The 72,089-nt window shown below is 46.7% G+C and overlaps 1 protein-coding gene, 2 non-coding genes and 2 pseudogenes across 9 annotated transcripts; 1 reads left to right on the top strand and 4 right to left on the bottom strand.

Moving 5' to 3' along the window:
• Positions 1–23,885: 23,885 nt before the first annotated feature.
• LOC123120732 (uncharacterized) lies at positions 23,886–26,190 on the top strand (annotated as a pseudogene).
• Positions 26,191–34,920: 8,730 nt separating this feature from the next.
• LOC123125135 (betaine aldehyde dehydrogenase 2-like) lies at positions 34,921–39,312 on the bottom strand. Of its 7 annotated transcripts, XR_006461298.1 has the most exons (8): positions 39,033–39,312; positions 38,806–38,948; positions 38,094–38,167; positions 37,774–37,902; positions 37,497–37,641; positions 36,955–37,030; positions 35,843–35,998; positions 34,921–35,235 (listed from the first exon to the last, which is right to left on the bottom strand). XR_006461298.1 is itself a non-coding variant. In XM_044545665.1 (6 exons), the coding sequence occupies exons 1-4, from the start codon at positions 39,145–39,147 to the stop codon at positions 37,898–37,900; spliced, it is 312 nt and encodes a 103-aa protein (XP_044401600.1). In that variant the 5' UTR covers positions 39,148–39,312; the 3' UTR covers positions 34,921–35,235; positions 35,843–37,641; positions 37,774–37,897. The 7 variants fall into 7 exon arrangements, 1 of the variants encoding a protein (XP_044401600.1); XR_006461295.1 differs by having other exon boundaries at positions 36,955–37,641; XR_006461297.1 differs by having other exon boundaries at positions 35,843–37,030.
• LOC123126959 (uncharacterized) lies at positions 36,472–36,550 on the bottom strand (annotated as a pseudogene).
• LOC123126963 (small nucleolar RNA Z199) lies at positions 36,725–36,805 on the bottom strand. Its single transcript, XR_006462152.1, has one exon. It is a non-coding gene; the product is annotated as a small nucleolar RNA Z199 (small nucleolar RNA).
• LOC123126364 (small nucleolar RNA R64/Z200 family) lies at positions 36,890–36,986 on the bottom strand. The gene has a single exon (XR_006461645.1). It is a non-coding gene; the product is annotated as a small nucleolar RNA R64/Z200 family (small nucleolar RNA).
• Positions 39,313–72,089: the final 32,777 nt, after the last annotated feature.

Here is a 72,089-nt window from a genome sequence, read left to right as displayed (position 1 = left end):
ACAGAAACTTACTAGTAACGCGGGACAAAAACAAGCGCTACTACAATTTACCACTAGCGCATGTTATCCAAACGCGCTGCAGCTAAGATCATAGCAGTAGCGCGTCTAACTGTAGAGGCGCTACTACTACAATTCTCCTTACTATTCTCGCCAGGGTACCTATAGTAGTAGCGTGCCTATGGAAAATGCGCTACTGCTAAGATTGTTGTAGCAGCGTGTTTCGCGCAGGAAGCGCTACTGCTAAGGAAAGGAAAATAAAATAAAAAACATATAGAAAAGTAAATGAAAATGAAAGAAATAGAAAAAGGGGAAGGAAAAAACAAAATGTGAATGAAAATAAATGAAAAATAAAAATAAAGGAGAAATGCGTAGCAGCAGCGGGCTTTATGGACAGGCGCTATAGCTAATGTAGCAGTAGCGCTTTCCGTGGAATGCGCTGCTGCTACTTTCCACTTAACCAACCGTTTTCTTCTTCCCCAACGCCCACTTCCCCCAATTCCAACACGCGTGTGTCTGTTGTCGCTGCCGTCATCGCCCGGCCGCCGCGCGCTCTCCCGTCGCCCTCCACACGCCGTCGACGCCGCCCCCGACCCCGACCTCGACGCCCCCTACATCGCTGCCCTCCGCCGTGCGCCCGCCGCCCCGACCCCGTCCCCGACCTCAACGCCGCGTGCCCCTCTCCCTAACTCCGCCGGCGCCCGAGGTGAGCACGCCCTCCTCCTCCTCCTCCTCTACCTCTGCCTAGCTAGGGTTCTTAGGGTTAAATTTCAGAGTTCATCTAATTAGTTAGGGTTCATCAAATTAGATGCTAATTATGGCAGTAGTTGTTAAATAGAATTAGTTTTAGAGTTCATCAAATTAGTTAGGGTTAAATTTTAGAGTTCATCAAATTAGTTAGGGTTAAATTTTAGAGTTCATCAAATTAGTTAGGGTTCATTAAATTTTAGAGTTCATCAAATTAGTTAGGGTTAAATTTTAGACTTCATCTAACTAGTTTTTTTACTGTTTTTTAGTAAGTGTTTAATAGAATTAGTAAGAAAATTAATATAACTAGTTGAACTAGTTTATTTTTAGTAAAAACTAGTTTATTTTTATTTATAGTAAGTGCTTAATTGAACTAGTTGAGTTAATACAACTATTTTATTTTTAGTATGAAAATTAATAGAACTAGTTTACTTTTTTAGTTAAAGCAATTATTCCCGCATCGGCATCGACGATGCCTATCCCGCATCCTCGTCGTCGAGTCAGCGGAGGACCCCTGGGTCACCAGATGGGCCATGTCCGGGACTGGGCTTCGCCGGGGTGGTACTGGGAGGCGCTACCTACCGGGGGCGCAGGTTGGTGAGGAGTCAGCCCGTCGTTGACCCGAACCTTCTTTGGTGGCGGTCGCGTGGGCCAGTGACGGTCCAGAGGCTCGAGGACCCCGCGGAGGTGGTGCGTCACCGTGTCAGTGAGGAGGACGCGCACGTCCGTCGCTACTTGTTTGCGTTGGAGCACAGGTTCTCCAATACCTGGCAGGTTCTCCAGGGATCTCACTGGAGCTATGATCCTGTGATGGTTCCTTCTCTGTGGGTGTCCACCGCCCGCGCCGATACCCGTCGTGCGCTAGGGTTTTAGTTGTATTAGTGATGTTATATGTATGATACTATTCGGGATGTATTAGTGATAATATTCGACGATGTACGGACGCATGAGATGATTTACTTTTGCTTATTGAATGCATGCTAATTTGAATACTTATTTATTTTACGATTTGGTTTTGCTTATTGAATGCTCATGTCAATATGAGTCCTATAAGATATTTTGAAATGTATATCTTGTGTTGCTCAAATAGGATATGTGCTTGCCCAAGTGGCCGGTCATGTTTGCAGGTTACACCTCCGAGTGGCCTATGTTTTGCCGGAGTGTTGATTCATTTCCATTCCGGTAAATTTCAGGCGCTCGATATGTCCTATTTTAGCAAAGGTCATGCCAGATTTTTCCGTGAATTTTGGCATGACTTGTGCCAGAATATGTAGGAAATATCGAGTGCCCCAGATTTGTGTGTTGAGTATCCTGGTAGTTGCCTTCGATCAATTTTCAATTAATGTTTCAACCATGAACATAGGAAATGTCTGACGACGAAAAGGATTTCGTTATTTGCGAATACTACAAAGACGAGTGCGGCCTGTGCGACAGAATCTTCATAGATGATGATAGGTGCTTCAGCATCAAGCTGGACGAGAACTTCGAAGTGGATACAGTAAGTCACAACGACAAGTCTTTTTTCGTAATTAAGCATGACATCTGCTTCATTTGCTTCAACTATAATTTAATTTTTTTACTATTCTACTAGCGTATCCCCTTCCATGCAAGAGTTTTTGTCTTGGATAAGATAGGTTTCAGTCCTATGAAAACTACTATGGAGGTAAAGAGAGTTAACTTGAAGACCGAGCATGGTTATACTTTCCACGCAAAATTATACAACGCAGACACCTACACGTATTTTGAATGCAAAACTTGGCAAGCACTATGCAAGGCTTATGCATTTGAGCCTAATATGGTTATCACCTTTGATATTCGTCCCGAAGATGATATTGAAGGTAATATAGACATCTGGGTCGATGTGCAGACGCCTCCAGTTATACCATTATGTGAGTTTCTCAACCATATTTATGTCTTCGATATTGTTTATTCAAAAATAGTTGACAACTAATTTCTATTGATAGCTTATTTCCATTCAAGAAAACATGTCCGATGCTTGGTAGACATGACCGTCCACTGTCCCGGGGCTGAACTAAACTCCAAGGAGATAGGTCATTATGTTTCATGGCTTGAGCATCTTCATACTGTCAAGACAAATTATTTTCCTGGACTTAAAAATCTTAGTACTCAAAACGTGCGACCAATAGTGTTCGTACCGAACTACTGTAACATCTATTTAGGAAAGATGGTAAGATTTTTACTATTTGTCCTCAGTGCATCTTTTACATACATTATTTTTTAAGCTAAACTTCATTGCTAAGTATGTTACTATACGATGTTCTTCAACAGGGACTCCCGATGAATGTTGTGCCTCATTGGATCGAGACTAAAGGTCGCATGAGAATTGTTAGCTTACGGCCAAGATTTCCTACAATGCACTTTAGTGCATTCAGGATTTCTAATAGCGAGGAATGCTTAATAGTGAAAGACTGGAGCAAAATTGTGAACGATCGCAGAGAAGTACTAGGGAGCAGCAATCAGAAGCGCAGCCCACGATTAGGAGACAGGTTCATCTGCATGCTCCAACTTGATGAAGCAGGAGTGCTACACATGTTTTATGTTATTTTAGCTGAGAGAGAGAGCAGCAGGAGTGATTAGCTAGCTAGAAATGAGTTATGATGATTAAATATCTAGTGTTGGTGGTAATGACTATGATGATTATTATTATTAGCTAGTGTTGGTGGTGATTATCTAGCTACCGCAGCTAGTGTTGGTGGTGATTAGCTAGCTAGAATGAGTTTGAAGATGATGATGTGTGCTACACTATGACTATGATGATTAAATAGCTACTGTTGGTGGTAATGACTATGATGATGATTAAATAGCTTGTGTTGGCGGATTAGATTCAAGTGGAGGCAACATGTGGTTCACATCGAAAGTACTACTAGTCCAAACTAGATCAAGTTTGGATTAGTAGTATACTTTTGACATGCACCACATGTTCCCTCCACTTAAACCTAATCCACCTTCATTTGACACGCTGTTATGGACATATTGATATAACAACCTCATAATTGGTATTGTACCAGAATTTGTATAACGGCGTATAAATACACTAAAAATTAAAAAAATGAGAAAAATAATACTAGTAGCGATGGAGAGTAAACACGCTGCAACTAGCTATATTAGCAGTAGCGCTGGAGTGAACCAACACTGCTGCTATATGTCTTAGCAGCAACGCGCGTAGCACACGCTACTGCTAAGGAATAGCTGTAGCGCCTTACCAGTAGTGCGTCCTCCCACGCTACTGATAGGCAAAATACCCGCGCTACTGCTAGGGTTTTCCCTAGTAGTGATAATTGATAGGTACCAGCCATGGGTTTGTCTCACTATCTTCCCTAAAGTTCTGCCTGGCATAAGAGATATTACTCTGAAAGAGAAACAAGAAGACAGATAACATGTTTCACAAATATATAAGCAATGATGGTCAGTGTGCTGACAATTCCATCCCAAGTTATATTGGCAAATTCAGAGATACAATTTAAAATAGCATTTTTTATATCTTTATATTAAATGAGATTATTGGCCATCTTGGTTTGTTGGAAATTCCTTTAAAAGCGAGGAGATTTACATGGTCTAACATGCAAGACTATCCACTATTCGAATAGTTGGGGTGGGTTTTTACTTATGCCAGCAGGTGGCACTAGGGGCTAAGATAGCTTCTGATCATGTTCCCTGCTTGATTTCAATCAGTACTTCTATCCCCAAAGAAAATATTTTTTGTTTTGAAAATTATTGGGTGGAACAGCCTAGTTTTATGGACTGCGTGCAATCTGCTTGGTCTCAACCTTCAAATAAAGGGCATATTCCTACCATTATTGTAGATAAGCTAAAAACTTTGAGATTTGCTGTAAAGAAATGGTAGAAGGGGCTTTCTCGCATAAAAAAGTTGATTGAGAAGTGTAACACGGTGATTCTGTGGTTGGACAACCTTGAAGATATTAGACCTCTCTCAAGACCTGAATTTAATTTCAGAAAGGTGGTTAAATTGCATCATGAGCATCTACTGCATCTGCAGTATATTTATTGAAGAAGACGTGTACCATTAGGTACATCAAAATGGGAGAGGAAAATTCCAAAAAAAAATTCAAGCTATGGCAATTGAGAGGCACGGAAGAATTCAATTGGCAGTTTGGTCCTGCCAGATGGTTCCTCCACTTCTGATCATGAGATCATGGCTGGGGAATTCCTCAATGCTTTTAAGAGCAAGATGGGTAAGGTTAAAGAAATATCTTTTGATATGGACCTACATAATCTGTTGCCATAGGTTGACTGATTAGATGTGCTCACTGGGCCTTTCGAGATCAAGGAGATTGAAGCAGTGATCAAGGAGATGCCCATTGATAAAGCTCCTAGCCCTGATGGTTTTAATGGGCTATTTCTGAAGAAGTGCTGGCCTATGATTTCCAAGGATTTTTTTTACATTGGTGCAATAATTCCATTCTGAAACACACAGACTAGAAAATCTGAATGATGCTTACATCACTTTATTCCCAAGGAAACACTTACCTGAGTCGGTGGGGGATTATAGGCCTATCTCTCCAACCAGTGTGGGACTTAAATTTCTAACCAAAATGGTTGCAAACAGATTCCAGGATGAGATATTAAAATGTATTCATAAGAATCATTATGGTTTTATAAAATCTAGAACCATACAGGATTGTTTGGCTTAGACTTTTGAATACATTCATCAATGCAATCAATCAAAAAGGCCAATACTGCTGCTTAAAAAGGATTTTGATTCATCAATGGAATAATGGAGGCCAAAGGTTTTAGTACAAGATGGATTTGTTGGGTGAAGGAGTTACTCTCTTCTAGAACTTCCTCCATATTACTGAATGGGGTACCAGGATAGCATTTCAAGAGTAAGAGTGGAGTGAAACAGGGTGATCCATTAACACCATTGCTCTTTGTTCTGGTTGCAGATTTGTTGTGATCAATGATAAACAACATGCTTCACCAGTACACCTAGTCTGCCAATTCCTAGCCATGATCCACGCTTCCTAATCATACAATATGCATATGACACACTGTTTTCTTGCCTGCTGACAGATCCCAGTTATTTGCTCTAAAGAAAACTTTGTGTTCTTTTTTCAAAGCAACTGGTTTGGAAATTAACTTCCACAAATCCTCAATGATCACAATAAATTTGAATGACGTGTCTCGTGGGTTTGTCACGACAGATGTCCGAGTGTGAGGACTTATTCGTGGAGCCATCGCAACGAGGTTAACTTAAAGGGGTTAATCGGGTCAAAGGACACAGGGAATTATAATGGTTCGGCCCCTTGCGGTGAAGGTAAAGGCCTAATCCAGTTTGAGGTGGTATTGCTAGGGTTTCGATGACCAGGGAGCGAATATGCTTAGCCTGGCTCTCGATCTGTTATTTGTTGTCCCTAAACCGCCGCCGGGTCGTCCCTTTATATACTCAGGTTGACGCCCGGCGGTTCACAGAATCCCGGCCGGCTCATAATCATGTCCGGCTCGGTATCCACTCTTTCCTATCTTACAATACAAGTCATACACCTATGGCGGTTTACATCTATGGGCCCTAACCCGCCTTTGGGCTTTGGGCCTTCTTATTAAGTCTCCTTCGTAAGTCGCCATCTTCTATGTCTTCATGGGCTTCAATACTGGTAAATCATCATGAGCATAACCTGGCCCCTCCTGGGTGGTTTACACTCAATATTTATATCCCCAGCATTAGGCCCCAGGTTGATTTGAACTTGTTCATGTCAATCTTCAACACTTAGAAAAATTCCTTCTTCATTACCTTTGCGAAGACTTGTAACTCGCCATGACGTCATCTTCTAAGATCATGATAACTCGCCATGACGTCACCTGTCATTAATTTTATACAAATCCAAAATCATATATGTATCTTCATTTTTAATGAACCTCCGAAAATCGAGGCATCGACCTTGTTACATATCCAATTTGGAGCTCCTCGATTCCCGCGCATGCCACTTATCCATTCGCCTTATAAATAGGGCCAGGGGTCATTTTCACTTTCCCCCCTCAGCCTCTTTGTCTTCATCGTCTTCCTCGCGACGTGTTGCTCTCGAGCCCAGCCGCCACCATCGATCCTCTCCTCTGCATCACCATTGGCCGCTGCATCAACCTGATTAGTCCAGATCTTGCTCGCTCGCCTCTGCCGCTCCAGCAGCCTCGGTAAGTTCTTCCTCCTTCCCCCTCTGTAGATCTCATTAGGGTTCGTACGAGCCCATGGAGGTTCAACACTGTTCTTCACTTGTTCTTCGCTGTAGCATGAATTTTTGATTCAAACTTGATATTTTCCTGTGCGACAATAGCCATAGTCCTTCTTTCCTCATCAGAGCATCTCTTTTTAGGTAGAAAATCCAATCTGGACCTTTATAAACTGTTCTAGTACCAATATTTAGGTCTGAATATATTTTCATTTTCTGACACACGGTAGATCCAAAATTGTGATATCAGTCTGTGAAAACTGTTTTTCATCACTTAGTCATTTTCCAACTTCAGATCTATACTTTCAATATCTGTGTAGGCGGTTTAACTCAGAAAATAATAATCCGCCAGGTACCATTAGTCCCCTCTTAAACCGCCAATTGCTCATCTCTGCAACTTGATAACGTCAATCTCCGGTTTAACACTTTTGCATGCTTCAACACTTTATGCCTTTTAACCTTTAGCGGATTAACCATGAATCTTAAACCGGCACAAACCTTCTTCCAGGTTATCGAATAAATGGCCAAGTCCTTTTATTTCTGCAACTGGGTTCAATCCCGGGTTATAGAAGAAGAGCTGAACGGGTGTGTTGCTACTGGCGCTTTAGCCAAAAAGGAAGACATCCACTGGAGAACCCCTGGTCCTGAAAATCCTCCTGAACCCAAGGAAGGGGAAGTGATCATTTTTGTTGACCATCTGAGTTGAGGATTCAGCCCTCCCGGATCAAAATTTTTCTGTGATGTGCTTCATTTCCTCCAACTTCACCCTCAAGATATTGGACCTAACTCCGTATCCAATATTTGCAATTTTCAAGTGTTGTGTGAAGCTTACCTGCAAGAGGAGCCCACGATCGAACTCTTCAGAGATTTCTACTATTTAAACCGTCGTACAGAATTTGTGGACGGGCCCAATACTGAACTTGGCGGGGTTTCAATCCAAAAGAGAAAAGATGTCAGCTTCCCTCACGCTAACCATCATAGCCACCCCAAAGATTGGAAGCAAACTTGGTACTACTGCCAAGATACATCTCCAGCCGGCGAGAATCCTCTGCCGGGTTACCGTGCTCACCGGCTTACCAGTACACATCCACTCCCCCAAAGACCCAGTGCCAAGGAATGGGCCAAGTATGCACCACAGCTTTCAAGGCTCAGAGCCTTTGTGGCAAACGGTTTAACAAGCATTGATTTTGTCCGTTGCTGGGTGTCTTGGAGTATTTTGCCTTTAAGCCATCGCCCCGGTTTAATGTGTGAATACACAGGGGATGTGAAAGACCCTCAACGCCACACTAATATTCAGCTGACTGATGTTGAAATTACTGAATCCGTCAAGAAAATGTTGAATGAACCGGTGGCCGACTGTAGCAAAACAGGGCTTAGTCCTTTCTGCGCTTCAAATAAACCGCCAGCTGTAAGAATTGCCCAACTCCTGCTTTAATCCATATTCTTAATACTCCCTTATGATCTTTTCAATCTTTAACAGGGTGATGATCCATTCTGGAAGAGGAAACCACGGGATAAACCGGCCAAAACAACTCGTCCCAAGACCAAGGCCAACAAGAAGCCCGCCAAGAGGAAAACCGTCGAGTCTGCCGAGCTAAAGATTGATGATGACAATGATAACCCGGAGTCAGAGGTAGAACTTGATTCACTTGGCTCCTTTTTCATACACCTCATTGACAATAATTGTTATCAGGACGATGCAGAAGCTAGCCGTGCAAGTGACGCAGAGGTAATTATTCTCTCATCCGGCTCAGAACCTCTGCCCACACAGAAAACCCTACAAGCAAACAGGAAAGTAAGATTTTCTCACCCTCTAGCTCACTTGGATCCAAACTTTCTTTTGAAGAAACAGCAACACGAAGCTCGCCGCACAACCCGGCATAGCGGCCATGTGGTAACTTCTTCCGGTTTACCAAACATGCCGGTTCGTAAACGCCGCCCAAAGGTCTCTTGTACTTCTGACACATATTATCCCAAGGCGGGTTATTTCCGACAACCTCTTAATCCATCTGATTCAAATTATCAGGGAACTTCCCATTCTTCCTCTGGCGAGTCAACAGGAATGCAAATTCCAACCCTCAAAACGGCTCCTAGGTGAGCATATTTAACTGACCCTTCATATCTTATACTACATCTTTATACTGACCTGATATATACTTATTATTTTCAGGGCCCAAGCCAGAGCCAGAAAAAGGGCCAAACTAAATAAGCCGGCTGATGATAGCATTCCAACTGATCCGGAAAAGACCCCGGAACAGTCTAATCCAAATACCGAAGCTATTCTTGATGATCCGCCACCGCAAGATCATGAAATCTTAGTTGAACATATGGAAGTTGATCTGATGATTCATGCTGATAAACCGCCCAGCCCAATTAAAGCTGCTGATGACAAAATTGACAACGTTGTGGTTACTGGCATTGGTTACACAACCCCAGGCAACCCCACTGCTCTGTCAAAACACAGTGCCAAAGAAGAAATCTCTGTTGTTGATAAAGGCAAGTGGAAGGTAGACTTGGAAAGCTACGCGCAAGATATTCATTCTGGGTTTTTAAACCGTTTGTACACAAGCCGTGACTATGAAGCCGGTTTACTGAATATGATGAAGGAGCGATATGAGGTAAATGCTGTTAACTCTGCATAAATATTCTTCCCTTAGCCGCCAAGTTTATTGGACATAAAAGAATAGAATATTCTGTAAACTTCCAAGAACCATATAGATCAAATCCAGTAGCCCCCAAGGGCCGGTTTATACTGTCAATATGAACCGGGACTTGTAGAATAACAACTCTTCACTTTTGCCTATGCAGCCCCAAGGGCCGGTTTATACTTTCAAGATGAACCGGGACTTTAGAATAACAACTCTTCAAATTTTCCTATGTAGCCCCTAAGGGCCGACTTAACAAATATGTTAAGTTGGGACTAATTATGCTGTAAGGCTCAAAATTCTTGTTTAGGACCTTTGTAAACCGGTTGACCACCGAGCTGATAGTGGAAGAAAAATCATAGTTTTGACTGGAGCAAATATGCATTAGCCCCCAAGTGCCAAGAATAATACTTGTATTGAGCTTGGGACTTGTAATTTTTTTGATAAGAAGCAATAGACATTAGCCCCCAAGTGCCAAGTATATTACTTATTATGTGCTTGGGACTTTGAATATGCACTGTCATCTCATAAATTGCTTGTCTCTTGCAGGCTGAGCTTATCAAGAAGGAATCCCAAATCGCCGACCCTCAAGAAAATATCAAATCACAACAAGCAGGGACTTCCAAGGCCAAGGATGAACTGACCAGTGCCTTAGCAGCAATGGAAAAACTGAAGGAAAGCTTCAAAAAGGAGCAAGCAGGTTGGGATACAGAAAAGTCAACTCTGCTGAAAAGGGCTGAGGATGCTGAAGCGGCCCTTAATCCGATAGCGGAGGAGCTGACTGGCTTGAAACAACAAATAAATGCCATGACCACTGCCTTTTTGGTAAATAGCTTTTTCATAAGCTTTAAACATGTATTATCTAATAAACTGTCGGTTTACAGACGTTTTTGATGATGCAGGAACCCGCGTTGCTCATCTTGGCTCAGATATGCGGCAAAAACTGAAAGCCGCCTATACACTTATAGAGTAGTTATATACCGGCGTACAACGGGTTATCTGCACAGCTTCCCATAACAAACCGCCCCCAACCTTGATCAAGGAGACGTTGGAAAGGTTGGCGATGATGCCTGCCGGGTTTGAAGAACTAAAGGAATCAGCTGCCAGGGCGGGTGCTCTTACTACACTAACTCGGGCCAAAGCATGGATATCTGATCTTGATCCGGCCGATTTGGGAAACGGCTACCCGAGCATAAAGGAGGACGGGTCAGACTTTAATACTGATGACCTCGGAGCCCTGACAAGGGAAATGCGCCCATTGGCTAGCAAATTGGCAGAAGAGACCGTTCTTTCACATTATCAGTCGATTTATGATGCCAACAACAAGAGAGTTAAAGCGCCAACTTATGATGCTCCAAATCTTATTCTTCCAATCCATAAGCATACATATGCCCCTGATGTCGATCCCGCCACACTTATAAGTGATGAAGCTGTATTCAAAGCCTTAACTAGGATCGATTGGACAACCATTAACTTCCAGCCACTGGGTAGAGAAGAGGAAGATGAACCGGCGCTGGATGATCCGCGACCTTCAAGTCAGCCAAGCCAAGATTCATAAACCGGGGGCCGGTTTAGCATCTGCTTTCTACAAGACTTGTTAAAAACAATTATTCTTTTGGGCACCAAATGCCTTGTAATAGGTTAGCTTAAAATCTTAATCTGCTATGCTATCGTGCATATTTACTTTGCATGACACTGCTAATCCACCATGTTAAGATATGCCATGTATGCTTATGATACTAGCAATTTTGAATCTATTCCTGCATACAATAGATTAAAAGTGTTCTGGCGGTTTACCGCAAGACGGGTTATAATGCCCAATATAAAGCCATGGGAAACTAACATAGTTTATAACCAAGGCTGGACTTAAGGATAACCATATATAATTGAAAATATATCATACCTGTGATATTTGATCACACTGTTGGTTTACCAAGCCAGTGTGATAAGGGTGATAACCCAAAATTTGAGCACTGGTAATTATCATATATTGCCGTCTTATGAACAAAGCCAGGCCGGGTTAATAAACACCGAATATTATCTTATCTCATACTGGCGACTTATAGTTGAAAGCCAGGCCGGGTTAATAAACACCGGGTAGTTTCATGTATAAACCATAAGGCATCACAGCCCTCATCGGCTTTTTAACCATGTATTACTGTGTCACATGAGAAAAAAGCTCAAAAAATGTTCAAATCAAACAATAACAAAAAATCAAGGCTTTCATAGGCGGCCAGGCCTAAAATTCAAGTGCTTTCACGGGCCGCACAGCCACTGAGTTAAACCTTTATACAAACCTTATAAGCCGGACCTCACGCAATCAATCGTCGTTTTAACATTGACAAGTTCAGGGTCTGTATAAGATTGACTTGTCAAAAGTACGGCGGGTCGTTCCAGGATTACCTGGGTGGAGTGGCAGACTTAAAAAGGTAGGATAACCCAGGGTTTTAGGTGAATACACTTGGCTTCCAAGCCTGGCTTTTAAGCCTATTACAAGGGTCATAAAAACTCTTGTCCTTTAGAACAAAGAGCCCCCAAGCAATATTTTTGAGCTCTGCTCAGTGGGCACCTATGTTTGAGTTGCGCATTGCAACAAACTCTCTTTGGTCCCTTTAACCTGGGTAGCAAGTCCCCAAGTCAATTTTTTTAATGGCCTATAAGCCGGATCAAAGGGTAATCATAACTTCTCTCTATAAGTCGGAAGGCCCCAAGTGACCAAAAACTCATCATGTGAAAAGAAAATGGCAGAGGCCCGACTTTAGCAGGGATGCCGGCTTTATTATATTAATCATAATATATACATTGTCAAAATATGTACATCAGAAGAGCCAGTGGCTCAAGTATAGTAGGGCCGAAGATGAGCCATACTCCACGGCCGGTGCGTCTCCTCCTCCGACTTACATGATTCCTTGTGCTCTCGAACGTTGATAAGATAGTATGACCCATTGTTCAGATTCTTGATGACCACAAAGGTTCCTTCCCAAGGTGGGGATAACTTGTGCATATCAGTCTGATCCTGGATGAGTCGGAGCACCAAATCACCTTCTTGAAAAGTTCCGGTTTTAATCCTGCGGCTGCGATAACGACACAGATCTTGCTGGTAAATCGCTGAACGAGCCACTGCGATGTCACACTCCTCATCTAACAGGTCAAGTGCGTCCTGACCTGCTTTTTCATTGTCAGCTTCAACATAAGCCGCCACGCGAGGTGAGTCATGACAGATGTCACTAGGGAGAACTGCCTCTGCTTCGTAAACCATGAAGAAAGGCGTGTAACCTTTAGACCTGTTGGGGTGGTATTAATGCTCCATAACACATAAGGTAACTCCTCCACCCAACAACCCAGTGTCCTCTGTAGGGGAACCATAAGCCGGGGCTTGATGCCTCTCAAGATCTCTTGATTGGCTCTCTCGGCTTGACCATTAGGTTGGGGGTGAGCCACTGATGACACGTCAAGCCGGATGTGCTCGCGTTGACAAAATTCTTTCATAGCACCCTTGGATAGGTTAGTGCCATTATCAGTTATGATACTGTGGGGAAAACCAAAATGGAAAATCACCTTTTTAATGAACTGAACCGCCGTTGCCGCGTCACATTTACTGACTGGCTCTGCCTCGACCCACTTTGTAAATTTGTCAACCGCCACCAGGAGATGTGTCTTTTTGTCTCTGGACCTTTTGAAAGGTCCAACCATATCAAGCCCCCAGACTGCAAATGGCCAAGTAATTGGAATCATCCTCAAATCTTGAGCCGGCACATGGGCTCGTCGTGAAAATTTCTGACATCCATCACACTTACTGACCAGGTCTTCAGCATCAGCATGAGCTGTCAGCCAGTAAAATCCATGACGAAAGGCTTTAGCCACAAGAGACTTAGAGCCGGCATGATGACCACAATCTCCTTCATGAATCTCACGCAGAATCTCATGGCCTTCTTCTAGAGAAACACAATGTTGAAAGGCCCCTGTAACACTGCAGTGATGCAGCTCTCCATTGACAATTGTCATTGACTTAGACCGCCGGGTTATTTGCCTGCCTAAAGTTTCATCCTCAAGTAACTCGCTCCGGGTCATATAAGCCAAATATGGAACTGTCCAATCAGGAATTACATGAAGAGCCGCCACCAATTGTGCTTCTGGGTCAGGAATAGCCAAATCCTCCTCTGTAGGTAATTTGACCGACGGGTTATGCAAGACGTCAAGAAAGACATTAGGCGACACCGGTTTACGTTGAGAACCCAACTGGCTTAAGGCATCAGCCGCTTTATTTTTTCTCCGATCAATGTGCTCAACTTGATAACCCTTGAAGTGACCAGCAATAATGTCCACCTCTCGTCGATAAGCCGCCATGAGTGGATCCTTAGAATCCCAAGTACCAGAGACTTGTTGAGCCACCAAATCTGAGTCACCAAAGCACCTTACCCAGCTTAAGTTCATCTCCTTAGCCATCCGAAGACCGTGGAGCAGGGCCTCATATTCAGCTGCATTGTTAGTGCGAGGGAACACCAAATGGAGAACATAACAAAATTTATCACCTCGAGGGGAAGCTAGCACAACTCCAGCCCCCGAGCCATCCAATTGCTTGGGCCCATCAAAGTGAATAGTCCAATATGTGTTATCTGGCTTTTCCTCAGGCATCTACAACTCTTTCCAGTCATTGATGAAATCCACCAGTGCCTGAGACTTGATGGCCGTGCGAGGCATATATTTCAAACCATGAGGACCAAGCTCAAGGGTCCACTTGGCTATCCGACCTGTGGCTTCTCTGTTCTGAATAATATCCCCTAAAGGAGCAGAACTAACCACAGTGATGGGATGACCCAAAAAAATATTGCTTAAGCTTCCGACTAGCCATGAACACCCCATATACAAGTTTCTGCCAGTGTGGATATCTCTGTTTGGACTCAATAAGCACCTCGCTGATGTAGTAAACCGGCCTTTGAACCGAATATCCCTTGCCTGCCTCCTTCCGTTCCACCACAACAGCCACGCCGACAGCCCGGGCATTGGCAGCCACGTACAACAACAATGGCTCTTTATCAACAGGAGCGGCCAGAACAGGTGGCTCAGCCAGCTGCTTCTTGAAGTCCTCAAATGCTGCATTAGCGGCATCACTCCAAATGAAATTATTTGTCTTTTTCATCATCTGATACAGAGGGATAGCCTTCTCTCCCAACCGGCTTATGAACCGGCTTAGCGCCGCAATACGACCCGCCAGTCGTTGAATATCGTTGACACACGCCGGTTTAGCCAGAGAAGTAATGGCTTTGATGTTCTCCGGATTAGCTTCGATGCCTCTGTTAGACACCAGAAAGGCCAAGAGCTTGCCTGCCGGCACACCAAAAACACACATGGCCAGGTTAAGCATCATCTTATAAACCCGGAGATTATCAAAGGTTTCCTTCAAATTGTCTATCAACGTCTCCTTCTTTCTGGATTTCACCACAACATCATCCACATAAGCATGAACATTGCGCCCAATCTGATTATGAAGACAATTCTGCACACATCGCTGGTAAGTCGCTTGGGCACTCTTGAGTCCAAAGGGCATAGACACATAGCAGAAGGCTCCAAAGGGAGTTATGAAAGCTATCTTCTCCTGGTCCTTAACTGCCATCTTGATATGATGATAACCACAATAAGCATCCAAAAAACTCAAACGCTCACAACCAGCTGTAGCATCAATAATCTGATCAATACGAGGGAGAGCAAAAGGATCAGCCGGACAAGCCTTGTTTAAATCTGTGTAGTCCACACACATATGCCAAGTGCCGTTCTTCTTAAGTACCAGCACCGGGTTAGCTAACCACTCAGGATGAAAAACCTCAAAAATAAACCCAGCCGCCAAGAGCTGGGCTACCTCCTCACCAATGGCCTTACGCCTTTCTTCATTGAAACGACGAAGAAACTGCTTGACCGGTTTAAACTTGGGATCAATATTGAGAGTGTGCTCAGCGAGTTCCCTCGGTACACCTGGCATGTCAGAAGGTTTCCATGAAAAGATGTCCCGGTTCTCACGGATGAACTCGATGAGCGCGCTTTCCTATTTCGGATCCAGATTAGCACTGATACTTAACTGCTTGGATGAATCGCCAGGAACAAAATCAACCAGCTTGGTATCATCTGCCAATTTAAACTTCAAGACCAGATCATGCTCTGTAGTTGGCTTTTCCAAAGATGTCATATCCACCGGATCAACATTGTCCTTATAAAATTTTAACTCCTCCGTTGCACAAACCGACTTAGCATAAGCTGCATCACCTTCTTCGCATTCCAAAGCTATCTTTCGGCTCCCATGCACTGTGATGGTCCCCTTGTAACCCGGCATCTTGAGCTGCTGATAAACATAACAAGGCCTTGCCATGAACTTACCATAAGCCGGCTGCCCAAACAGAGCATGATAAGGGCTCTTGATTTTTACCACTTCAAAGGTCAATGTCTCTGACCTAGAGTCATGATCATCTCCAAAAGCAACTTCCAAAGCTATCTTACCAACCGGGTACGCCGATTTACCAGGCACCACGCCATGGAAAATAGTGTTTGACGGTTTAAGATTTTCATCTGTCAACCCCATGCGACGGAAAGTTTCATAATAAATGATATTGATGCTGCTCCCTCCATCCATGAGTACTTTGGTGAACTTATACCCTCCGACCTGAGGTGCGACCACCAACGCCAGGTGACCCGGATTATCAACCCGGGGCGGGTGATCTTCCCGACTCCACATAATGGGCTGCTCAGACCAGCGCAAGTAACGGGGAATTGCCGGTTCAACGGCGTTCACCGCCCTTTTATGAAGCTTCTGATCCCGTTTGCACAAACTTGTGGTGAAGACGTGGTACTGCCCACTATTCAACTGCTTTGGGTTACTCTGATACCCAGATTGCTGCTGTTGATTCCCCTGACCTGATTGTTGATGGTAGCCACCCTAATTGCCTTGATTGCCTTGGAATCCAGAGCTAGAACCGCCACCGCCATAACCCGGTCCATGAGAGCTGGATCCTGAACCACCACCCGGCCCATGATCGTCTTGGAAAAGATTGGAATTTTTGTACTTCTTCATAATGAAGCAATCCTTGCAGAGGTGGCCAGACGGTCTTTCCTGTATCCCATGTCTTGGGCAGGGCTGATTTAGCAGCTGCTCAAGATTGAAGCCTGACCCTCCAGTCCGTGGGGGCGGTTTACCCTTACGACGCTGACCATTATTCTGCATATTGGTGTTAGCCACAAAGTCCAAACTATTATCAGCTTTGTGCTTACCGTTGTTTCCATGGCTCGCCGGGTTATGCTGCTGCCCCCTGGTGATGCTGCTCTTCTTTCCCTTTCCCGACTTTTCATCATCAGACTCGGGGTCCTTGGTACCATCAGAGTCAGCATACTTAACCAGAGCCGCCATGAGTGTCCCCATGTCATTGCAGTGACGTTTGAGCCGCCCTAATTTCTGCTTCAGGGGCGTGAAACGACAATTGTTCTCCAACATTAAGACTGCTGAATCGGCATTGATGCGATCCGATGAGTGCAGGATTGTGACTCACCTTCTTCTTGGACACAGGAGGCCAAATCCACGATTGACATGGGCTGCTTGCACATATCTTTAAAGTTTTAGATAAACCGGGCTTTTAACTCGGCCCATGACCCAATGGAGTTGGCTGGAAACCCCTTCAACCAAGTACGAGCTGTCCCTTCCAACATCATGGTGAAGTACTTAGCGCATGCAGCATTGTCAACATCCAATAGTTCCATCGCCATCTCATAACTCTCAACCCATGTTTCAGGAGGTAAATTGGCAGTGTATTTGGGCACCTTACGGGGACCCTTGAAATCCTTGGGCAAACGTACATTACGCAAAGCTGGCACCAAACATGGCACACCCAGAGTCCTGAAGGTCACACCTGTCTCCACCGAAGTTGTCGGACAAACCGGGGAATGCTGACGAGCCGTATACTGAGACGCCAACTAAGCCTCTCGACGCGCTCTTCCTTGATCCACGACGTTCTGGGCATTAATCCCACCACCTGCCGGGTTATGTCCACGGGGCGGGTTATGGTTCCGTCCACTGCTTGACACGGCCGGTTCCTCAATATGCCTGCTATAACTCCGTCTTGGGCGAGGGGCTGAATGAATCCTCTCACGACTGTAAGAATAAGCCTGCTGCTGAACCAATGCCGTCTGAAGAAGCTCTCTAGCCCATCGCATCTCAACTGCTGTTGGAGACTCGCCTTCAATTGGGAGAGCCGCCAATCGTGATGCGGCAGCGATCATGTTGTCCAAGGGGTTAGAATAATGACCCGGTGGCGTCGGCATGTGCTGCGGTGGGATATTGTCTTGACGAGGCGGGTCCGTCATGTGCGACTGAACCGGCGCTCCCGTTCCAGGCGTTTCAACCCGGTTTACCACTGGCTGGTTACTGGTCCCTGCTCCGGGCGTGTTTAAGAGATTTATCGCCTCGTAAACCGGAGGCAGGCGAGTCTGATGCCTTCTCCTCATGACGTCATTTGAAGCGTTCTGACCTAGCATGAGCCGGAAAGACTCTGATTGAATCCGCTGCGCCTGAACATCCAAAGCGGCCTGCTCCGCGGCCATCCTAGTGTTTTCTGCGTTCAGCTCTTCCTTGGCCTGTGCTATCTCATCCCGCAACTTTGCAACCGCCGCGTTATGCTGATCCTGATCTGCCGGAGTAACCACCGTTGTTAACAACGCTGTCAGCTTATCCAACAAGTTGGTTAAGACCTGAGCCGGCGGGCGCACAGGGCCTCCTGCCCCGACAGCCGTTGCCGCCGCTGATCCGGAAATCATCTCTATGGCAGTTGATGAGTGCTGCACTGGCTGTGTTCCGGCCATGAAGATCGCGATCATGTTCGGCGGCTTATAGGGGTCCGGAATACTGTCGCCATCGGAACAACCCCCAAGCCGGCCGTCTTGCAGTTGATACAATGACTCGGTCTCACCGTTGGATGACTCGCCATCCGAGTAGACAACTGTCTCACCGTCAGATACTGATCTATCCTCAGGTTCCGCACCATGGATGAATCCCACGAAGGCATGAGTCATGGCGGGCTGAACTCGGGCGGGTCTTCCACGCTGAGCCGTCTCGATGATGTCGGTGTAGATGTCCGGCTCAGGGCCCGGTTAGCCGATCTTGCCAATGAAGACATGAATTCCACCAAAGGGGACCCGGTACCCGTATTCAATTGAGCCGGCCTCGGGGCCCCAGCCTGCATCGTCGATGTAGAGCTTGCCGCGATGACTCTTGGTCATCCGGCCCACAGCGTATCCCTTGATCCCTTCGAAGTTGCCCTTTAAGAACTCGAAACCACCGTGCGCTGGCCCCATGGTGGGCGCCAACTATCGTGGGTTTGTCACGGTAGATGTCCTAGTGTGAGGACTTAGTCGTGGAGCCATCGCAACGTGGTTAACTTAAAGGGGTTAATCGGGTCAAAGGACACAGGGAATTATACTGGTTCGGCCCCTTGCGGTGAAGGTAAAGGCCTAATCCAGTTTGAGGTGGTATTGCTAGGGTTTTGATGACCAGGGAGCGAATACGCTTAGCCTGGCTCTCGATCTGTTATTTTTTGTCCCTAAACCGCCGCCGGGTCGTCCCTTTATATACTCAGGTTGACGCCCGGCGGTTCACAGAATCCCGGCCGGCTCATAATCATGTCCAGCTCGGTATCCACTCTTTCCTATCTTACAATACAAGTCATACACCTATGGCATTTCACATCTATGGGCCCTAACCCGCCTTTGGGCTTCGGGCCTTCTTATTAAGTCTCCTTCATAAGTCGCCATCTTCTGTGTCTTCATGGGCTTCAATACCGGTAAATCATCATGAGCATAACCCGGCCCCTCCTGGGCGGTTTACACTCAATAGTTATATCCCCAACAAGGTGGAAGCTTCTGCACTAGCTGTAGAGTTTGGTTGTCAGACTGGTGTGATGCCCTTCATATATTTAGGACTGCCTGTGGGAACTACAAGACCTAAAATTTTAGATATGATGCCTCTTATGGATTGCATGGAGACACTACAAGAAATATGTCAACTAGTGACCTTATGTCAGTGACCCTGGAAGAATTGGTCATAGATCTATGACCATTTCAGACCAATTGGTCAAAAGCTGTTCGGGGGGCTCCAAACCCTAAACTATAACGACCATTTTGGTCAGAAAGGTCGTAATTTCCTTACACGAAATGGTCATAAAGCAGATAGTACAGGTCCGCTGCCTTATTTCTAGCTGATCATGACCAATATAGATGGTCATAACCTTGTAAATTGTGGTGGGTTGCCATGACTAGGCGCCACCTCATCAGTTTTGCCTATGTGTCATGTCCATGTGGCAGTTTTTGCCATAGGTTGTGAAGCAACCTATATTTCTGTCATTCCCAAAATTCCCAAAAAAATCTCATAAATTCTTTGGGTCATATCTTCGTCAAATATGTAAAAAACCTTAATTGCCTAGTTCAAAAATAATTCAAAAATATCCATTTCCCTATTCTGTTCAAAAAACACTTTGTGAAGGAAGTACCACTTTGGCATGTCCAAATCGTATCCATTTTCTACAGTGCTTTCCAATGCCCAAATAACCATCCTCCACCAAATGCCAGCTCAATCCCTTCATTATTTTGAGCCCAGCTTCAACATTTGTATTTATGTCCAGTGTGGTACTTTGCAAAGCAAGTACCACCTAGGCTCCTCCTTTTTAGCTGAAAATTTGTGAAGACGGGCTTCTTAGTAACTGATCATCCTCAGACAAAACTCACGCCCATTAACCATGTGCATTTCCCGTACCGCTAATCAAACACTTGGCTGCTTATTCATGTTTGAGCATCGATCGGTCTCCTCGTTAGAATCTTATGTTGTGATTTTCTTCCTAGCACCTACCTGGGGAGTGCCCAACCCACTAGACATGCCTAGGCCACCCAGAACACATGGCAATGCCACGGTCACGCGGTGACCATGCGGCGGGCATGCGAGTTTACGCGCTCTAGAGTTGGGGCCCTCGGCCACCGTCCAAACCTCGACGTATCGCCACCAAACCATGTATTTATGATTAAATTGGTACTTATGTAACTAGAAACAATTTTTGGAAAAAATAAATAGCAAACTATGAGGCAGATGCAGTTCAAATTTGACCCGCTTCCTACTGAATCGGCGGGAATTTGTCTTTTTCACCAGAGGTGGATCAAAACTTTTGACACCCAACCATTTTGTCAATTGTGCATTAAATATGGCCTAGTACTTTAGAAAATTGATTTGGTCCAATTTTGCAACAAATATATGGTAGGTCCTTCACAAAAAAAACTCATTTCAGGCACTCAGAAAATGGAAAATGAATTTTTCGTGCAAAGAAAATGAAAACTCCCTTAGGAAACATTGTTTGGAATTCCAAGATGCACCCTTGTGCACAATATGAGATCATTTGAACAAACTATGCCATGAATGTGGCCATAAGATTGATCATTTGGCTTGAAAGCCATGAATCTTCACGCATGATAGCTCATTTTTGAGAACACTTTTTAAAAATAATTTCCGTATTACAAGTTTATTATTTTTCCTAGAAACTTTGGCACATATGATGACACAATCCGAAGGTTTTCCAATTTTTTGATTTTTTTGAATTTTTAAAGCCCGTTTCAAAATGTGGTCAAAACGGCGGGAATGACCGTTCCTAGCTAGTGGTTGAATCTTGGAGTTTTGCTGGTGTTTCTCTGATTAAATAGATACTTATGTACCTAGAAATCATTTAAAAAATAATGAGCAAACTACGAGGCAACTGCAGTTGAAATTTTACCCGCTTCCTGCTGAATCGGCGGAAATTTGTCTTTTTCACGAGAGGTGGATCAAAACTTTTTACACCCAACCACTTGGTCAATTGTGCAGTAAATATGTCCTAGTATTTTATAAAATTGATTAGGTCCAATTTTGCAACAACTATATGGTAGGTCCTTCACAAAAAAACCTCTTTTCGGGCACTCGAAAAATGGAAAATGAATTTTCCGTGCAAAGAAAATGAAAACTCCCTGATGAAACATTGTTTGGAATTCCAAGATGCACCATTGTGCACAAGATGAGGTCATTCGAATAAACTATGCCATGAATGTGGCCATAAGATTGATCATTTGGCTTGAAAGCCATGAATCTTCACGCATGATAGCTCGTTTCTGAGAACACTTTTTTAAAATAATTGCCGTATTACAAGTTTGTTATTTTTATGGGAACTTGGCCACATATAATGAAACAATGCGAAGGTTTTCCAATTTTTTGATTTTTTTGAATTTTTTATGCCCGTTTCAAAATGCGGTGAAAACGGCGGGAATGACCGTTCCTAGCTAGTGGTTGAATCTTGGAATTTTTTTGGTGTTTCTCTGATTAAATAGATACTTATGTACCTATAAATGATTTTTGGAAAAAATAAAGAGCAAACTACAAGGCAGCTACAGTTCAAATTTGACCCGCTTCCTACTGAATCGGCGGAAATTTATCTTTTTCACGAGAGGTGGATCAAAACTTTTTACACCCAACCAGTTGGTCAATTGTGCATTAAATATGTCCTAGTATTTTAGAAAATTGATTTGGTACAGTTTTGCAACAAATATATGGTAGGTCCTTCACAAAAAAAACCTCTTTTCGGGCACTCAAAAATGGAAAATGAATTTTCCGTGCAAAGAAAATGAAAACTCCCTTAGGAAACATTGTTTGGAATTCCAAGATGCACCATTGTGCACAATATGAGATCATTTGAATAAACTATGCCATGAATGTGGCCATAAGATTGATCATTTGGCTTGAAAGCCATGAATCTTCATGCATGATAGCTCGTTTCTGAGAACACTTTTTTAAAATAATTGCCGCATTACAAGTTTATTATTTTTTCTGGCAACTTTGTCACATATAATGACACAATGCGAAGGTTTTCCAATTTTTTGATTTTTTTGAATTTTTTATGCCCATTTCAAAATGGGGTTAAAACGGCGGGCTTGACTGTTCCAAGCTAGTGGTTGAAACTTGGAAAACTTTTGATGTTTCTCTTATTAAATAGATACTTATTTACCTCTAAATTATTTTTGTAAAAAATAAAGAGCAAACTATGAGGCAACTGCAGTTGAAATTTGACCCGCTTCCTACTGAATCGGCAGAAATTGTTCTTTTTCACCAGAGGTGGATCAAGGCTTTTGACACCCAACCATTTGGTCAATTGTGCATTAAATATGGCCTAGTATTTTACAAAATTGATGTGGTCCAATTTTGCAACAAATATATGGTAGGTCCTTCACAAAAAAACTCATTTCGGGCACTCAGAAAATGGAAAATGAAATTTCCGTGCAAAGAAAATGAAAACTCCCTTAGGCAACATTGTTTGGAATTCCAAGATGCACCCTTGTGCACAATATATGATCATTTGAACAAACTATGAGGTAATTTTTGCTCAAATTTGCCCCGCTTCCTACTCAATGGGTGAACTTTGTTTTTTTCATAAGAGGTGGATCAAAAACTTTTGACATGTAACTATTTGGTCAATTTTACATAAAATATGGTCTAATATTTTGGAAAAATGGAGTTGTGCTATTTTAGAACAAATATTTGGTAGCTTCTTCACAAAAAACCTTTTTATGCACTCGAAAAATGAAAATAATTTTTTTGTGCAAAGAAAATGAAAGCTGTCGAACTATGACGTTGTTTGCCATTCCAAGATGCACACTTATGCAAAAAACGAGATCATTTTGACAAACTATGCCATTATTATGTTTAACAAAATCAGAGTTTTGGGTCTAAAATTTTGAGATTCAAGTGCGAGACAACCGGCCAATAAGACGGGAGGAACCGCCTTCACGCGGATCACCAAATTGGACGCAATCTGAGCCATCCATCATGCACCTATCCAATGGTGGAGCTTCTCCTGAGATCAAAAACCCTAACCCACCCACCCACCCTCCCCTCGATTCCCCAGATCCCCACCTGCCGCCACCCCAACTCACCCACCCACCGCTCACCCACCCTCTCTCCTCGACTCCCCAGATCCATCCTCGCGCTTGGTCGCGCCGCCCTCCTCCTCTCTGCGCTCCATGGCCAGCACCGCAGCCTCGTCTCCACGGCCGGCACCGTACCCTCTATGCTGGCTCCGCAACCCCTCCTACGACCGCGCCCGGAGCACGACGATGCCGCTGTTGCGCGCACTAATTCCCTCACCCTCCGCCGTCGTTGCCCTCTCGCCCTCCACCGCCGTCCTCTCCAATTCCCTCACCCTCCGCCGGTGACATCCACCCTCCCCCTCGCCTTCTTTCCCTACATAGGCCCAAGATGGAGCCGGTCAGACGACTCTCCGAGATCCGCGACGGCCACAGCGCATACGCGCCCCCTCCACCTCATCGTCACGGGATTCGAGCTTGGCCGCGACGGAGATGCTGGAGGTTTTCTCCTTCCCCACAATCGTGCGCCGCGGGAGGTGCCCACGTGCGTTTCTTCTCGGGCGACGACACAGCCATGCGGTGGGTGGGATTTGACGCCGCTCTTCCGCTCCGCGCGAGGAGGGAGCCGGCGGCGGCTCGGCTGCTCCGACTCCATGGAGCCCTTCCAGGTCCCCTTCCCCTCTCGCTTCCCTTTTCATCTGTGCCACCGCCCATCTTCTGACCCAACACTTCGGATCCGATCTGGTTCGCTCCGGAGGCGCTGGGTTTGGGGATTTCCCTTCTCTGAAACACGTATGGTCGCTGATGCTTGATGTGCTACCGTTCTTGTAGTTGCTAGCAGAAGTAGAGCAGCCCACTGGTCATGGTGGTGCTATTCTTGTAGTCATAGTTTCACTTGTACTAAGGCCAAGTTTAGTCAATGCCAGTTAATCTTTGTCATGATGATTAGTTGATGAACCACCCAGGATTTTATCATACCTGAACTCAGCTCATTTCAGATCTGTGCTGGTTGTAGTATGGAACCTGCTTATAGATATGAGTTGCATCCCAGCCATTTTAACTATGATTGGTAGTATTACTTTAGATTTGATGGTGAAATAATTAAATTGATGATGTGCTTTTTGTTAACTATATTCTAATGCATGCATACATGAGGAATGCACGGGTTAACTCATCCTTATTGATTGACCCTCTCTATTAATTGATAATGTATGCTTTCCTTGTATTTAGTAATTTATATGGTTCTGGCCTCTTACAATTAAACATTATATCTGTTTTAATTGTAATACTGCATTATGGAACTGTTAAAAATTGATATTCTGGAATTATGCATCTTAATGGAATTTCTATGTGTTCTCGTAGTTTATTTTTGATATAGTATTGTTGTATGTTTGCCTGTTCTTCAAATCTTTTTTCTTTACAGTATTGGTTTGCACATTCTTTCTGCTCATTGTCTTATTTGATACAATTTGCTTTCAGATGGAATACCTTGAGGAGCGCCCCATCTCCCTGTGGACTGAGAAGACCACCGAGAAGGAGCAGTTCGGTGTTGGCTTCTACCCCATATCGCTTGCCGAGAGGGTCGTCATCAGCATGAAACACAACAATGACGAGCAGTACGTGTGGGAGTCCCAGGCTGGTCGTTCTTTCACCGTCACTTGTGATATGTCTGGGGAGCAGCTCGGCAGGGGTACCAAGATGGTCCTCTACCTCAAGGACGACCATGTATGCAGTCCAAGCCTCCTATACAGTGATTGGTTTACTCTTCATGTTGTGGTTCTGTGCTTAGTTTAGCTGTATTGGATGTTTGCTTGTTTGGTTTATTCCTGATCTGAACTGTATGATTTTTGTGTCAGTTATGTCTGCCCTGCATAAGCTAAACTCTGTTAGATTCCATGATCAACTACTGCTGTTGTTGTATGGCAAACACCAAAGGCAAATCATATTTGTGATGCAGTTTCTGTAACTTGTCATTTCTACATGGCTTGTTTATATTGGCAATTACACACCGATGATGATGTTTACCTGCACTGCTTAATTCTGTGACACTATCAAACTTATGTGAATATACTATGCTTGCTGTTGATCATTTGGTGCACTAGTATGCAGTTCTCGTTGTCAGTTCTTGTTTTCTTGATTCATTTATACTATATGATTCAGGTCTTATAGTTTGCTAGTAGGTAGCAAACTGTTGTTCTTTATGGGTGTACCATGCTATTGAAATTAAAATATGAACACAGATGGATGAGTTATTTATGCATATCACTTTCTTCTTTGTCATTCACTTGCAGTGCCTACTGTACTGATATGAAAGGTCAAGCATGGAGGTTTCAAGAGCATCCCTTCGTCCTGGTAATGTTTTTTGTTCCTTCTTAGTCTGCTGTAGTGGATCCTCTGAATCAAATCACGTTTCCTTTGTTCATCTTAATTAGAACATTTGGCCATTTGCGAATTATGGTTTGTTAATTGTAGATTATCTTTCTGGTGTGCCCGGCAGAACTCTGCAGTTTGCTTGCTTTAGGACAACACAAGGTATGTTCTGTTTCCTCTTCTTATTTAGCTCTTCAGATTTAGCACCCACCATTAGTTTGCAGTACAGTCTCTATCAATCAAACTAATTGATTCACGCAAACATCCAGTAAATGGCTAAACTGCAGCTCTCAATGATTACTCTCCACTCTGAAATGCAGATCTGATTTCTCTCAATGTTCAGCGCCAAGGATCTCAATGTGGGGTGTGCTACTGCTATGGTGCCCACATTTGCTTCCATTTCTGCTCACAAGCATATGCACCTGCACGTCTAGTCTGTGGTAATTTGTTTTAGTCCGTGGTGGATCTCTCCATCTCTTGCATGCTCTGGTTGATCTTGGTTGGAACATTTGGCCATTTGCTATTATAGTTTGTAACTTGTAAATTATCTTCTTGTTCGCACTAGTCTAATTGCCCTATGTATTACACAACTTAATCGTCAACATGAATTGTTTGTGGAAATGCTTGTGTCATTGTCCAATTGTCTTATAAGTGTATTGATGTGGATGAGGTGTGTTGTATGTTATCAATTGGCATCTAAATTAGTTCATCTTCCCACTTCCCTACCTGCTATTATGTGCTTGCAAGCTCAAATTTTGTGCTTCTATTACTACCTGCTATAATGTGCTTGCGTGCTTAAATTTTGTGCTTCTATTGCTATGGGCCGATCTTTTGCGGTAAAATAATGATGTTAGATGTCTGTTGGTTGCTGTATATGGGGAAGACGAATTGAATCCTGCAGTGTACTTGTCAATTCTAGCTTACATTGGTGTTTTTGATCCTGTTCTAATTAATGTGTATAGTTCAAGCCCTTCTTTCTATCTAAATGTGTGCACTGAAGTTCAGTTGCCTTCTGAAAAATTATTGGTGCATTTTTTGTTTCTCACATACAAAATAGCTTGCTCATTTCAACTATGGCATCCCTACTGTTAACTTTCATATTGTGTCGCTGTTTTCTTGTAGGAGAGTATCTCATTTTAACTAGCTGGAGAACAAAAAGCATGGTACTAGCCCAATTTGTGTGTTGTCATTCTAAATAGCTATCCTTTTCTTGAATGGTCTGTTGGTAATATATTTGCCCCAGTTTTTTGATTCTTCTCTACTGATTCATGTAACAGGGCGACCGAGGAAGGCATGTTGTCTATTTTCTTGAAGGCCGTTTTGTTTGTTCCCAGCCCTAACTATGGTTGTCCAGCTAGTTCGGCATGTTGTTCATATCACTATGGTAGTCCAACGAGTTTGGCATGTTGTGAGTTTGGCATATTCATGATGGGAGCAGGTGCCAGTTTGTGATTGCTTGTAAAGCTTGTAAAGTACTGTATTACACTTGTAGTCATTACTGTGATTGCCACTGTATTACAGTTGTAAGGATCTGGTTGAAGTATTATGTGTGCTTTTTGTCTGTCCATTTAAATACTGATTCAAATATGAAGAATATGAGCCTGATAGATGGGACCCACTTACCAGAACATGACAAATGGGACCCAGTTACCGGAACCTAACAACTGGGACCCATCTGAGTAGTGGACCCTTCTTTTGGAAAAGAAAAGAAAAACTAAATTCGTTTAGACAAAAAGGCCACAACCCAACAATAAAAAAGGTTGCAATGTTGGGCTTGGCCCATGAAGCCGATCAAAAATTGATAGAAAAAATATATAAAAAGGCCGAATTGGTTGGCTAGGCCCATGTAGAAAATCGAATTGGACCGGGCTAATTCTTGTGCCACATCAGATTGCCACGTCGGATGCCTACGTGGCCTGGGGAGGCTGCTAGTGACCAAAACAAAACAGTAGGCATATTTTGGTCCTAAACGTCTACGACCTTCTCACAGAGTAGGTCGTTAATTTCAGTTTACGACCGCCAGCTTTTGACCTTCTGTTTTTGGTCACAAAAAGGTCGCAAATGAAAAACAATGACCTTTCAGTGACCAATAGTCAAGGTCACAAGTTGACATATTTCTTGTAGTGAGAGGAGAACCACTTCTAGCTCTTGGTTTTTGCCTCAAGGAAGCAAACTTTAATCGGTCAATTCTGTAATCTCCTCCTTGCCAATTCATTTTCTCTGCAGTTTATCCATTCCCCCTGGTATTATCAAGCAAGTGGAAAGAATCTAAAGATAGTGTCTTTGGAAAAAATATGGCCAGGAAAAGGGTCACTCTTTGGCAGGTTGGCCCTTGGTTTGTAGGCCCAAGAATAGGGGATGTCTGGGAATTTTAAACTTGGGTCTGCAGAAAAAGCTCTTCTCATGAAGCATCTCAACAAGTTCTACAACAAGGCTGATGTTCCCTGAGTTCATTTAATATGGAATTCTTACTACTTTGGTAGAATTCCACACGACACCACTTTATGTGGTTCTTTCTGGTGGAGAGTTGTCTCAAAGCTCATGGATAAATTTAGGTCAGTCACCAAGGTTAAGGTGAATTCTGGGGATACTGTCCTATTCTGGTCTGACCATTGGGAGATTGATAATGACTTCACCCCTCTACAGGCAAGATTTCCAAGGTTACACTCTTTCTGTTCAGATAAAGCCATTTCTGTTAAGGACTTTATGGATTGTGACAATATTTATGAATTTTCACTCTTCCTCTATAGGAGATGGCCTTTCTAGAGCTTAACCACCTATCTGATATGATGGTAACGTTGTGATGTCTACTACGCAACTTTATTCTTGTAGACTCGTGTTGGGCCTCCAAGCGCAGAGTTTTGTAGGACAGTAGCAATTTTTCCTCAAGTGGATGACCTAAGGTTTATCAATCCGTGGGAGGTGTAGGATGAAGATGGTCTCTCTCGAACAACCCTGCAACCAAATACAAGAAATATCTTGTGTCCCCAACACACCCAATACAATGGCAAATTGTATAGGTGCACTAGTTCGACGAAGAGATGGTGATAAAAGTGTAATATTGATGGTAGAAATATATATTTTATAATCTGAATAAATAAAAATAGCAAGGTAGCAAATAGTAAACGGGCACAGAAACGGTATTGCAATGCTTAGAAAGAAGGCCTAGGGTCCATACTTTCGGTAGTGCAATCTCTCAACAATGCTAATATAATTGGATCACATAACCATCCCTCAACGTGCAACGAAGAATCACTCCAAAGTTCTTATCTAGCGGAGAACATAAGATGAAATTGTTTGTAGGGTACAAAACCACCTCAAAGCTATTCTTTCCGTTCGATCTATTCAAGAGTTCGTACTAAAATAACAGAAAGCTATTCTTTCTGTTTGATCTATCCTAGAGTTCGTACTAAAATAACACCAAAGCAAATTCAGATTCATAATACTCAATCCAACACAAAGAACTTCAAAGAGTGCCCCAAGATTTCTACCAGAGAAACTAAAGACGAGAACGTGCATCAACCCCTATGCATAGATTACCCCAATGTCATCGCGGGAATCTGCGAGTTGAATGCCAAAACACATACCAAGTGAATCAATATGATACCCCATTGTCACCACGAGTACTCATATGCAAGACATATATCAAGTGCTCTCAAATCCACAAAAGTATTCAATCCGATAACAACAAATTCTCAAAGGGAAAAACTCAATTCATCACAACAAGATAGAGAGGGGAAAATGCCATTTGATCCGACTACATTAACAAAGCCCGCGATACATCACGATCGTGCCATCTCAATAACACGAGAGAGAGAGAGAGAGAGAGAGAGAGAGATTAAACACATAGCTACTGGTACAAACCCTCAGCCCCAAGGGTTGACTACTCCCTCCTCATCGTGGTGGCCGCCGGGATGATGAAGATGGCCACCTGTGATGATCCCCCCTTCGACAGGGTGCCAGAACGGGGTCTAGATTGGATCTCGTGGATGCAAAGGCCTTGCGGCGGCGGAACTTATGATCTAGGGCTACCCCAGGGTTTTTGGAATATTTGGGAATTTATAGGGCGAATAAGGGGTGCGAGAGGCCACCGAGGTGGCCACAACCCACCTAGGCGCGCCTGGGCCCCCAGGCGTGCCTTGGTGGGTTGTGCCCCCTCGGGGCACCCCCCAGGTGCTGCTCTGGCCCATCGGTGGTCTTCTGGTCCATAAAAAATCCACAAATAGTTTCGCGGTGTCTGGACTCTGTTTGATATTGATTTCCTGTGATGTAAAAAACAAGCAAAAGACAACAACTGGCACTGGGCACTGGGTCAATAGGTTAGTCCCAAAAAATGATATAAAGTTGCTATAAAATGATTGTAAAACATCCAAGAATGATAATATAACAGCATGAATACTTCATAAATTTTAGATACACTGGAGAGGTATCACGTTGCAGTATGATCATTTGTCTAATGATGAATGGCTTTGGAGATATGGCAAGGTATCTGACTACACAGCGAAGAAGTTTTACACTTTCATACACCTGCCAATTGTTGTAAACCCAGTTTTAAATTGGGTCTGGAAGAGAAGTTGTACCATGTCAATCAAGATGTTTGCATGCTTGTTCATTATGGATAGAGTAAACAACAAAGACATGATCCAGCGCAGACATTGGAGAATTGATGATGGCCCATAGTGTGCCTTGGAACACAAAAATCATCTTTTTTCAGTGCAATTTCAGTGTCAGAATATGGAACTATCTGCAGATTGTTTGGCCAAGCAGTAATGAGATGGTGGCAATTGCTTTCGGGGCCAGAAATGACTTTAACAAACCCTTTTATGATGAGCTAGTCTTTTTGGCATGGTGGAATATTTGGAAGGTCAGAAATGACAAAGCCTTCAGACACATAAGGCAATCTTTTAGACAGTGGAGAAGTGGGCTTATCCATGACATCACCCTTCTCACTCATAGAATAAAAGGTAGATACAAGGATACTCTCCTCAGATGGATTGATTTTTTGACACCATAGGTTGTAGAGGTAGTTTTTTCTTCCCGTTCTTTTACTTTTTTTAGTTCCCTCCTCTGTAGGAACTTGTACATATGCTCCTTATAATTTTTATTCTTATTAATAAAATGTTATGGGGTGTAAGCCCTGCAATCTTCATGGTAAAAAAATATGGCATTGTCCGTATCATCGGCAAAATTAGTTAAGACAAAGGAGGAAATGAGATGATGTAGGCATGGGCAGCTTCACCACACCACCGGGTTAGATATCTAGGCATACATGTAGATCTAAAGAAAATCATTAGATCTGTTCTGATTAATGTGGATGGTATGAATAAGGAACATGTTTTTACAACTACAATTTCAAACTGACAATTGTTGCAAACATGCAATCTGATGCAAACACCGAAGTAAACAGAAGTGGAGGAAATGATGCATATCCAAATCAATACTAGAACAAAGTTTTAAGGCTTGAGAAGGACGGAGTTACATTACATGTTAACACGGGCTCTACAAATACCTTCTCTATGTCGATGGAAGGATAATTCAAGAAACTCCTCAAAGAAACTTCTTCATAAGCGTTGCCTTTATTCTACATTCTGTAAAGAGTAAATATAGATCTAACAATATTGGAAAAATAGAGGATAATGAAGCTCAGATGCAGAGTGATGATACGTGATCAAATAGCTATCAATTAAGTACATCATTACAAGGCAAAAGGTACTGGCAAGAGGAATGCATACCTCAACTTGTGAAGTGGCATTTGCTTTATTCAACATTTTGGTAAGAGTAAATGTAGATATGATAATTTGAAGAAAATGGAGGGTAGGTTAGATAAGATGTATAGTAATGCTAGATAATCAACTATCTCTCAATGTAAGTACATTAATACTACCTCCCTTCGGAATTACTTGTCGCTGAAATGGATGTATCTAGCACTATTTTAGTTCTGAATACATCCAATTGAGCAACAAGTAATTCGATACGAAGGGAGTACATGACAACATGTACTTACAAGAGCAATCCAGAACTTCATAACCATTTGGTTTATTCTAATTTATGTAAGAGTAAATATAGATATCATGATTTCAAGAAAAAGGTGGATAAGGAAGCTAACATGCATACTGATGCTACATAATCAAACAAGAATGAGTGTAAGTATGGTGATAAAGGGCAAGAGTTACTCACCAGAGCAATGCAGTGCATAGTATTGTTGTGAGATCCTATGATCACTTGTGAATGGATATTCATCTGCAAGTAGTATTCATAGAAGAGAGATGGTAAGGCACATGCAGAAATGTAGGAGTTCAAATTTTTATTTGATATCGTAGACAGTACCTGACGCTGGGCAAGAAACCAGTGCATAAAAAGCTTATTCCAGTCAACATCTTGTAAATGTATTTCAAGAGACTTTACAGAAATTCCATTTCGAGGCTTTCAATCAAAGTGTGTTACCCTCAGGTAGTGATGATACTGCCACAACACACGCTTGAAAAGCATAATCGGGCTTTTCTCGTCGTGACTATTCAGATCGGTTGTCACCTAATTAAAAGAAATGGAATGATTGTTGTTATATTCAGCACATAGCTAGGCAGTAATTAGCATGAATAACATTACTTGCACGTAAGTTGCGGAGGAAGATCTGAAATTGGTGTGTGTCTTGACAATAATCTTCCCATGATGGGAAGATACGCACAAAGTTCCTAACAAGAATAAATGCATTGTAATCTAAAGTGGGAATAGATGGAATGAGGTTCTTGTATGCATGAATTTGGGCTCTTTGCAGTTCTCATAGGGCTTTGGCCAGTGGAGTAGGTACACTTTTTTGAGTGGAGGTTGTCTGTGGTACAGCTGGTGCTATGACAATTAGAATTCGCATACCTTTTTCAACAATGCGGGTCCTGTGTGGTGAAGCTAGTGCTGTGTCCAGTGGAGTAGGGCTAAAGTGTGCTGCAGTTGGGGTTGTGTTTTCTGAGGCAGGTGATATCACTACTAGGAAAAAGGCTACTAGTAGCGTGGGTAAATTGGCTACTAGTAGTGCGGGTACCCTCACTACTAGTATCGCGCTATAGCTAAGTGGTTAGTAGTAGCGTGGGTGCACCCACGCTACTACTAAATGATTAGTAGTAGCGCAGGTGCACCCGCACTACTACTAACCTAACACCCACGCTACTACTAACCTAACTACTAGTGGCGCTCAACTTTACGCCAAGCTACTACTAACAATTTAGGAATTAAAAAAATAAAAGTTAGATGTAGTATTCATGAATGGTAATACGTCCACTACAAACCAAACCAACGTCACACAACCATCTCAAGATTCCATTTAACATCAGACACACAACCATCATCAAAATGAAAGTGCGTTAAGTCGACTAGAGGGGGGTGAATAGGTGATTTTTATGAATTCTTCACTAAGGAATTTTAGGGTGAGGAAATTCCTAAGCAAAGAACTACTAGCAGCGGAATAAGTACTCAGAGGTATACATAAGAGAACAGACACATATACATCATGATGAAATGAAAGCTAATACACAGAACAGAAACCATAACATAGAATAAGCAGGCTGAAGACAAACTGACTGAAGAAATTGAACTGAGGAAATTGAGAAAGTCTTCAGTCAAAGTCTGCAAACAGAGATGATCAGGTACACAACAAAGTAATGAGGAAATGGAAGAGTTGAGTAAATAGAACTAGTAGGCTTGGTGAAGACAGTGATTTGGTAGACCAGTTCCAATTGCTGTGACAGTTGTACGTCTGGTTGGAGCGGCTAGGTATTTAAACCTGAGGAGACACAGTCCTCACCGTACTCTCCTTGAGCTAAGATCACACAGACCTCGCCCAATCACTCGTGGTAAGTCTTCATGTGACCTCCAAACCTTCACAAACTCGGTCACTCGGCAATCCACAATTTCCTCTTGGATGCTCTAGACCATGACGCCTAACCGTCTGGAAGATGCACAGTCTTCAAAGGTAACAAGCGTCGGATCCACACAGGAACAATCTCTTCAGTGATGCTCAATCACTTCGGGTTTGTAGGTGTTTCGGTTTGGGTTTTTCCTCACTTGATTATTTTTCGCTCAAAGTCCTCGGAGGATGGGATGCTCTTAATGACAAGTGTCAGTTTCTTTTGGAGCAGCCAACCAGCTAGTGGTTGTAAGGGGCGGCTATTTATAGCCTAGGGAGCAGCCCGACATGATAAGACATAAATGTCCTTCAATGATATGACCGTTAGGTGGATAAGATATTTTGGGACAGCTGGCACATAGCACAACAACGGTCAGAAATTTGAGCTCTCATATTCCTCAGGGCTATCATGTTCCTCACTTGTAGGCAATCCGCACTAGCGAATTCCTAACTCCTCAGTCAGAACAAATTCCTCAGAGACTAGAAGAACTTCATCTCTGTCACTGAAGAAATTGACTGAGCTGTATGAGATTTCCAATGGCTTCACTCGAAGGGATTGGTAGGTGTAGGATTCTGAGTTGAGCATCACTTGGAAACTTTTCCTTAGTTTTTCCTCGACCCCCCACTATAAGAAATATGTCAACTTGTGACCCTCACTATTGGCCGCTGAAAGGTCATAGTTTTTCATTTGCGACCTTTTTGTGACCAAAAACAGAAGGTCAAAAGCTGGCGGTCGTAAACTGAAATTAACGACCTTCTCTCAGAAGGTCGTTGAACCCATGACCTTTTGTTTTGGTCACTCGCTGTCTGCCCAGGCCACGTCGGATCCGACGTGGCAATCTGACGTGGCAAAATTGTGACCAATTAAAAAGGTCAAAAATTAGAATCGGCCCGGTCCAATTGGGTGTTTATATGGGCCGAGCCCATTAATTCAGCCCATTTGTTGTTTTTTTCTTTCAATTTGGGTAAGCTACACGAGCCAGGCCCTATAATTCAGCCTTTTTATTTTTGGGTTGTGGCCCTTCTTTTTCCTTTTTCAAATGGGTCCCAATTGTCAGATTCTGATAAGCGGGTCCCAAATGTCCGTTTTTGGTTTGTGGGTCCTTGTTGTCATGGTCATGTTCCTCAGATTTCAATATGCCAATAATTAAACGACCAATATTTAAATCAAAATAGACAGAAAACAGGTGTAATACTTCAAATAACAAGAAGCAACAATCTGTTACATCAACACATACAAATGCGATCACAGTATAACAAGCTCTACAGGTGTACAATATGTCACATGAGCCGATGAGCATCAAGCTCTACAGTATAACAAGCTCTATATGTCACAGTTCATGCTTCAATTTGTTCCAATATGGATCAGCATCAAGGGCTTCATTACTCCTTGAACTAGCTCCGATGAGCTTGAACTATGCTTCTTCCGACTTCTTCGTCTTGATGCTCGCGACGAAACATGAAACGCCAGCATCTGCACGTTATAGAACAAAATGGTTAGGTACAAAATGAAAGCAAATCTAACAGCATATATCTAACAGTAGATACAAAATAATGAAGGCCAATCCGTGTGCATATATACTAGCGTGCATATATACCAGCAGAACACATAAACCCATCCATCAAAAATCTTGTTTCTGAACATTGGCATCAAATCAACACAAACGCTGAATTAACATGCACAAAAGGAAAGAGCTAATACAGGGCAGGTATATGGGTATCAAAACAAACAAGAAAGAAACTACAATCTATTTTAAGTAAACTCTTACAAGAAAGATGCCCCAGTAAGTAAGCTGAATGGGTGACAAACTGAATAGTGAAACAAGTTGATAGTTGTACACTATAGTGTTTACGCACAGTTGAACTGAATGAATTTCATATTATGTTGCATGCAAGAAGAGGAACAGCAGTGCACTCTAGCTAGTGTCCTTGTCAGCTTGTGCAAAACAAGCAGCATTCATCAGGATTAATTCATGGAGTAAGAAGAAATACAGAGACAACATCATCATCTGATGATGCGCTAACCAATCAACGACTTCATTTGTCCAGATCACAGGCAGTGTGACAGAAGAGAAGACTACCTGGACATCCTCGACGGCGGCACGGAGGTCGGGCGAGTCCTTGACGGCTTTGATGTGGTCAACGACGTTCAGCCTGTCGACGATGCGCTTGAGCAGGTGGACCAAGCTTTCCCACGCAGGCTCCACGCTCCTCTCAAGCTCCTCCAGGTCGCCCTCCTGCATACAGAGAAACTTCAGATGAGCTAGACTGAAACTCTTGTCAGTTGCCACCTACATAAAATAGTCAAGACTAGAGTCTAACTCAAATCAGGTATGCATTCTTCGGACATTAAATGGAAGCTTTATATATATATGACTATAAGGTATGATGCAAACCAACCAAAGTTTTCATCTCCATTCTGAACAAATTAGACTGCAATGGAGTTGCTTAGTACTTATAGCATGATTGGTTTTCCGTTATGAAACTGTAGACATGCTGTGCTTGGCTCATCCTTTAGATATGATTGGTCTACAGAGATTCAGATTGCGCCACAAAGGCGCAGTAACAGCTGATGGATATACAAGTAATAAGATAATACTCCCTCAGTGTCAAAGAAACCCGTCCTAGAAATTGCATCAAACAATTCGTAAGAGAACAAGAACGTGAGCAGCATTGCATTTCACAAGGCAACGGTTATTTGAAGATAAGAAATCATCGGACTTTAAACTACGAATCACAAGAGTGTAACTCCTGTCATATTGTTGCAGTTTCTCATCATCACTTGAACCACAAATGATATCAAGCAACACTTTAGATTGGAACTACAAATGGTAAATATCTTTGTTGTGGAGATAGTTCAATTTATAAACTCATTCAAGCAAAATTATATTTGTTGTGAAGATAGCAGGACTTCCTTCAGTATGTGGATAGCATAGAAAGCCACAAACATATCAGGGTGTTGAGGTACCATCAGAGACTTAAATACTAAGAATTAGAGGAGAAGAGCTCCATCATATTATGGTTTATTCCTCATTACTTGACCCTCAAACATATAAGCATGCATCGACATCAAGAAAAAAGGCTATAACAATTTATAGTTTGGCAGCTATCAGTATGAAATGCAAACATTATTGCTTAGAATATGAAATATCTTCTCATCAATGACAAATGGCATCTCTGAAGTCTGACATACGTCGTAGATTTCATGATTCATCACAGCATTTTGCAAACCGCGGAAAGGATCTCGGGACCACAGACATCACCATTCACTAATAATTAACAGTGTAAACATGTATCAGTAGAGTTGGATGAGCAGTACAAGTATATTAGTATAGGAACTAGAAGTGCTGTGATGTGCTACAAGACCACTAGCAACAGCAGCATGAGCAGTACAAGTATATTAGTATAGGAACTAGATGCCTAGGAATTGGGAGAAAATCCCAAACTAGGGAATAGCACACAAAAAAATAGCACACAAAAAAGGCAGGCATTGCAAGCCTACTCTTCACTCGAAGCTCCAGGAAATAGCACAAAAAAATGAGTTGCCTAATAGAGCAACCAATTTCATGTTTGTTCTAATAAAAAATAGCAACCTCCTACTATAATAATAGCAAAAGAAACACATAAGAAGTCATGCTGATTGCGCCTACTATAATAATAGAAAAAGTCATCGAATGGTGAGCAAAAAAGACTAGAATTAACACTTGAGCGACAGAGTATCAGAAACCAATTCACATTATAATCCAATCCTCAAAGTTGTCGCACAGAAACTCATTGTTTCTTTGTTCCACCGTCCAAGTTGGACCAGCACCACGACCAAGGAGATATCTCGTGATAGCAGGCATCCCATAAGCCGCAGAAATGGCCAGAGCAGTGTCACCTGCAATAAGTAAAACAAAAGAACCAAATTAATCTAGGATTACTGGGATGTGCGGAAGAATTGATGCGAAGAGATCAAAATGGAACCGGATTAATTATCCTGTGAGAGTTCACGGGTTGACGAGGCACCTACACATGTCCAGCCGCCTTTCCATGACCGCCGGGGTTCACCGCCCTCCTCGACATCCTCGGCTCCTTGGTCGCCACCCTGACCGATCGGACCGGTCCACTCGCACCGGCCTCTCCCCTCTCCTCGATCACCCTGCGTCGACGAGATGCGTCAGATCGAATAGCCCACACTCCAAAAAATTGTAGAGAAACAAACCACACTCTGATTTGAAAACAAGTGCAAGAATGGCTGCAGCACATACAACTAGCATGTTACGGTTGGTGGGTGATGGGGAAAATGCATGTGAAGTGCATAAATCACAGAGGGGTATGTAAAATACACACCATCTCGTCGGAAGCTAGTTTATACCTCCATCAACACCTCCCCCTCCTAGCATTCGTTCATTAGCAGCACTGACCTGCCAAAATAAATCTCAGTTATATAATTCACTATTGAATACACAGAAAGATAATTGCTGCTATGCAAAATGTTACACATCAGTTTATCATAAAACACAAATGGAGGTAACAGAAGGATTTAGTAAAATGCTCACATAATAGATCATATCATCCAAGCTTGCAAAGGCTTAAGATCTAACTGGCCAAATGGATTTGTAATAAGATATTGGATTTATAAAGTTGTTGCAGAAGGGACTGCAACTTTCCTGATAATTTGAGGCTCAGAACTCAAATTCCACTCCATGGAAAAGAAGCTGACAGTCATTGGGGAACTTGATTCAGACTTCTTAGTGATGCACTTAATGGCAGGGGGAACTGATACAGACATTAAAACAGAAAATAAGCATAGCTAAGAAGACCATGTTCACCAACCCAGACCTAGGCAAAGGCATGTTCCATCTGAGAAGCCAGCCTAACTACAACGCCATGTGATGGTTCAGTTCCGATCCCATGCTCAGATCCCACTATGCGCCGGTAGCTGCTACTCCATATTTGGTAAAATATAACTCGACCAATCTCACCTATCCAAGCATATCTACATACGCAACCACATGGCCTATTGTTGTACTTGCGCGCGGAAGCAGCAGGAGAGTAGTACCTTGGCGGCGATCGCGCAGAGGTACTTGGCCCGGACAGCGCCGGGCACGCGGGACCAGTCGCGGCCGCGGTTCCTCTTGAGGGCCGCCCGCGCGGCAGCCACCGCCGCGTCCACGTCCTCCGAGGTGCCCGCCGGGATCTCGCCTGCGCAAACCCACTGATGAGCACCCAACGGCACGGGCGAACGGAAACCAGAGAGAAAGCAGGATGGATGGATCTGGTATGGACCGATGGAGGCCTCGGTGGTGGGGTTGATGACGGGGAGGTGGCGGCCGAGTGCGGGCGCACGCCAGTCGTCGTCGATGAAGAGCGGCCGCTGCGGGATCTTCGTCGTGGCGACCATCGCGGGAGGCGGGGAGTGACTGGAGTTGCGTCGGCCGGGGTTGGTTGGTAGTACGACTGCGAGGCGCGAGGTGGAGAAGAGGTGGGGAGCACGCACGCTTCGGGCGCCGTAATGCCGGAGGGGAGGGAGGGGAGGAGCGATCTAGATCGAGGAGAGCGAGGGGAGGGCGGGTGGCGGCGAGGGCGGATCTGGAAGGGGAGAGGAGGAGAAGAGAGCGAGGGAAAGAAAGGAGGCGGGGGGTGGATGTAAAATTACCACAGGGTAGAGCTAGGGTTTCGGGGATGGTGTGGAAGGGCTGATGACTGCCGTTGGATCCACGATCATCCGACGGTGTTCGATGCATGATCCGCGTGATGCGTCCACGGACCAATCAGAATACAGTACGACGTTATGACCATCTAAATTGGTCAAAAAAATCATTTTCTATTTTTCGAGTGCCTAAATTGAGTTTTTTTGTAAATGACCTACCATATATTTGTTGCAAAATGGGACCAGATCATTTTATAATATATTAGGCCATATTTAATGTTCAATTTGCAAAATGGTTGATTGTCAAAAAAAATTATACACTTCTGGTGAAAAAGACAAAATTCCGCCATTTCAGCAGGAAGCGGGTCAAATTTAAACCACAGCTGCCTCATAGTTTTCTCTTAATTTTTTCCAAAAATCATTTCTAGGTACATAAGTATCTATTTAATCAGCGAAACACCAAAAAAAAATCCAAGATTCAACCACTAGCTAGGAACGGTCAATCCCGTCGTTTTGACAGCATTTTGAAACGGGCATAAAAATTCAAAAAATTGGAAAACCTTCGCATTGTGTCATTATATGTAACCAAGTTTCCAGGAAAAATAATAAACTTGTAATACAGCAATTATTTCAAAAAAGTATTCTCAGAAATGAGCTATCATGCGTGAAGATTCATGGCATTCAAGCCAAATGATCAACCTTATGGCCACATTCATGACATAGTTTGTTCAAATGATCTCATATTGTGCACAAGGATGCATATTGGAATGGCAAACAATGTTTCCTAAGGAAGTTTTCATTTTCTTCGGACGAAAAATCAATTTTCCATTTTTAGAGTGCCCAAAATAAGTTTTTTGTGTGAAGGACCTATAATATATTTGTTGCAAAATTGTACCAAATAAATTTTCTAAAATACTAGGACATATTTAATGCACAATTGACCAAATGGTTGGGTGTAAAAAGTTTTGATCCACCTCTGGTGAAAAAATACAAATTTCCGCCGATTCAGTTGGAAACGGGTCAAATTTGAACTGCAGCTGCCTTATAGTTTTCTCTTTATTTTTTCCAAAAATCATTTCTAGGTACATAAGTACCTATTTAATCAGAGAAACACCAAAAAAATTCCAAGATTCAACCACTAGCTAGGAACGGTCATTCCCGCTGTTTTGACCGCATTTTGAAACGAACATAAAAAATTCAAAAAAAATCAAAAAATTGGGAAACCTTCGCATTGTGTCATTATATGTGGCCAAGTTCCCAGGAAAAATAACAAACTTGTAATACGTCAATTATTTTAAAAAAGTGTTCTCAGAAACGAGCTATCACCTGTGGAGATCAATGGCTTTCAAGCCAAATGATCAATCTTATGGCCACATTCATGGCATAGTTTGGTCAAATGATCTCATATTGTGCACAATGGTGCATATTGGAATGGCAAACAATGTTGCCTAAGGAAGTTTTCATTTTCTTTGGACGAAAAAACCATTTTCCATTTTTCGAGTGCCCAAAAGGAGGTTTTTTGTGAAGGACCTCCCAAATAATTGTTGCAAAATTGGAACAAATCAATTTTCTAAAATACTAGGACATATTTAATGCACAATTGACAAAATGGTTGGGTGTAAAAAGTTTTGATCCACCTCTCGTGAAAAAGACAAATTTCCGCCGATTCAGTTGGAAGCGGGTCAAATTTGAACTGCAGCTGCCTCATAGTTTTCTATTTATTTTTTCCAAAAATCATTTCTAGTTACATAAGTACCTATTTAATCAGAGAAACACCAAAAAATTCCAAGATTCAACCACTAGCTAGGAACGGTCATTCCCGCCGTTTTGACCGCATTTTGAAACGGGCATAAAAAAATCAAAAAAAATCAAAAAATTGGGAAACCTTCGCATTGTGTCATTATATGTGGCCAAGTTCCCAGGAAAAATAACAAACTTGTAATATGGCAATTATTTTTAAAAAAAGTGTTCTCAGAAACGAGCTATCACGTGTGGAGATCAATGGCTTTCAAGCCAAATGATCAATCTTATGGCCACATTCATGGCATAGTTTGTTCAAATGATCTCATATTGTGCACAAGGGTGCATATTGGAATGGCGAACAATGTTGCCTAAGGAAGTTTTCATTTTCTTTGGACGAAAAAAACCATTTTCCATTTTTCGAGTGCCCAAAAGGAGGTTTTTTTGTGAAGGACCTCCCAAATAATTGTTGCAAAATTGGACCAAATCAATTTTCTAAAATACTAGGACATATTTAATGCACAATTGACAAAATGGTTGGGTGTAAAAAGTTTTGATCCACCTCTTGTGAAAAAGAAAAATTTCCGCCGATTCACTTGGAAGCGGGTCAAATTTGAACTGCAGCTGCCTCATAGTTTGCTATTTATTTTTTCCAAAAATCATTTCTAGTTACATAAGTACCTATTTAATAATAAATACATGGTTTCGTGGCGACACGTCGAGGTTTCGGCGGTGGCCGAGGGCCCCAACTCTTGAGCGCGTAAAGTCACATGCCCGCCGCATGGTCACCGCGTGACCGTGGCGTTGCCATGTGTTCTGGGCGGCCTAGGAATGTCTAGTGGGTTGGGCACTCCCCAGGTAGGTGCTAGGAAGAAAATTACAACATAAGATTCTCACGAGGAGACCAATCCATGCTCAAACATGAATTAGCAGCCAAGTGTTTGATTAGCGGTACGGGAAATGTACATGGCTAATGAGCGTGAGTTTTGGCTGAGGATGATCAGTTACTAAGAAGACCGTCTTCACAAATTTTCAGCTCAAAAGGAGGAGCCTAGGGGGTACTTGCTTTGCAAAGTACCACACTGGACATAAATACGAATGTTGAAGCTGGGCTCAAAATAATGAATGGATTGAGCTGGCATTTGGTGGAGGATGGTTATTTGAGCATAGGAAAGCACTGTAGAAAATGGATACTATTTGGACATGCCAAAGTGGTACTTCCTTCACAAAGTGCTGCTCTAAACAAAATAGGAAAATGAATATTGTTAAATTAGTTTTGAACTAGGCAAGGAAGGTTTTTGAAATATTTGATGAAGATATGAGCCAAACAATTTATGAGAATTTTTTAGGAATTTTTGGAATAACAGAAATATAGGTTGCTTCACAACCTAGGGCAAAAATTGACACATGGACATGACACATAGGCAAAACTGATGAGATGGCGCCTAGTCATCGCAACCCACCACAATTTACAAGGCTATGACCATCTATATTGGTCGTTAACAACTAGAAATAAGGCAACGGACTAGCGCTATTTGCTTTATGACCATTTCATGTAAGGAAATTACGACCTTTCTGACCAAAATGGTCGCAATGGTTTAGGTTTTGGAGCCCCCCGAACAGCTTTTGACCAATTGGTCTCAAATGGTCATAGATCTATGACCAATTCTTCCAGGGTCACTGCCAGAAAGTCACTAGTTGACATATTTCTTGTAGTGCCCTTTAATAGTACGGTGTTTCCTATGACTCAAGAAAGAGAAAATGAAACTACAAAAACAAAAGTCTTCACGCTTCATGTTCCTCGCATGAATATCAAGTCTTCGCGGTCACACCAATTTCTTCACTTTCAAAGTCTTCAGAAAGCCAAAGTCTTCAGTTGAAGACATTCATTTTTAGGGGTCGACTTTCTCTGTAAATATCAAACTGCTCATAGACTTATAAACCTGTGTAAACTCACAAACACATTAGTATCTTAACCTATAAGTCTTCAATACACCAAAATCACTAAGGGCCACTAGATGCACTTAGATTCTCCCCCTTTTTGGTGATTGATAACAATATAGGTTAAGTTTTCAACGGGGATAAACATATGAAGTGTAAATACTGATATTGTGGAATTTGATTGCAAGATATATAGAAGAACTCCCCCTGAAGATGTGCATAGTGAGGAATTTGCTTTTGAGAAGCAATGCACATCAAAGAGTAGAATCATGGAGATCTCCCCCGATATCTTTTAATTCATACATGCATTTAACATATGATATGAAGAATTTGAAATGCATGATGAAATATGGTGACTGATGTAATTCAGAATGCATGCATTAACATATATGAGGAAATAGCATGCAGAAAAACATAGCAAAAGTATCAGACCACCATCGGAGTTAAGATTACAACTCGATCCAACAAAGTCTTCAAAAGAACAAAAGTTGTAACTTAGCAAAAAACACCCATATAGATAGACCCGCTTGAAGACTAACTCAAATTTCTCCCCCTTTGTCATTGAATGACCAAAAGGGATGGAAAAAAGAGGACTAACGCCCCTGAAGAATATCATGAAGTAGATGGAGGAGCGCCAATGTTGTTGGAGTCAGTTGTTGAAGTAGGGCCTGCCGCAGTGTCGTCCAATTCTTCATTTTCATCAGTCTCGCGCGATGAAGAATAGGAGCTGGCCACCAAGTGAGGAACTTTAACCTTCTTGAATTTCTTCGAAGGTGGCTGAGACCAGTCAAAGTCCTGCTTGAAGCCCATCTGCTTAAGATCTTTTTCACCGTAGAGATGAGATAGAACAGCCCAGGTGCGACCGAATACTTCATGGAGGTAGTAATGGTTCTTCTTCACTGAATTCTGAGTGATGGTCATGTTCTGAAGAATTGAACCAAACTGACACTTGACCCATTTGTGGTTGCGATCGACCTTCTGGTGAAGACTGAGGAGAAGCTCACGATCAGTCATCACCCTTGGAGCTGTGCCTTGAGGATTTTGCTTTGAAGCCTTGGTGGCAGAGTCATGAGTGGCAGAGTCATCATTGGTGAAGTAGGATGCAGCTTTGCGGAACTGTCCATCCAATGGACGAATGCCTTCATCAATAATCACAGTCGCCTTGCCCTTCTCATCAGCTGAGGAAAATGTCCACTTGAGGACTTCAATAGGGGGCAAGAAGCTGCCATGGTTGAGTGTGTCAGCCTTGTAATTGATTGAAGACCTTGATATGAGGAATCTCATAATCCAGGGAGCATAAGGCTTCAACTCAAAAGGTGACAATGCAACATTGGCTAGAGTCCTCATGAAGAAATCATGGTAGTTGACAGGAACTCCATGGATGATATTGAAAAGCAGATTCTTCATGATGCCAACGATCTCTTCTTCATTAGAGTCGTGGACTTTGATTGGACTTAGTGTCTTGGTCAAAATGCGATAGATAGTCCATGGCACATACATCAATTCCTTCACGAGGAATTTGGTCCTTGGGGCTTGACCAGGCTTCAAAGGCTTCATCAAAACTTGCATGTAGTGATCAGAGAGCTCAGGTTCATGATAGATGAGATGCACACCTTCAAGGGCAGTACTGACAGGCAGGGCATGAAGCAATTCAGAGGCCGGTGCTTTGAAGTGTGTATTTTCTGTCATCCAGTCCAATGCCCAAGAATTTACATCTTCAGCATTGCCGGTGATGTGCAACGTCGCGTAGAACTGAAGAATTAGCTCTTCATTCCAATCACATATGTCAGTGCAGAAGTTGAGCAGCCCAGCGTCATGAAGAACACTGAGGACTGGGGTGAAGCAAGGCAGCGATTCCATGTCCACATGAGGAATATGCTCATGGTCAAAGATCTTGTCCTTATCAAAAAGCAGTGAAGAGTAGAAGTTTGCTTGGCTAGCTGTCCAGAAACGCTTCCTTCAAAGACGAGTAGAGTCATACGGGTTGTAGTCAGTGAAGAACACATGCTCATGAAAGAAGTCATCATCCTTGAATTTTTGCTTCTTGGGGAGGGGATTCTTCGGCTTGGGCCGAGGAGTATCAGTCAATGTCTTCACAGCCTCAGGAATCACAATCTCAGGAACCACTAGCTGAGGAATTTCAGTTTCTGCTTCAGTAGCAGCTTGAGTCTTCATCTCTTCAGCAACATTAACATCAGCACTAGTGGCTGGGATTTCTTCAGGAATGGAAAGAGGTGTGGCTTGAGGTTCGTTAGAGCCCATTTGAACTTCTTCAGTCTGAACTGGGGACTGAGGAATCTGTTGCAGTGGCGTGAACATGTGAGAGTTGGGGTGATGACTTTCCCAATAGTCATCATTCAGCGCTGGAGTGGTGCTCCCAATGTCCACATCTTCCTCTTCTTTATCCAATTCTTCAACGCTTGCCTCTTCAGCTGTGAACTAAGGCATGGGTGATGAGAGCACTGGGGTTGAAGCGATATCATCCACTTCAATTTCTTCGTCCAACTGCTCTAAAGAAGCAGCAGAAGGAACATCTTCATCAGATCCGCTTGGGATATCATAATCTTCACCAAAAGGAACGATTTCCTTTGATGGCATACTTGAAACTGGAACAACATCAATTGGATTCTCAAAAGAGCTTGTCAAAGTCTTCATTTTCTTCGGTGCTGAAGACTCTGAGAAAGCAGATGCTTTCCTTTTCTTTACAGCTGCTCGCTCTGCAGCTTTGGTTTTCTTCGCTTTTGATGCAGAAGGAAGAACTGGGCATGGTGTTGGTGCAGGAGGAGCAGAGGAAATTGGTTCATTTTCTTTAGGCACAACGGCAGATGCTTCAGCTGGCCTGGCTTGTTCTTCAGGCGCAACACTAGTGGTTGACCTGGCAATGTCATCAGCAGCTGGAATAGCTCCATCAGCCCTGGTACTTTCAGTCTCCTCAGTAGCCTGATTTTCATCAGCGGTGCTGGCATGTTCTTCAGTTGGTTGAGTAGATGCTTTAGCCTGAGTAGATTCATGTTGCTATGGGGCTGCAACATTGGAGGTGAATCTTTCAGCCAACTTGACAAATCTGACCTTGACTCTAAGCCAATCTGCACGGTAGGCTTGGAATTTATCATTGACTCCTTTGATCTCAGCTTGTGCAGCTACAAGTTCATCAGTTGTCATTGTGACAACATTCTTCTTCAGATAATGCTCCTTCTTGTACTGAGCTTTCTTCAGCTGCCTGGCCTTTTGAAATTTCCAATTTTCTTCGCCTATGAAGGCGGTCAGCATGTGACTTTGGCCAGGTGTGAGCTTGAAATCAGGCATAGGAGTACTAGGATCCTTGTGCCAGAGATCTATGAAGTCAAGGATCAGCTTGGGATCCAACAGTAGAGGAACATTCGTTCCTTTGGCTCTAGCGGCCCGTTGTTGCCTATCTCTGATGATTTCAGCAAGTTCTTCATCATCAGCTTCGTCTTCACTGGATGGTACATGAAAGGCAACCTGCTTCTTGTGAGGACTTGGTCTTGAGCCTCATCCAGCAGTAGCCTTAGTCTTCAGGAGAGTGGGGCCAGTTGAGGATTGTGGAGGAGCTGAGGAATTTGCAGATGCTCCTGAAGCAATAGAGATACCAGTTGTCCTTTGGCAAGAGGAAAGATGCGCAGGTGCCGAGGACTTTGTCGGAGGAGCTGAGGTCTTTGGAGGAGCTGGAGCAGCTTGAGGAATTGGCCGTGAGGGCATTGCTGAAGAACTGGGCTTGTGAGCAGGCTTCTTTTGCATAGACTTCCTGAGCTTGCTAGAAGAAGCCTCAATAGTAGCAGCAGCAGTGTCTTCATTGAATTTCCTCACTGCCTCTTTTGCCACTTTGGCCAGTTTAGCTCGACGCTTGGCCCATTCAGCGGGAAATTCCCCACCTCTTATGATGCTTGAGGGATCAGCCACTTGGCCTGGTGCCAATGGAGGTCTTGGGCATGGAGGGTGTATAGCGAATTTCTTCATGTACTGGGAGTGACATAGCGAGATTTCCCTCCATTCTCTGGGCCCATCTCCTCTCAATCTTTTTGAATGCGCCACTTTGCGCTCATTCTTTGTCTCCTGAGGAGGTGTGCAATACCTTGCATAAATGTCTTCAGGTATTTCAAAAGCAGTGTTGAGTTCCAATTTCTTCCCTCCCTTCTGAGGTTTCTTGCCGTCAGCCATTTTCTTCAGCTGAGGATTTTGAACAATTGAGTTCTCTGAAGAGGTATGCAACTTTTCTTCTAGGAACGCTGCAAATGAGTTAAGTTGATGAGAACCTAGTGATTTAGCAGCGGACATGTGTACCTGTGAACAGAGTATAGGTGCGAAGAATTTGGAGAGGTCATATGCGTTCTCAGAAGTTTTTGCAAAAAGAACAAGTTTGTTGAATTTGACCAGAGGTGTCTTGAGGAATTTCACTAAGCGTTATTTGACTTAGATTCCAGAGTTGTATAGATTGAAAATCCGCACAATTGAGGAATCTTGAAGAAAAATGTTGCTTAGAGAAACAGATCAAGATCAGATGTTTGTGTGAGGTGTTTAGAGTGTGGGAATTGAAAAATAAACACCTTTCGAAGATTTTGTAGAAATCATTAGAATCAACAAGGGCAGTAAAAGTAACTTTTAATTACCCTTGAAGAAGAACACGACGAACTGGAAGTGTAGATGAGAAGCTCGTCAGTTCAGATCTTCCACGCCCTAACTTGGCAGAGGAAGACAACTACGGCGGCGCGGTGTGAAGAAATCCGCGGCCGGCGTGAGTACGACGGCGACGAGGTTGAGGAGTGAAGCTCTTCCTCACAGGCGACGATGGAAGTAGCGGCGGCGCTAGGGTTTGAGAAGCTCGAGCGGAGAGAGGTCGAGCGAAGTAAACACAAAGTGAGGAAGGGAGGGGTATTTATAGCCGAAGTGAAAAACCCCTCGTCTGAAGAAATTGGATGAACGTGCCCCTGACCCTTCTCATTCGCTTGACATGTGTCACCCACGTACTGAGAGGTGGCGATCGTGTGAGATCATGGGTGAATAGATAAGTATTATCGTGGGATGCGAAACGGATTGAGCGGCAAACGCCGAAAATTCAGATACGATAAGTTTTAAAGTTCCGTTCGCAAATTCTTCAGCTGACAAGGACACAGTGAAGATTTTGAACGGGTTTCAAATAGAACGCACATGAAGAATTTGTGAACAGATTGGGTTGAGTTTAGCATAGAGGGGGAAGGGTCCGATCACATTCACTTAGCAGAAAAGGCAACTTGAAGATTTCGCAATAAGTGAATGTTGTAGAGGACTAAAACTCAAATATATATATTCAATGAAGAACAACGACGGAAACAGTGAAGATAATGCAAAGTTGAAGTAATTGAACAACCGAGGAAATTCAAAATGAAGAAAAACTCAAATTGAGATTTTCAACTATTGTTGGTGGCGTGACCCATCGTATAAGAATGATGATTTCAGACGCCGCGTACAATTGTCGTAGGGCTCTGAGAATCAAATTCTTCGTTAATTTCTTCACACTTAGAGGGTTAGTCTTCATTGATTGAAGAATAATATTACTTCGTGTGTTGCACATCTATGTCATCAATTTTGCATATGTGTTAGGATGTGTGTCCTTTTCAAAGGAAATTCGAAGATTCTAAGATATTTAGCTCACACCGCAACTTGCTAAATCTCTTCTCATCCAAGGGCTTTGTGAAGATATCGGCTAGCTGTTCTTCAGTCTTCACATGCTCGATAGAGATGTCGCCCTTCAACACATGATCACAAAGAAAATGATGACGAATCTGAATGTGCTTTGTCTTTGAGTGCCGAACTGGGTTATGAGCAATCTTGATGGCACTCTCATTGTCACAGTAGAGAGGCACATTCTTCACGTTGATTACGTAGTCCTTGAGGTTTTCTTCATCCATAGCAATTGAGCACAGCACGAACCAGCAGCAATGTACTCAGCTTCAGTAGTAGAGAGTGATACGCAGTTCTGTTTCTTCGAGGACCAACATACCAAGGATCGTCCGAGGAAATGGCATGTGCCCGATGTTGACTTGCAGTCCACACGGTCACCAGCATAGTCAGAGTCTGAATATCCAATGATATCAAAAACCGAGTCCTTGAATATCCAATGATATCAAAAACCGAGTCCTTTGAATATCCAATGATATCAAAAACCGAGTCCTTGGGATACCGTAATCCAAGTGTTGGAGAGTGAGCTAGATACCGAAGAATATGCTTCACAGCCTTATGGTGTGATTCCTTCGATGCAGCTTTAAAGCGGGCACACATGCAAACACTAAGCATAATATCTAGCCTAGATGCACATAAATACAATAAAGAGCCAATCATGGAGCGGTATACCTTTTGATCGAAGTCAATACCATTTTCATCAGTGCATAGATGGCCATTTGTGGGCATATGGATTTTGACGCCTTTGCAATCTTGCATGCCGAATTTCCTCAAAACATCCTTGAGGTATTTCTCCTAAGATATGAAGATGCCATTGCGCTGTTGACGAATTTGAAGACCTAAGAAGAATTTCAATTCTCCCATCATAGACATTTCATATTCCTCTCTCATCATATAACCAAATTCGTCAGTGCAACATTGGTCAGTACAGCCAAAGATAATATCATCAACATATATTTGGCACATGAATAATTCACCATCATAGGTTTTGGTGAAAAGAGTTGGGTCAAGTGAACCGGGTTTGAAGCCTTTCTTGATGAGGAATTCATTCAAAGTATCATACAATGCCCGAGGGGCCTGCTTGAGGCCATAGAGGGCCTTATTGAGTCTGAAGACTTTGTTAGGATGCTTTGGATCTTCGAAACCTGGGGGTTGAGCAACATATACTTCTTCCTCAAGCTTACCATTGAGGAATGCACTTTTCACATCCATTTGATATAAGATGATGTCATGATGGTTAGCATAAGCAAGTAATATGCGAAAAGCCTCGAGTCTAGCAACAGGTGCAAAAGTTTCATCAAATCAATTCCTTCAACCTGTGTGTAGCCTTGAGCTACAAGCCGTGCCTTATTCCTCACCACAAGGCCATTTTCATCTTGCTTGTTGCTGTAGATCCATTTTGTGCCGATGATATTGTGCTTGCGAGGGTCTGGTCGCTTGACAAGTTCCCAGACATTGTTGAGCTCGAACTGATGTAATTCCTCTTGCATAGCTTGAATCCACTCAGGCTCCAGAAATGCTTCATCTACCTTAGTGGGCTCTGTGATAGAGACAAACACAAAGTGCCCACAAAACTTAGATAAATGTGAAGCTTTTGAGCGTGTGAGAGGACCTGGTGCGTTGATGTCGCTGATGATTTTCTCAATTTGCACTTCATTTGCGACGCGAGGATAAGCGGGTTGACGACGAGGAATTGGATCAGCATTTTCTTCAGAACCATTTTCCTCAGGTGCACCAGCATGATGTTCTTCATGGTATGGAATGACTTCCTCAGCTAATTCCTCGGTAGGAATGACATCCTCAGTAGCCTTGAACTTGATGGTTTCCTCAGGTGACTGTTCATCTAGCACAGGAGGTAGGTGCTCTCTTTGCGAGCCATTAGTTTCATCGAACCGCACATCTACAGTTTCAACAACCTTGTGATGAAAGTTGTTGAAGACTCTGTAGGTGTGCGAGTCCTTTCCATAACCAAGCATAAAACCTTCATGTGCTTTCGGTGCAAATTTAGAATTGTGATGAGGATCTCTAATCCAACATTTAGCACCGAAGACTTTGAAATAACTCACATTGGGTTTCTTGTCAGTGAGGAGTTCATATGCGGTCTTTTTGAAGAATTTGTGAAGATACACCCTGTTGATGATGTGGCACGCAGTATCAATTGCCTCAATCCAGAAATGACGAGCCGTCTTGTATTCGTCAAGCATAGTGCGAGCCATCTCAACAAGAGTCCTGTTCTTGCGCTCCACGACGCCATTCTGCTGAGGAGTATAAGGAGCAGATAACTCATGAGTAATATCAAGTTCATCAAGATAGTCATCAAGACCAGTATTCTTGAAATCAGTTCCATTGTCACTTCTGATGTGCTTGATCTTCACACCAAAGTTGGTTGAAGCCCTCGAAGAAAATCGTTTCAATACTTCCTGCACTTCAAGTTTGTAAGCGATGATATGCACCCATGTGTATGGAGAGTAATCATTAACAATAACAAATCCATATAGAGATGCTTCATTAGTGAATGCAGAATAGTGATTATGACCAAAGAGATCCATGTGAAGCAATTCAAATGGACGAGTGGTAGTCATGATAGTCTTCGCGGGATGCTTGGCCTTGGTCATCTTTCCAGCTTCACAGGCTCCACACAGGTGATTCTTGAGGAATTTGACATCCTCGATACCAATGACATGATTTTTCTTCACGAGAGTGTGCAAGTTCCTCATGCCAGCACGACCGAGTCAACGATGCCATAGCCAGCCTTCTGAAGCTTTTGCAAGTAGACATGTGGCAGGTTGTGGTCCTGTAGAGAAATCAACAATATACAGATCTCCTCTCCTAAAGCCTTCGAAGACTTTGGAATGGTCAGCTTCCATGATCACAACACAACGATACTTGCCAAAGATAACAACCATATCAAGATCACAAAGCATTGAGACTGACATGAGGTTGAATCCTAAGGACTCGACAAGCATGACTTTGTCCATGTGTCGATCCTTTGAGATCGCAACCTTACCTAGACCCAATACCTGACTTTTGCCTTTGTCAGCGAAGATGATATGCTTCAGATGCGATGGAGATAAGGGAGCATCCATCAATAGATTCTTGTCACCAGTCATGTGATTTGTACATCCACTATCGAGGACCCACTCAGTGGCTTTGGGTTGATCATCCTGCAGATGAATTAGTGCAGCTTACGAACTCATATACTTCATCAGTGAAGAATATGACATCAAATTCATCAGATCAATTTCATCAAGCAATAGAACAGGTAAAACAGTATGAGGACGTGAGAAATGAAAGTTCATTTCTTCATGATTAGCCTGCGTCCTTTCAAGCATATTTCAGGTCTCCAGCAAATTCTTTCAGACGTTTAAGTACGTCTGGAGACCTGACCCTGCATAAGAGATTACTTCTTTTTCTTCACCACCCACACCTGAAGGGGTGGCAAAGAGTTCATCATTCTATGAGCTCCATAAGAGAAAGGTGGCATAGATGCCAAACCACTCCGTTTCACATAAGAGGAGTTAGGGTAAGCATATGAATAAGCAGAGAAATTCTTCGAGGACTTATGAACATAATGATTTGAAGAATAATGCACATATTCATAACCCTTAGTCTTTCCCTGCGAGACAGAAGTGTTAGCACGATGATGTTCATATGAGGACTTTGTTCCACGTGAGGAATTTTGTCCATATGAGGACTTGGATCCATATGAAGACTTTGGTCCATATGAACAAGTTGATCTAGGGTTCCTATTCTCCACAGGTGGTGTCATGATGAAATTCACCTGAAGACTTTCAAGGCACCTTTTGGGAACCCAAATTTTCTTCATAGGGGGACCATTCCTGCAGTTAGTGCCAACATATCTAGCAAATACTTCACCATTATGATTTTTGAACAGTTTATAGTTGGAGTCAAATGACTCTTCAGAAGAATATGAAGATTCACATGTAAAGCTAGATAAATTGGATGGATCTACTGGAGGTCCCTTTGCAGCAACCCATGAGGTTTTGGGGTACTGCTCAGGCTTCCAGTATGTTCCATCAACATTTAGTTTCCTCTCAAAGGCAATACCCTCTTTCCTAGGGTTCCTCTTAAGGGTCTGCTTTTTAAGCACATCACAAAGAACCTAATGCCCTTTGAGGCTTTTGTACATGCCTGTCATATACAATTCCTTCAGCCCTCCATTGTCAGTGATACTAGCAATATCCTCGGATGAGGGATTAGTGATAGCAGAGATAGGTGAAGAATTTGCAGCAATAGAAGCATTTGAACTTTCAGGTGAAGAATTAGCAGATTCACATTCAATGCACTTCAAACATGGAGGAATGAATTCTTCCTGAGCAGTGTTGATTTGTTGAGCAAGTAATGAATCACGCTTCTTCTGAAGATCTTCATAACTCACCCTTAGCTTCTCAAGATCTTGCTTTCTTTGAAGAAATTCATAAGAAAGCTTCTCATGATCAGATAAGAGAGTGTTATGATGACTCTAAAGATTGTCAAACTTGGACTGAAGTCTCTGAAGATTTTCAGTCAAAGTTTTGGTGCGATCCATTTCTTCACCCAACATATCATCACTCTCATCAAGCATATTTTGAACTTTTTCCAAAGCTCTTTGTTGTTTAGTGGCAAGGGAAGCATGTTTGCTATAGCTGGGTCCAAATTCATCACCAGATTCATGATCACTAGACTCAGACATGTAGCATTCAGTTACATTGGCACCTTTTGCCATAAGGCATGGTGCAGAGGATGATGATTCCGAATCGAAAGTCATAGCCTTGCGCAATTCCATGAAATCCTCAAACCAGGGATCATGATGAGTTCGATGACCTTCATAGACCTCAGAGAGTCGGTCCCAGATAAGCTTCGCATGGCTGAGATGCATAATGTTCCTGAACTGATTTTGAGATAGACAGGAGCAGATGATGTCCCTTGCCGTGAGGTTGAGAAGAGTGTACTTGCGAATGTCATCAGCCTTTGCCATCTGGCACAGATCGGTAAGACCAATCTCAGTGATGGTCCACAGCTCGCTGTTCATTGCCATGAGGTGCTTCTTCATCATGGCCTTCCACTTGGGATAATCATGACCGTCAAAGATGGGGCATGACACAGTCTTCATTCCTGCGGTCGACATAACTAAAACTCCAGGCGGTTAAACCAAAAACACAGAAAACAAGGGGGTGCATTGCTCTGATACCAATTGAAAGTGCATTAAGTCGACTAGAGGGGGGTGAATAGGCGATTTTTATGAATTTTTTGCTGAGGAATTTCAGGGTGATGAAATTCCTAAGAAAAGAACTACTAGCAGTGGAACAAGTACTCAGAGGCATACATAACAGAACAGACGCATAGACATCATGATGAAATGAAAGCTAATACAGAGTACATAAAGCGTAACACAGGATAAGCATGCTGAAGACAAACTGACTGAAGAAATTGAACTGAGGAAATTGAGAAAGTCTCCAGTCAAAGTCTTCAAACAGAGACGATCAGGTACACAACACAGTAATGAGAAAATGGAAGAGTTGAGTAAATAGAACTAGTAGGCTTGGTGAAGACAGTGATTTGGTCCAACAGTTGCGACAGTTGTACGTCTGGTTGGAGCGACTAGGTATTTAAACCTGAGGACACACAGTCTCGGACACACAGTCCTCACCGTATTCTCCTTGAGCTAAGATCACACAGACCTCGCCCAATCACTCGCGGTAAGTCTTCAGGTGACTTCCAAACCTTCACAAACTCGGTCACTCGGCGATCCACAATTTCCTCTTGGATGCTCTAGATCATGACGCCTAACCGTCTGGAAGATGCACAGTCTTCAAAGGTAACAAGCATCGGATCCACACAGGAACAATCTCTTTAGTGATGCTCAATCACTTTGGGTTTGTTGGTGTTTGAGTTCGGGTTTTTCCTCACTTGATGACTTTCACTCAAAGACCTCGGAGGATGGGATGCTCTCAATGACAAGTGTCGGTTTCTTTCGGAGCAGCCACCAGCAGTGGTTATAGGGCGGCATTATAGCCTAGGAGCCCCCACATGATAAGTCATAAATGCCTCAATGATAGACTGTTAGGTGGAAAGAATTTTTGGAAGCTCACATAGCAACGTCGAAATTTGAGGCTCAAATTTCCTATCATGTTCCTCATTGTAGGCAATCTCTGCGGGCTAACTGCTCAGTCGAACAAATTCCTCAGGACCAAAGAACTTTGTCTCTGCCACTAGAAATTGACTAATGACTGTCAGAGATCCTGTCGGGGTAAACGACCACGGGTAGCCTAACCGACTACCCCTGGCTCTTCAGAAAATTTATCAGGCCTTTGGGCCTTCAAGCACTCCAAGCATTTGGGCCGCCTTCCCCGGCCGGCTACCACTAAAGCCGACTCCCGGAAGGCGACCCAGCCTCACCGACTCCAAGAAGCCGGCCAAGAAGGATGCCGACTCCTAGAAGCCGGCCAAGATCACAACCACTCCTACATAACGACGACTGACGGGGCATGGCCACAGTGCGGCCCACGACCCCCTAAGCCCGAGGCGGGCATGGCTACAGGAGGCCGTACGGGGGGGATGTCTCCCGTGCGGCCCGGGCACTGTAGCCACGCCAGCTACGACGTCATCCACGACCCACTCCTGTACGGCCCAAGGACTGCGGGCCCCTTCAGTCAGAGAGAGGCGTGAAGGTGGCCCGGCTCTTCATAGTCGGCCAAGAGTATAGCCGGCCTCCAGAAGCCGGCCACTCCCTTCCTCGAAGCAGGAGCCCCATTAAGGAGACAAGACGGGGTGAGGCTACAGTGATAGCCCCCGAGGCGGCCCACTGTAGCCACGCTCACCTCGACAAAGCCCTCATCATCAGAGGCGCGGCTACAGTAAGCAGCCGCCGACAAAACCCTAGGCGGTGGGGCCGGCCTGTCGACCAGGTAGCCGGCAGCCGGCGGGACCCACCAGCCAGCGGGACCCAGCAGCCGACGGAGAAGCCGGCGAGCGTAGACACTGACGGCTGGGACCAGATCCCAGTCGGATTACCATTGTACCCCCGGGGGTTGGCCTATATAAACCCCCCGGAGCACCCATGCAAAGGGTTCGCACCTCTGCATGTTTGGCTTCCAAGCATAGCACACGCACACACACCATAGATAGAGAGAGCAAGAGCTAGCCTTGTTCTTCTTCTCCCTTGATCCCAACAGCTCTAGGAGCGATTGTAGCTACTCTTTATCGATCTAGTGATCATGCGGAGACCCCGCAGAGCGGGACTAGGGGTGTTATCTCCTCGGAGAGCCCCGAACCTGGGTAAGATTCGCCGGCGTGCATGTCTTCGCCTCATCCCGTTTCCAGGCACCGGCGACGTTTTATTGGCTCCCACAATGATAAGCCATCCCTTGGCATATGTCGCACCAACCACCCGACATTTGGCGCCCACCATGGGGCCAGGTGCACCATCGTCCGGAGACATGTTCTGGACGGGAACCCTCTTCTTTCCCCGCGAGCGCAGCCAGCCTGCTGCGCCCGATGGCGTTTGCCCCGACGCGCTGCAAGGCGTCGACGACGTCTGCGCAGCGAGCCGCCTCGCCGATCTGCTCGGCGAGACTCGCATCTCCGACGAGCCTGCGTCCGACGCAGGCACCGACTACCCCGAGAGCCGCCTCGTCAGCCTCCTCGACCAACTTCACGTCTCCAGCGAGCCTGCTGCGGACATGGAGTCTGTCGGCTCCACCGACCCGATGCTCATCGACTCCGACACCGCGTCGCTCGACGCTTACCCCTCCGACGTGGTGGTCTTCGACGACCCCCTCCCTCGAGCTGACAGCGGCAGCAGCGCTGTCACCGAAGTGCTGGTCATCAGCCACGTCTCCAACTCGGGCGAGGACGCCCGCGACGCTCAGCAAGCGGCGATGCACGACCTCTCCGTCCCCCTCCCGGCCGACGCCGACGCCGAGACCCTGGAGGCACGCCGCCTTGCCCTCATCGCGGAGAGCAAGAAGATAGCCTCGATGAGACGCCTCACCGAGGCCCACCAGCGCGAAGTCGACCGCGCCGCCTTCGGGACGCCGCCGCCTAGCGGCCCGAGCCGAGCCGGCTTCGTCCAGAAGCGCGGCGCAGCCGTTGCCAGCATGCTGGGCGCAGATCGCCCCGTCTACGCCACCCCGCTCGAGAATCTGCGAGCCGCTCAGGCGGCTGCAGAGGAGCTCAATGGGCTGGGAGCCGATGAGCTCCCCTACATGACAAGACGGATCCAGCAGCTGATCGACGCGGCTGCAGAACGGCACGAAGCCGGCGCCCGAGCTGATAGCCATCCCCCGCGCCGGGAGCACGCTGCGACGTCCCGCTCGCCGACTGCGAGCGGTGCGTACCAGAAGAAAGACAAGGAGCCGGCTGCCAGCCGCAGCCGGACTCGCATTACTATCGAGCGCGACGCGGATGGCCGCCCTCGAGCGATAGAGCACCAGGGAAACCTGCCTCCTCCCCCGCCTCGAAGAGAAAGACGCCTCACTCCACCGCCTGTCGCCCATCCGACTCTTGGCGACCGACTCGGCCGCCGAGAAGGAGTCGGCGAGAATGACGCCCGCCACAGGATCGACCGCCTGGCTCGATCCTTGGCGTTAGAAGAAGAAGACGATGTCGGCCCGCCATGCTTTGGCCCCCGCATCCGCGACGAGCCCTTCCCCAAAGGGTTCTCGCTCCCCAGAGACACGCCCAAGTACAACGGCTCGGTGAAGCCGGAAGATTGGCTCATCGACTACTCCACAGCCGTCAGCATCGCCAACGGCAATCGGCGCGTCGCCGTGAAGTACGTCCCCTTGATGCTGCAAGGGACGGCGCGCACGTGGCTCAACAGCCTCAAGCCATACAGCATCAACAGCTGGCTGGACTTCACCGAGGTTTTCGTCCGCAACTTCACCAGCACCTACAAGCGGCCTCCCAAGCCTCGCCAGCTCTCCCTCTGCGTCCAAGGGCCCAACGAGTCGACCCGCGACTACCTCACGCGATGGGCCGAGCTCCGCAACTCCTGCGAGGGAGTGCACGAGGTCCAGGCCATCGAGTACTTCACTGCCGGGTGCCGAGAGGGCACCCTCCTCAAGCACCGACTCCTCTGCGACGAGCCGGCTACCCTCGATGAGTTGCTGATCACCGCCGACAAGTATGCCACTGCCGACTCCTCCATGAAGACCGAGCTCCGAGTGGACGCCTCGGGGAAGGTAGTCGCTCCGGCTCCCAAGACGCCGGCTGGCGACCCAAACCGGCGCCCCTACCAGAACGACCACAAGCGCAAGGGCCCCATGCCGACTTCCTCCAGTCGGCAGGTGGCCACAGTTGAAGACGAGCAGCCCGAGGAGCGGCCCGCTCCCAAGAAGAAGGGAGGCCGGCCGCCCTGGCAGCCGTCCTTCTCCTACGAACAAGCACTCGATGCCCCCTGCAAGTTCCACAGCGGCGCGAAGCCGTCCAACCATACAACACGGAAATGCCACTGGCTCACCCGCATCACCAAGGGCGAAGGGATGGTGCCGCCTCCGCCTCCCGGCCCGCCGCCTCCAGCTCCCCAGCAGCCGGCGGCCCGGCCGGCAGTCGGCGCCATCCAAGACGAGTTCCCCGAAGCGCACGACGCCTACGTCGTCTTCACGAGTCAAGTCGACGACAAGCGCAGCCGACGCCGGCAACACCAAGAAGTAAACGCAGTCGCCTCTAGCACCGCCGAGTTCATGCACTGGTCGGAAAAGCCCATCAGCTGGAGCCAGGCCGACCACCCAGAGGTGATGCCTTCGCCTGGCTCCTATGCTATGGTCTTGGACGTCACCCTTGCGACGGAGAGGCGAGCCGCCAGATTTTCCCGCGTCCTGATAGACGGCGGAAGCAGTATCAACATACTGTACCGCGACACCATGGACAAGCTGAACATCAAAGCAAAGCAGCTCATGCCGAGCCGCACCGTCTTCCATGGTATCGTACCCGGCCTATCTTGCTCTCCAATCGGCAAGATCAAGATGGATGTCCTCTTCGGAGACAAAGATCACTTTCGCCGGGAAGCAATATGGTTCGAGGTGGTGGATTTGGAGAGCCCCTATCATGCACTACTTGGCCGACCTGCTTTGGCCAAGTTCATGGCTGTGCCCCACTATGCCTACCTGAAGATGAAGATGCCGAGCTCAAAGGGGATCATCACGGTAGCCGGCGACTACAAGAAGTCCATCGAGTGTGCCATGGCCAGTAGCCGGCTGGCCGAGTCCCTCGTGGTGGCAGAAGAGAAGAAGATGTTGGAACGGGTTGTGGCCATGGCCGGCAAGCAGCCGGCCTTGTCCCCCAACCCCAAGGACTGTGATGCGCAGGGCTCCTTCCAGCCTGCCAAAGAGACGAAGAAGATACCTCTAGACCCGGAGCACCCGGAGAGGTTCGCCGTGATTGGGGCGAACTTGGACAGCAAATAGGAAGGCGAGCTCGCCGACTTCCTCCGTGAGAATCGAGACATCTTTGCATGGTCCCCAAAGGACATGCCGGGTGTCCCGAAGGATTTCGCCGAGCACAAGTTACATGTCCGAGCTGATGCGAAGCCGGTCAGGCAACCCCTCCGCCGACTATCAGAAGAGAAGCGAAGAATCGTGGGAGAAGAGATAGCCCGGCTCCTTGCAGCCGGCTTCATCATGGAAGTGTTCTTTCCAGAATGGCTTGCCAATCCAGTTCTGGTTTTGAAGAAGAATAACAAGTGGCGCATGTGTATAGACTACACAAGTTTGAACAAGGCCTGCCCAAAGGATCCGTTTGCTTTGCCACGGATTGACCAAGTGATAGACTCCACAGCCGGATGCGAGCTGTTGTGTTTTTTGGATGCATACTCAGGGTATCATCAGATCAAGTTGGACCCGGCTGACCGCCTGAAGACTGCCTTCATCACACCCTTTGGAGCTTTCTGCTACCTGACAATGACATTCGGCTTGAGAAACGCCGGTGCCACTTTTCAGCGTTGCATGCAGAAATGTCTCTTGAAACAACTCGGCAGAAATGCCCACGTCTACGTAGACGACATTGTGGTGAAGACAGAGAAGCGCGGTACCTTGCTGGAAGACCTGAAGGAAACATTCGCCAACTTGCGCCGATTCCAGATCAAGCTCAACCCCGAGAAGTGCGTGTTCGGAGTGCCAGCCGGCCAGCTGCTAGGCTTCCTGGTCTCCGAACGCGGCATTGAGTGCAACCCTGTCAAGATCAAAGCCATCGAGAGGATGGAGATTCCCACCAAGCTGCGAGATGTGCAGAAGTTCACTGGCTGCTTAGCCTCCCTGAACCGTTTTATCAGCCGACTAGGAGAGAAGGCCCTCCCCCTGTACCGACTCATGAAGAAGTCCACCCACTTTGAGTGGAATGATCAAGCCGACCAAGCCTTCCATGAGTTGAAGAAAATGTTGACCACTCCGCCTGTCCTGGCTGCGCCGACTGAGAAGGAGCCCATGCTCCTCTACATCGCCGCGACAAGCCGAGTCGTCAGCACTGTTGTTGTGGTCCAGCGCCCGGAGGAAGGCCGAGCCCAGCTGGTCCAGAGGCCGGTCTACTATCTCAGCGAAGTACTATCTAGCTCGAAGCAAAACTACCCGCACTACCAGAAGATGTGCTATGGGGTGTACTTCGCTGCCAAGAAATTGAAGCCCTACTTCCAAGAGCACCCCATCACGGTCGTGTGCACTGCCCCGCTCGCCGAGATCATAGGCAGCCGGGATGCATCCGGCCGGGTGGCCAAATGGGCCATTGCCTTGGCGCCCTACACGATCTTCTATCAACCCCGCACCGCCATCAAGTCGCAAGCATTGGCCGACTTCCTCGTCGACTGGGCCGAGACCCAGTACTTACCGCCGGCTCCCGACTCTACCCATTGGCGGATGCACTTTGACGGGTCCAAGATGTGCACCGGCTTGGGAGCCGGCGTCGTCCTCACCTCTCCCAAAGGCGACAAGCTCAAGTACACGCTGCAGATCCACTTCGCCGCCTCCAACAACGTGGCCGAGTACGAGGCGCTCGTACATGGGCTCCGGCTAGCCAAAGAGCTCGGCATACGCCGGATCCTATGCTACGGCGACTCAGACTTGGTGGTCCAGCAATCATCTGGCGACTGGGACGCCAAGGATGCAAGCATGGCAAGCTACCGTTTCCTCGTCCAGCAGATGAGCGGATACTTTGAAGGGTGCGAGTTCCTTCACGTGCCAAGGGCCGACAACGACCAAGCAGATGCCCTAGCACGGATCGGCTCCACCCGACAAGCCATACCGACTGGCGTCTCCCTCCAGCGCCTCCTCAAGCCATCCATCAAGCCGTCTCCAGAGTCGGATTCCATCTTCGTACCGCCTGCGCCAGAAACAGCCGGATCCAGCTCAAGAAATCCCGCAGGCGGCACGGGGACTTCGACGACTGCTCCGGGGACTGACGTAGTCGCACCCGGCCCAGGGACTTCAGAACCCGGCCTGGGGACTGCAGCAGTCAGCCCGGGGACTACAACGACACAAGAAGTGATGGCCGACTCCAACGCAACACCCAGCCCACCCACCCGAGTCATGGTGGCCACATTAACGGCAGAAGAAGTCACAGCTCCCTCATGGGCCCTGCCCATCCTCAAGTTCCTAGTCAGCAGAGAGCTGCCGGCTGACGAGATCGTAGCAAGACTAGTCCAACGACGAGCCGCAGCATACACAATAATCAACAGGGAGCTTGTGAAGTGCAGCGTCACTGGAGTCTTCCAGCGTTGCGTCGAGCCAGAGAAAGGAGTAGCAATCCTCAAAGACATCCACCAAGGCGAATGCGGCCATCACGCCGCCTCAAGATCCCTCGTGGCCAAGGCTTTCCGCCATGGGTTCTTCTGGCCGACTGCCTTGGAGGATGCTAAAGAAATAGTCAAGACCTGCAGAGGATGTCAAGTCTTCAGCTCCAAACAACACCTGCCGGCTTCTGCCCTCAAGACCATTCCCCTCACCTGGCCTTTTGCCGTCTGGGGACTGGACATGGTGGGCCCTTTCAAGACAGCCCGCGGCGGCTTGACACATCTACTCGTTGCTGTGGACAAGTTCACAAAGTGGATTGAAGCCAAGCCAATTAAGAAGCTGAACGGGCCGACTGCCGTGACATTCATCACCGACATCACTACTCGGTACGGCGTGCCGCACAGCATCATCACCGACAACGGCACGAACTTCGCCAAAGGCGCACTGGCACGTTTCTGCGCGACACAGGGCATCCGACTGGACTTAGCGTCCGTTGCCCACCCGCAGTCAAACGGCCAGGTCGAGCGAGCAAATGGACTTATCCTCTCCGGCATCAAGCCCCGATTGGTTGTACCACTGGAGCGATCGGCCGGCTGCTGGCTCGAAGAGCTGCCGGCTGTCCTCTGGAGTCTGCGAACTACACCCAACAAGTCAACCGGCTTCACTCCATTCTTCCTTGTGTACGGTGCCGAGGCTGTCATCCCAACAGACATCGAGTTCGACTCGCCTCGGATCACCATGTACACGGAGGAGGAAGCCAAAGAAGCAAGAGAAGACGGCGTCGACCTACTGGAAGAAGGCCGGCTGTTGGCCCTCAGCCGGTCCGCCATCTACCAGCAAGGCCTGCGCCGCTACTACAACCGCAAGGTCAAGCCAAGATCCTTCCAAGAGGGCGACCTTGTGCTCCGGCTGATCCAGCGAACAGCCGGCCAGCACAAGCTCTCGGCCCCTTGGGAAGGCCCCTTCGTCGTCAGCAAGGCACTCGGCAACGACTCCTACTACTTGATCGACGCGCAAAAGCCAAGAGCACGCAAGAGAGACGACTCCGGCAAGGAGTCGGAGCGACCATGGAACGCAAATCTCCTAAGACGATTTTACAGCTGAAAAGCAGTATGTATCACGCTACCCCTTTTGTATTAAGTTACAAACCAACAGGCCCCCCGAACAGTACTCGGGGACTGCCTTTTATTTATCTATGAATGACGAGTGTCATATCCATGAATGTATTATTACATTTTTGAATTCTTGTCCGGCACCGGGTCCGACTAGTCGGCCCGGGGACAGGCCGCTTTGAGCTATATTCTAAGTTCTTCCCGAAGTCAGCAAAGTAGTGCGCCGGCTCCCAAGTCCTCTCTTGTTGAAAGTCACAGCTCAAAGAACTGACTGTCCAACTAGCAAGAGAGAAGACAGAAAGGACGCCCACATGAAAAACGGCTAAGGAACAACTAACCTATATAGCAAAAAGACGGCTTCCATATATGCCTGCCGGCTGTCACAGCAGCCGGCTGGCCGGCTTCCTAAAAAACTTAGCTTAAGTCCAGCAGAGCTAAAAGTACTTCCCCCTCCCCAATCGGCCAGGCACCCCCAGCTACAGATTGCAGAGCAACTGTTTGACTAGGGAGGCGGCAACCAAGGGAGGGCGGCAAAGGAAAAAAGCAGAAGGACAAAAAGCGAAAGTATAAGGAAAAACCGATTGCATAGCTTATATACATAAAGCCGCCTAAAGGCTGGCAACAGACTTGAGTTTCAATACACCCAGTGGGTGGAATTGTGCAGACTTAACCAAACATTGTTCAAAAGTAACAAGACAGGAAAATAAAAGAAAGAAGACTAAGGCGCGACTTGGAGGCCGAGCTGGTCGGTGAAGGCAGCCCGCCGGCTAAAGGAGTGGCCGCCTAGTTGGTCCCGGCTTGACCACCTCCCGCGGCAGGAGACGCACTCGCACGCGACGTAGTGCTGGAGGCGCGGTCAGGCTGGCCGGCTTCTCCACCAGCCGGCTCGGCGTCTTCACCCTCCTCCTCCCTCCTCCTCGCCCTCGTCGCTGGAGTCGATCTCCTCCGCCGAGTCCTCGCCATGCGCCGGGTCCAGCCCGAACCAATCTTCCGGCTGGGCGACTCCATTGTCGTCCACCTCGGGGGCGAAGACGTTGGTGTCGGTGTAGTCGGCGATCGCCGAAGCTCGCCGAATGATGGCCGGCCGCGCCGGCTCCAGCTCGGTGTCGGCTTGCTGCCGCCAGGTCGACAGCTGGTCCAGGTTCAAGCCGGGATACCAGGCCTTGACGAACTCCAGCGCCCGCCTGGCGCCGGAGCGAGCCGCTGACGCCTTCCAAGCCTCGAAGCGGCCGACGGCCACCTCCAGCCAGTCGGCGGTCCGACTGGGAGTGCGCGAGACTACTTGGCCGGGCCAGAGGGCGGCCAAGACCGCCGACCCGGCACGCTGAAGCCGGCGGAGCAGCCTGTGAACCGGCTGGATACGAGCCTGGATCGCTAGGAGCTGCTCCTCCAGCGAGCGGCCGGCGGTTGGCGAGATCTCGAAGCCGGCTTGCCTCTTCGCCTGGCGACGGGCTTCGACGGCCTGGTTGGCGGCAGTGGAATAGCCGGGGAAGTACTCTGCGCGAAGAAGGAAAGGAAAGAAAAACACCAAAATCAGAAAAAACAAGTCAAATGGCAGATGGCAAGAAAGGACGAAGGGGTAGATGACCTACCATCAACCAGGTCCTCAATCTGGCCATAGCCAGAGACCAGAGTCTGCTTGACCTCCGCCCAGCCGGCCGCCTCCGTCTCGAACTCGGCCTGAAGGGCGGCCTCGCGGTCCTGCGCAGCTTTCAGCGCAGCCTTGTGGCCTTCCTCCTGGTCGGCCAGCTTCTTGACCAGGCGGTCGCGCTCCTGCACCAAGGCGGCGAGCTCCGTGTCCTTGGCACGAAGAGCAGTCTGGGACTCCCCCAGCTGCGCCCTCAGACTGGCGTTGGCCGCTGTAGAGATAGAAGAAAAAGAAGAACAATAAGGAATGATCAAGGAAGATCCGAGCCGACTGCTCAGCAGTCGGCCCGAATCTCGAGGACTACACCCAGTGGGTGCGCTGACGCGCCCCCACATGAGAAAAAGGTCAAGTCACGTACCTCGGCTTTCTGTGAGATCGGCGGTTTTCTGAGTCAACTCCCGAGCCTGGGAGTTGAAGGTGGCCGCTCGGAGATTGTGGTAGTCCTGCAAGACGGACAGAAGACCGACGTGAGAACAAAAGCAGCAAAAACAAAAATCTCCAAGAAGTTCCAAGCCGCCAGCAGCCGACTCAGAACTTGGGGACTACACCCAGTGGGTGCGCTGACGCGCCCCCACGAGAGAAATCAAGTTCAAAAAAGAGCAAGATGAGAATACTAACCCGGATGGCTGCCCGCGTGGCGAGGAATTCGTCGGTGAACTGCCTCAGCGCCGCGGCTTGGCTCTGCAGCCGGGTCCGGACGTCCTGCGCGGCGACGTTCACCACGGCCGACCCTCCACCCGGCGTCCACCCCGAGGTAGCGCTGGCCGCCTCCGCGTCTCGGGCCGACGAGCTGGAGCCCACGGCCGGCTGTGGCTCTGACGCAGCCTTCTGCGGTTCAGCCGCGGCCTTCCCCGCACGCCGGCTGGGCGGAACCCGGACCGCCACCTCAGCCCCCGCGGCCGGCTCGCCCCCCGCCGACTGTGCGGGCGCAGGCTCAGGCTGGCGGCCTTGGGTCGTCCTAGTCGGAGGAGTCGGTCCCGGCGCCTCCTCCAAGATGACGACGTCGGCACCGCTCCCTCCCAGCCTCGGCTGGGAACCGCTGGCTCCCCCCGGCGAGGGATCCACGTCCCCGGGCGCCATGGTGCGCAGGGGGGTGACCATCAAGGCCTCCCCTGCCGCCGCTTCGGCCTCGGCCTCTGCCTGGGCCTTGGCGAGCGCCTTCGCCGCTTCCTCCTCCCGAGCCGCCTGGGCGGCGGCTGCCCTCCGTGCCTCCGCCTCCCGCGCTTCCTGCTCCTCCCGCGCCTCCCGCGCGTTTCTTTCTGTCGCCTCCAGGAGGGCGGCGCGGGGATCTACGCGGCGGGTGGTGCTCCCAGAGCCCCCTGGCGACTCGATGACGGAGCCGGCGTCCGCCCGCTCAAGTGATAGCGGAGCCCTGACCATTGAAAAAGAAGACGAAGACTCAAGAACCATCAAAGGAAAGAGAGAAGGACAGTACGAAGAAAGAGAGAACTTACGCCGATACCGTCTGCGGCTGCTTCACCACCTTGCGGAAGCGAGCCGCCTTCGTGGCCGCCTCTTCCCGCCTGGTGGCCGCCGCCCCACCCCTAGGCTTCTTCGTCCGGCTGCTGAACATGCCCTGGGTGGCGCGACGTTTCTGGCCTCTACCCCGAGCAGGCTGCGCGCCGGAAGAGCCCGCGCCGCGTCCGGGGGCCGGCTGGCGGGGCGGGACGGCTTCGGCTTCGTCCTCGTCTGGCCAGTCCTCGAAGGTAGCGGTAAACCCGGAGCCGCCTGCTTCACCGCCAGCCGGCTCGGCGGCGTCCTCCATATGGACTGCCCCCAGGTCGGGGTCCTCCTGGTCGTGCTCGGTCTGGTCGGGGACGAAGCGGCGCTCCGCGTCCGCCCCGCCGGCCGGCCGAAGCAGAGGACTCTGTCAAAAAGAGCGAGCCGACTGAGTTAGAGTCGGCCCAAAGGAACTCGGCGACAAAGCTGAGAGAGAGAAAGAGAAAAAGAGAAAGGGAGCGTACCGTAGGCGGAGGATTGGCACGACTGTATGGCTCCTTGCCAAATTGCCAGTCATCGGAAAGCTGGCAATTAGCGAGGTAGTTCACCATGTCGGCGGCGTCAGGCCGCGGCATCTCCTTGGTACACATCCGGCTCGGATCGAGCTGGCCGCTCATCTGACAGATCAGATGAGGCCGGCTCTGGAGCGGAAGGACCCGGCGTGTGACGAACGCGGCCAGGAGGTCGGGCCCCGTCAGGCCCTCCGACTGGACCATCACCCGCAGGCGGGCGATGGCGGCGTTTCCTCCCTGCGACAGCGTCACCGCCCGGAAGGACCACTGGGGCAGCCTCCCCGCCGGCGGGCCGGCTACGTAAGCCGGCAAGTTGAGGTAGTCACCTCGGGGAGCGATGCTCCGCACGTAGAAGTATGACTTCTGCCACTTCTTCACCGACTGGATCAGCGTGATGACGGGGAAGGGGTTGTCGGCGCCTGATCTCCGCGACGCGATGAAGGCGCCGGTCTGAGCCGGCACGCCCCTCACGCGCGTGCCCAGCTTCGACTGGAAGAACTCCCCCCAGAGCTCGAGGGTGGGGAGGACGCGAAGATAGCCTTCGCACAGGGTGATGAAGGCCGACAGCAGCACCACCGCGTTGGGGGTGAGGTGGTGCGGCTGGAGTTGATAGAAGTCCAACCAGGAGCGGAAGAAGGCGCTCACTGGCAGGCCGAAGCCGCGGAGGAAGTGCGAGCGGAAGACCACCCGCTCGCCCTCCCGTGGCGCCGGCCTGACCTCCTTCTCCGGCGCGAGGCGGACCTCCACTTTGTCCGCGCTGGGCAGACGCCGGGTGTCGCGGAGGAAGTCGATGTGGTCGTTGTGAACGATGGAGCCATCCCAATCCCCGCCGAGCTGCTCTACGTGGGGAGGCATAGCGGAAGCTGGCACGGCGGCGGAGGAGCGTGCGAAGGAAGAGCGCGGCGGCGAGGTGCTGTCGCAAGAACGAGAAAGGCGAGAAGACGAAGGGAATAGGAGGAGCGTGCGAGGGTCTGCCGCCTTCCACCTCCCCCTACTTATAGCCTCACGCGGCCGAAGAGGCCGGACGTGGGGGGGGGGACGTGGGATTAACTGCGCCCACTCCCCCCACGTCCCGCGTTTATTACGCATAAGTGCGAGCCGAAACTGCCGCACGGAACATGCGGGCAGTTTCGGGATACAAAGGATCCGCGCCTGGGCCGGGGCGCGGACGTGGCGGGCCCCCTCCCTGCAGCGACGTCCCGTCACGCGCGTGGGCTGGCAGGCTTTCCGGCCACGTGGCACGCCACGGCCCGAGGCCGGCCCGCGGCCCGGTGCACGAGCCTGCGGGTTCCTGCCCCCCGACTCCAGAAGAATTCGACTAAAGGTGGCGCACCTGCACCAAGGCCGGCTCCCAGCTGCCGGCTTGTCACGATAGGAAGCTGACCGAGCTTCTCAAACCCCACTCCACCTCGAAGCCCAATCAGCTTCGGGGACTACTGTCGGGGTAAACGACCACGGGTAGCCTAACCGACTACCCCTGGTTCTTCAGAAAATTTATCAGGCCTTTGGGCCTTCAAGCACTCCAGGCGTTTGGGCCGCCTTCCCCGGCCGGCTAGCACTAAAGCCGACTCCCGGAAGGCGACCCAGCCTTACCGACTCCAAGAAGCCGGCCAAGAAGGATGCCGACTCCTAGAAACCGGCCAAGATCACAACCACTCCTACATAACGACGACTTGACGGGGCATGGCCACAGTGCGGTCCACGACCCCCTAAGCCCGAGGCGGACATGGCTACAGGAGGCCGTATGGGGGGGATGTCCCCCGTGCGGCCGGGCACTGTAGCCACGCCAGCTACGACGTCATCCACGACCCACTCCTGTACGGCCCAAGGACTGCGGGCCCCTTCAGTCAGAGAGAGGCATGAAGGCGGCCCGGCTCTTCCTAGTCGGCCAAGAGTATAGCCGGCCTCCAGAAGCCGGCCACTCCCGTCCTCGAAGCAGGAGCCCCATTAAGGAGACAAGACGGGGTGAGGCTACAGTGATAGCCCCCGAGGCGGCCCACTGTAGCCATGCTCTCCCCGACAAAGCCCTCATCATCAGAGGCGCGGCTATAGTAAGCAGCCGCCAACAAAACCCTAGGCGGTGGGGCCGGCTTGTCGACCAGGTAGCCGGCAGCCAGCGGGACCCAGCAGCCGACGGATAAGCCGGCGAGCGTAGACACTGATGGCTGGGACCAGATCCCAGTCGGATTACTATTGTACCCCCGGAGGGTAGGCCTATATAAACCCCCCGGAGCACCCATGCAAAGGGTTCGCACCTCTGCATGTTTGGCTTCCAAGCATAGCACACGCACACACACCATAGATAGAGAGAGGCAAGAGCTAGCCTTGTTCTTCTTCTCCCTTGATCCCAACAGCTCTAGGAGCGATTGTAGCTACTCTTTATCGATCTAGTGATCATGCGGAGACCCCGTAGAGCAGGACTAGGGGTGTTATCTCCTCGGAGAGCCCCGAACCTGGGTAAGATTCGCCGGCGTGCATGTCTTCGCCTCATCCCGTTTCCAGGCACCGGCGACGTTTTATTGGCTCCCACAATGATAAGCCATCCCTTGGCATATGTCGCACCAACCACCCGACATTTCGAATGGCTTCACTCGAAGGGATTGGTAGGTGTAGGATTCTGAGGTGAGCATCACTCGGAAACTTTTCCTTTCCTCGACCCCCTTTAACTGTATGGTGTTTCCTATGACTCAAGAAAGAGAAAATGAAACTACGAAAACAAAAGTCTTCATGCTTCATGTTCCTCGCATGAATATCAAGTCTTCACGGTCACACCAATTTCTTCACTTTCAAAGTCTTCAGAAAGCCAATGTCTTCAGTTGAAGACATTCATTTTTAGGGGTCGACTTTCTCTGTAAATATCAAACTCCTCATAGACTTATAGACCCGCGTACACTCATAAACCATTAGTCTCTTAACCTATACGTCTTCAATACACCAAAATCACTAAGGGGCACTAGATGCACTTACAAAAAGGTGGGTACCTCTCCTAGTGGTCCACCACCAACCTAAACAGTTCACTTCTCTAGATGTATCTACCAAGGCTCGGAGTTCAGACGCCAATGTACCCGAATCCTCTCTCCCCCAGACGATGGCGTCGAGGACCTCCACCTCGGAGACCTCCGGTGTCAAAATCACCTGGACGATCATCTGTGCGACGTGGCCACCGGGCTTCAGGGCGAAGTCCGCCTCCAAGTGGTTGAAGAGCACAACGCCCACCGGGCCATGCTAGTCAGTGTCGATCACCCCTGCACCCACGCCGGGAAAGTGAAAACTTGTTAGTACGCAAATTACATCAGTTAAACTAAATAGTATATTACAATTCACAAGGCCCATTAAGTTAAGATTCCTTCTCATCTAGCAATTTAAAGGGGCTCATGCCTAAAATATATGCTTAATGCTTAATTCCTCACTGGCTATTCAAACTAAATATATAGATATGACAAGTGCATAGAAAAACATAAAGTCCAAAAGAAACACATAAATGCATATGTGAACTAAATTACTTTATGTGTTAGCATATTTCTTGTTAGGTTATTCGCTATATATAGTACCACATCAGGCAGGGTGCTGGGTTTACTTCGCTCCACAATGTTTGGCACCAAGTTCTGTCTTCGCAGACAAATAGAATACATTGCTGGGCGGGACAAGGCAAAGAAAAACACATAAATTTGTAGTTACTAAATCATTAGCATTAATTAGTGCCTTCTGCCGCGGGGGTCATGTGTCAACTGATTTCAAGTATGTTCTTGCAAGCTACAAAGATGTTCAGAATTACTTGCAATCTGGTTTTTGCAAGCTACAAAGATGTTCAGAATTACTACTTATCTAGTAGTACTAATGTTGAAAACAGATTACGAAGTAGTCCAGACTCTACATACACGTATGTGATGAGCATTGAAGCATTCACTCTCCCAGGCTGTGTAGGATCATCAACCTAGTGGATGCCGTCCGGCAATAAAGGAAGTGCATCCAATTACCTTCTCTTGGGCCAGTGACGGCTACTGCTTTCTCAGGCAAGGTGTACAAACTTAACAAAAATGAAAGTGCACTAGCACCACAGAGTCCGATATATCCAGTTGCTAGGGCAAGTACTAAGGTCTAAGAACAATATGCTACTAAATGATTGATTTTGCTGTTGCTCATGGACATAGACAGGAGCAAGCACATGGCAGGGCCATGAACCTACGCAAAGCATCAATTGTTTTCAGCTCCATGGCAACATGTCCAGTGGAAATCAAGATAGTACCCACTTGCACAACTGAATCTACCATGCGCATGCGGGAGGCTACAGCTTCTTCAAAAAACAAGTAAAGAAGAGCATCATGGTTTCCTCACCCGAATACAGTGACCCACTCCTCGCCATCTGCCTTCCCTTTGCTGGCCGGAGCCACCGGCTCCGTCCTGGGAGCCTCCGTCGCCGGGGTCACGGAGAATAGAATGGTCCATGGCTCTGCATGAACATCCAATATATCTCTGATAGAATTACATATGAAGAAAGCATCACTCCTGGCAATTTCATCAAGAAAAGGGAAGTTAGCTAACTTATAGGGGAAACAAAACATCAAGATTCTAACTAAACAAAAAGAAACCTAGTCCAACTTCGCATTTTTTTAGAACAAGAGGATGACCCCCGTCCAACGGCGCATAGGCCTAGTGGAATTTTATTCAAGGACCAGAAAAGAGCATCTTTCAGTTCAATACAATATGTAATTTAAATAGCACGAAGCAAACAACTATAAAATGACGAGTGAACTATGATCCAATATTGTGCAGAATATTAAAATGAAGGTGGATTTTTAATATTCGAGTTTTTCTTAATAGTAAGTTAAAAAATAAATGAATATATACATAAGGTGGATTTTCACATGCAACCTGTGGTAGTTTCAGTTTGTGCTGGCTTCAATTGTCACTCCAAACCTCTATTTCTCTTATGGGCAACTCAAAATTGTTTACAATCCGTTATCTTCAACAAATAAAATGGACTGAACTGAGTTAAAATAAACACATTACATGAACAGTCCAGACATAAATCTCTATATGCTATGCCGAATTAAGATAAAATAAACACATTACGTGAACTGAGTTAAAATGGATTGAACTGAGTTAAATCGGCCATTTTCATTTATAAGTGATCTATATGCTATGGCAAGCAACAACTCATTACATGAACAGGCCGACAAGCCTTGCCGCGCAACGATCTATTCATCGCAGAGCGTAGAACCATGCATAGGGCAGCAATTCAACAGTAGATATATAGAGATTGATCCATCACCCAACACATCGATCCGCTATGAAATTACCACATGACAGCATGATGATATTCACATGAACACAACAACAGGCATGTCATACACACACATACTACTTTTTTTAGGATACACACACACACTACTAATTTGATTAAGCAAACATGGCCAGCAACAAAATCGGCGAGATTTATTGATCGGCCACGAGCAGCAGCAAGCAACAGTTCATCAGATCTAGAGCAAAGAACACGGACGAGACCAGGAGTAAGGCGTACGCAAGCGATGGATGGGGGAGGGAGCCGGTCACACGGGCGGGAGGGGAGGCTCCTCTGTCGTCTCCTCCTTGCGGGCGTCGGCGGGGGCGGGAGCTGCGTCGTGGTGGGGCTGGTCGGAGGGGGCGGTCATTCGCATCTTCCTCCTCGTCATCGTCGTCGGTGGAGAGGTTGATGCTGGAGAAGCACTCGAGCGAGGCGTGGAATGCGGAGGTGACACCGGTGCCGAACCAGCTCGCCCTGTCCCATAGCAGAGGGGGAAGAGATGCCCTGGACGGCGCAGTGGTCGCGTGAAGGCCGAGCAGGTCAGTAGTAGACGTGGCG

This window comes from Triticum aestivum, chromosome 5D, assembly GCF_018294505.1.
Source record: "Triticum aestivum cultivar Chinese Spring chromosome 5D, IWGSC CS RefSeq v2.1, whole genome shotgun sequence".
Taxonomy (NCBI): domain Eukaryota; kingdom Viridiplantae; phylum Streptophyta; class Magnoliopsida; order Poales; family Poaceae; genus Triticum; species Triticum aestivum.
Note: the sequence above shows the minus strand (reverse complement) of the source record. Positions and strands in the feature narration are given on the sequence as shown.

What these genes read in the sequence shown, in the direction of transcription:
- LOC123125135 (XM_044545665.1), bottom strand. Translation starts at nt 39,147, where the DNA reads ATGGTCGCCACGACGAAGATCCCGCAGCGGCCGCTCTTCATCGACGAC. An exon ending in CACCACCGAGGCCTCCATCG is followed by an intron (nt 38,949 to 39,032) that starts GTCCATACCAGA and finishes GGGTTTGCGCAG; the next exon opens with GCGAGATCCCGGCGGGCACC. An exon ending in TCTGCGCGATCGCCGCCAAG is followed by an intron (nt 38,168 to 38,805) that starts GTACTACTCTCC and finishes TTATTTTGGCAG; the next exon opens with GTCAGTGCTGCTAATGAACG.